Genomic DNA, 71,655 nt, shown 5'->3' on the forward strand with positions numbered 1-71,655 from the left:
TACCTTTAACGCGTGCTTCGCTCAACTATGAGCTCATACTTGAACCTCGAAAACACGAGGCCTCCGACGGGATCGTACCCTCGAACCCGACCCGAGCGTCCTAAGTCTCGAAGGTTAGTCGAGACCCGGACAAATAAAACTATGAGTTTTATGAATCAAGGTTTACTCAAATCAAGAGTTGCCTTTTAATTCCACTCAAGGTTGTGTCTTTCCCAATACCCATGCCTTTGGTATTTATAGGGAAAGGCACCCTTGATTTCCAATCTCCCATCAATGTGGGAGAGTTGGTAAATTCAACAATTTATTTAATTCCAAATTAAATAAATAATTAAATCAATCACAATGCAACAAGTGTCAAGGGGAGAGAGAGAGTTAGGTGAGGACCATGAATAGGTGGGGGGGACCATTGCCTTGCTCCCCAAGGCTTTGCCCAAGCCTTGGTCCCCACCCCTCACATAACCGGCATCAAGGGGCTGCTGGGCTGCTGCAAGCTAGCCTAGCAAGCCAGCACTAGGCAGCAAGCATCAGCCCAGCTAGCCATGCGCGCTGCATGCTGCTGTGCTGGTTGATGCCCATGTTGCCGCTTGCTAGGCGCTGGGCGCTGCTGGCTGCCTAGCACTCCCTATCACACGCACATGAATACGCCTACCCAGCATGTATGCTGCTAGCGAGCCACACATGCTGGGCATCGCCTCTCGTATAGCTACGCACAGCCAGGCCATCATGCACTACCACTCGCACAGGCACACGCATAGGTGCGATGTGCTTGGTGCGTGGCCTGCGATGGTGCCTACACACAGGCACACACGCAAGGCTAGTGCTGCTTGCTAGCTTGCTGTGCTTGGTGCTGCCATGCGAAGGCACGCATGCAAGCACACAGCTCGGTGCAGCATTGCGAGGCTGCTGGGCGATGGTGCACACGCACACGCACACACGTATGTGCCTAGCACTGCGATGGTGATGTGCGTGGTGCTAGGGTGCTGCGATAGTGCCCACGCACATGCACACACACACGGGTGATGTGCTTGGTGCGATAGGGCTGCGATGGTGCGAGGCATGCACGCAAAAACCTATGCGCCAGTGCCCAGCACTGCGATGGCTGTGCTTCGTGTGTGTGGCCTGCCATGCGCGCCTAGGCATGGTGCTAGGGCTGCGATGGCGCCTAGGCATCATGCTAGGGCTGCGATGGCGCCTAGGCACTTATGCCTCGCCTAGCATACCATGGTGCGCCTAGCACACACATGGTGCGCATAGGCTTACGATGAGCTGGCCTAGCCTAGCTACGGCTACGCTCATACTTGTTGCTTGTGATTTTGCGACGCTCGGTCTCGACGCCCTTGGCTCGATATCCGACATCTGTATTCGTAAAACTCTGTTGACTCATTAAATCCTTCGGATTAATTCGTCGTCTCGAATCGGTTGTTCGATTGGGTTCGACCCGAAGAGTTCAGTTAAGATTAAGCTGTAATATTAATTATACGTTAATATTACTGATCGGAAGCGGCCTCCACCTAGGCATTCCGATCACTTCACCTTACTGAAGAATTAGCTCTGTAATAATTCTAAACCCTCTATTAGAATAATACACTTGTTGGAAGGACATCATTCCTTTCACTCCCGGAACTCCTCAATGGAACGGAGTATCCGAACGGAGGAATCGAACCCTGTTAGACATGGTTCGATCAATGATGGGTCTTAGTGAACTTCCTATCTCTTTTCTGGGGACATGTGCTACAAACCGCAGCAATAACACTGAACCGCGCTCCGTTAAAAGCTGTTGAAAAGACTCCATATGAATTATGGACTAAGAAACCTCCTAGTTTGTCTTTTCTCAAGATTTGGGGATGCGAAGCATATGTCAAGCGATTAATTTCGGACAAATTTCACCCCAAATCGGATAAGTGTTTCTTTGTGGGATACCCAAAAAAAACCAAAGGGTATTACTTCTACAATAAATCCGAGAACAAAGTGTTTGTTGCTCGTGATGATGTCTTTTTGGAGAATGAACACCTTTCCAAAATGACAAGTGGGAGGAAAATCGAACTCGACGAAGTTCGAGAGGACGAGCAACAATGTCAACCTGATAAAACTGACAATGTAAGTGCTTTGGAAGCAGCTGGGAAGATTGGTAAGAACCAAACAGACAATGTAAATGCTCAACCTATTACCCTTCGTTGGTCGCAACGGCAAAGATTTCAACTAGACAGATACCTTGGTATTGTCTTAACCGATGATCAAGACATCCTAGTTATGGATGGAGATGAGCCAGCGACATACAAGCAAGCTATGACGAGCCCCGACTATGCTAAATGGCAAGAGGCCATGAAATCCGAGATGGACTCCATGTCTGAAAATCAAGTCTGGGACTTGGTGAATTTGCCCGAGGGTTACACACCCATTGGTTGCAAATGGATCTTCAAATTGAAGACAGACAAGGATGGAAATGTGTCTATATACAAGGCTAGACTGGTGGCAAAAGGTTATAGACAAATCCACGGGATTGGCTATGATGAAACCTTTTCACCGGTCGCAATGCTAAAGTCTGTCCGGATTATTCTAGCAATTGCTGCATATTACGATAATGAAATATGGCAGATGGATGTCAAAACCGCCTTCCTAAATGGGATTTTGGAAGAAACTGTGTACATGACATAGCTAGAAGGTTTTGTCAATTCGAGCAACGTTGGAAAGGTTTACAAGCTTAAGAAGTCCATTTATGGACTAAAGCAAGCCAGCAGGAGTTGGAATCTGCAATTTGATGAAGCCATCAGCAAGTTTGGCTTTATCAAGAATCCAGATGAATCTTGTGTATACAAGAAGGTCAGTGGGAGTGACATCGCATTCCTAGTCCTATATGTCGATGACATACTGCTCATTGGAAACAGCACAAAATTACTGGAGTCCGTAAAGGGCTGGTTGGGAAAGTGCTTTTCAATGAAGGACTTAGGAGAGGCACAGTACATATTGGGCATCAAGATCTACAGGGATAGATCTAAGAGGATGATTGGATTGAGCCAGAGTACTTACATTGATAAAGTACTGGCACGATTCAACATGGAGAATGCCAAGAGAGGGCATCTACCCATCTACCCATGTCCCATGGCGTAACTCTCAGCAAGAAACAGTGTCCACAGACACCTGTTGAGCGAGAGAGAATGGATCAGATTCCATATGCTTCGCTAATTGGGTCGATCATGTATGCCATGATATGTACCAGGCCAGATGTCTCGTATGTCAGGGTACATATTTTACCTAAATGGAGGAGCATTTAGCTGGAAGAGTGCTAAGCAGAGCACAACTGCAGACTCTACAACTGAAGCCGAATACTTGGCTGCTTCAGAAGCTGCTAAGGAGGCTGTTTGGATTCGGAAGTTCGTTAGTGAACTTGGTGTTGTACCCTCCATCAAGGGACCGATAGATCTCTACTGTGACAACAATAGAGCTACCGCTCAGGCTAGGGAGCCAAGAGAACACCAGAATGTCAAACATGTCCAAAGGCAATTTCACATGATAAGGGAATGGAAATCCGAAGGTGAAATCAGAATTTGTAAGATCAGCACGGATGATAATGTAGCCGATCCTTTGACTAAACCTTTGCCTCAAGTGAAACACAACAAGCACGTTGAGGCAATGGGAATCAAGCACGTTGGAGATTGGCTTTGAAATAACTTGTACATGTGTTTTAATTAAACTGGTTGATTTAATCACTAGTAGAAAAAATGAATTAGGCACCGCACATTTCGCACCGGTTCTTGAAAACCGGTGGCAAAAGAAATGGGTGGGATTGGGGAGATGACTTTTCCCACCGGTTTAATATTAAACCGGTGGGAAATCTTCTTTTTCGCACCGGTTCTAACCAATCCGGTGCGAAATATTAAAAAAAACCGGTTTATGGCTTTCTTTCTTCTTCTTTCTTTTTTACCCCCTGCTTTCCCTCTTCGTTCTGCTCTTCTCTTTCTCTCTCGTTTTCGCATCTCCTTCTCTTCCCGAACTCCATTCCATTGAAGCAGCTCGCTCTCTCTCCATTGAAGTGGTTTACGAGCTTTCTTACTCTACTGAAGCAGCACCTCCTTCTCTCTCCATATCTCTGGCCTCCATTGAACTCACGCGTGCTCTATATTCTCCATTGAAGCCGATTCTGAGCTTTCTCACCTCTATTGAAGCAGCTTCGAGGTAAGATTTTTCTTGTGGTCTACTTAATCCCTCGAATTCATTCGCAATCTAGGGTTTGTCGTTGATTTTATTTTCAATTTAGTAATTTAGGGTTGTGGTAATATAGGGTTTGTCATTCAAGCGCGCACGGCTACACCTCCACCACAACGGCCTCCTTGTCACGGCGGCACGACCTCGAACAGTGAACCTGGTGTCTGGTGAGCTTGCCTTTCCGGTTTGTGTTACTTGTTGTGCATTGAGTTATGCTCGAGTTATTATGTCTTTCAACTTTGTTAATAATTATGTTGTGCACGATTTGTTGATTACTCGTATACGATTTGCTCCAGAATCCAACAATCATCTCATTTCATCTTGGGATTCTATGAGTTACTATTATTTGCTTCTTCATAAATTTTTATTCACAATTTTCTTTTGAATTTAACTCAATTTAATTAATTTTTTATGAATTTTCTATAAATTTTACTATTTCTTTTTGATATGCAATGTTCAAAAGTCTAGCTATAAATCATTCACAGCTTTTTCAGTTTATAAAAGAGTTGAATAAGACTGTGTTTGGTTCTGAGTTGAAGGTTGTCTCTTTAGGTTCTAGGAAGAATCTCTGCATCAATCAAGGTATATAGACAATATAATCCATGATTTATTTACATCTTCTGAATTTCATCCATATTCATCTTATAATTTTTTTAAAAATAACTCTTTGATCCTGATGCCTGGCAAAACTTGTTAATATATATCTCTATTAATTTACATTGGGCAGCTGTGCATCATATGTATGATAGTATGAATATATAGCATCCTCTAATGTTATTGAAACCTGCAATTTTTTTGACACATTTCTTGCCAATTGCCATCATTAGTTATACGAAACCAATAAGAATCAGATTTTCTGAGATGGGGTTTTGTGGCATTGGTGTTTTCTAACTGTATTATGATAATGGGAGGAAGTTTGCTCATTTTATATTTAGTTGTGGCCTGTGGTTACATTCCTGCTGCTTGGCGGAAAAGTTGTATTCCGTGTTTCCTAATATTTTGCAATTTGGGATTTTCTCCATTTATGTTAATTCAGAGGTGCTGAAGATTGGTAACCCTGCTAGTATCAATGAACGTTGTTTGGAGCTGCACAATAGTAAGAAAAGTGGAGGTTCAAAGATCAAGGTGTGTGATACCTTGCTTATTTGAATTTGCTTTTTCAGTTGATCCTGCATTAGAGATAGTTGAACAGTTAATTTGTGCTCTCATTAAACCTTATCAACTCATCGCTAATATCATTTTAGTACTTTATTATTTAAGCAATTGAATGTCACTTGTATTGGACATGTCAATTGTCTAATCATTGCGTGGTTGAATAGAATGATTGTATAGTACGTTAGTCATTGCGTGGTTGAATAGAATGATTGTATGCTTTGTTCCCTGGTAGGTTTTCAAAGGCAGAAAGATGGCTGGGCGCATGGGTGGCAAACAGCGGACAGTGAAAATCGGTGGGAAAAGAAATGGGCGGGATTGGAATTATACAGAGGTAATTTCTCTCAACTTGGTATATAGGTTGTGTTGTAAATTGTAGACAATGAAAGGCTATAAGGACTGTTTTAGGGTGGCTTGCCCATAGTAACACTATTTAGTGTAGGATGACAGTGTAATTTGTTCCTGATTTTAATGTTTGTTGTTTTGTTTTTGTACTATTGGCTTTCTATTTAATTGTGAAATTGTTGTGTTGCTCTTTTCTCTTTGGTTATATATAGAGTGGTTTGGTTTTGGAGAGTCTTATTGTCTTCTCTTCATTTTCTTTTGCCTATAAGTATATGGTGTTTCAGAGGCAACTTTTTTTTTTTTTTGTAATTATACAGTGTACTTTAACAAATGAACCTTGATTACTGAACCTATATTAAGCTAAATCTGCTAATTCTGGACACCAAAAACTGAACAGATTTTAAACTACCCTACTATGATGCTAGACTTTATAATCATATTGGACTGTACAGTGATACTCAGAATGATGCTTGCTAATGATAATTTAGTTTGAAAAATTCAGACTTTACTATTTGTTGGTTAAAATGGTTTTTGTTTGGTGCATTTTATATGATTTGGCTACTCAAATTACAAATTAGGTTTGTCGTCGTTTAATTTGTATAGTATGGCATTGAATAGGAAAGATCTAATTTGAGTACTGTGTTATCAGGGGGTTCGTTTTATTAAGCTTTTGTGATGATTTGTTCCCTTGGTTGTAATACAGAAGTTCATAGGTGAACTTTTAATCAAGTAGACAGATTATTATTCATTCAGATTGGACCATCAGATCACATGTTCTTACAAAGCAAGGAGTTCTAACATGGGTTTACAAAGCAAAGCAATGCAAGCAGTAGCAGAATAGCAATAGCAGAACAGCAAGCAGAACACAAAGTAGCAGAAGCAGAACAATAGTAGCAGAAGCAGTAGCAGAACAGCAGTAGCAGTAGCAGAAGCAGAACAGCAGTAGTTATGATATCCTGGCTGTGATAGTTCTTGGAGTTATCGGAGGTGTTCTGGGCAGCTTTTATAATTATCTTGTTGACATGCACTATCGTTCACAACGTTGTAGCACCAGGCCCAGCAAAACAGTTATATGTTTTTTTTCAGTTTTTAAAGTGTAATATTACAAGTTATTGAGACAAATATATGTGTTTTATGTATATTATGATTATATATAAGTATTTGGTACAATTTAAGTGAAAAAAATGCAAAAAAAAATAAAAAATTTAATTTTTTGGGGCACTTTTGCCACCGGGTCAGTGTGAAAACCGGTGGGAAATGTAATAGTTTTGCCACCGGTTCACTTGAAAACCGGTGGGAAAAGTCCTCCAGCTATAAGATATATCACATGTTTTTGCCACCGGTTCACTCCAAAACCGGTGGGAAAAGTAGTTTTTGCCACCGGTTTTGAACCGGTGGGAAATCTTTGGGGATTTAGCACCCCCCAAATCAAGAACGGTTCAAAACCGGTGGGGAATGTGTGGTTTGAACTGGTGGGGATTGAGGTTTTTCGCCTAGTGAATGTAAGACACTGTATTGAAACCATTCATTAATGGAGTAATTAATTTTTGTGCAAAATTATCATTCACTCCATTACTATTTAATTGTGGTTTAGAATTAAATAATGAGTCCATTCGATATATGGAAATATTCAAAACAGGGTATCAAGACCATGTCTTGGATAAAGAAACACCTGTTAAGTGAACATTGAATATTTAAATCGAAAGTTATCCCTAATCGAGGTCATCTAACTGATGGACGATTGATGACCACCAGAGATTAGTGTGTAGTATGATTTACAGCACCGTTTCTTGTGCTGCAAGGACATGAAGGTCATAAATCATTTGCACAGGTGCCAGTTTGGAACTGCACTGGATCGACCTATGAGAGTACTTTAAGAGATTCAAATTGTCATAAGTACATTTCTCATTATAGCTATCGGAACTCGTTTCGTCGACCATGAGTATTGTGAAGTTTTCTTGTTCGAGAACTAGTCTCTTTGATGTTGCCTAACGTCTGCCTGAAAGGAATGGTGTCCTTCCAACAAGTGTATTCTTCCGATAGAGGGTTCAGAATTATTACAGAGTTAATTCTTCAGTAAGATCAAGTGATCGGAATTCCTAGGTGGAGGCCGCTTCCGATCAGTAATATCGAGGTACAATTGATATTACAGCTTAATCTTAACTGAACCCTTCGGGTCGAACCCAATCGAATCACCGATCCGAGACGACGAATTAATCCGAAAGAATTTAATGAGTCGACAAAGTTTTACGAATACAGACGTCGGATATCGAGCCTAGGGCGTCGAGACCAAGCGTCGCAAAATCACAAAGCGACAAGTATAAAAATAGCCCTAGCACCACACTTGCCTAGCCATGTGAATGCTAGGCTAGTTCAAGCTAGCATGCACCTAGCATGTCTAGGCGCAAGCCTAAGCACACTAGGTGTGCTAGGCGCATCGTCGCAGCCTAGGCGCGCCATCGCTGGCCTATCGCAAGCAACAGGCGCACCAGGAGCACCTTGTAGCCTATCGCAAGTAACAGGCGCACCAAGGCACCAGGCAGCCCTTCGCCACGACATCTAAGGACTCCTTTGCCACGACATCTAAGGACTCCTTACTGATATCGTTGAGCTTAACCAAGACAACTCGTATACCTAGTATACCTTACGTTCCTAGGGAAATAGTGATGTCTCACTTTGGCGTAGTCCATCACGTACGCGCATTCGTTCGGTAAGTGTTGTTCTTGGAACGGCAAATTTTAGCTCAATATTATTAAGGGACCTAGGGTTTCTATGTTGGTTGATTTAAGTGAACTTAAGTAATCTTCGCAACATATAGAAATCCTAGACATGCATCTAGCAATCATATATAACAACAATATACAAGGCATAGAAATAGATGCATTTGGCAACTAGCATGACCCCTTGAAATCTTCAATTTCCATGGGTCTTCATTTTGGCTCGTCTTCATCGAAACGCCGTCTTGAGACATCTTGGCCAAAATAAAATAAAGCAAGCTAGAACGACTAAGATTAATCTAATAGTACAAAAATACTTAACGGTTCGCAGACCGTATTTAGATTTACAAAAATACATAACGGAATGCAGTCCATATTTTCTATCCTAGTCGGGCCCCACTAGTTGCCATTTTCAAAGACCTGTTTTGAAAACAATCTTCCATTCACCCATTCACTATTTGTGAATGGCCCATGCAATTTTACGAAATACCTAATTAAACACGCAAAACTAGTAACTAACTTAGGTGGTTAATCCGATTAACGCGCCTAATTAAAACTAGTCAAAGTTGTTTAATCCATTATTTCTAAACGCAAAATGCTCACGCAATTAATTAAGCTCCCACTAAATTTCGCATCCATACTTAATTAATCCGATTAATTAAGTCGTCATAACCCATAATTTGTCAAATTTTTTGCAAGACTGAAAATCGAGGTTTTTAACCTCGTTAAAATAATTACTTAAAATTATTAAAATTGGAAAAATTGCAAAATCATAGCTCAAACATTAAGCAATAACTTCCCACAAAACCCCTAGTGGGTGCGCACCATGGCTGCTAGGCAGCCTATGGCCCTGCGCCATGGTGCGTGGTGCTGGCAGCTAGCAAGCATGCCTAGCACACCCTGCCTTGCTAGCTAGCACCAGCAGCATGCTACGCATGCTAGCTGCTTGCTGGCGCAGGCAGAAGTGGGTTGGCTGGCTGGGGCTTGCTGCCTCGCTGCCCAGCAGCAGCACAAGCGCACCAGCAGCCTAAGGCCCATGCACCAGCACACGCACTACGCAGCTGCCTCCTCGCCTATTTGCAAAATTTGTGAAAAATAAGTTTATGTGAAAAATGGTATATCAACTTAAGCACTAATAAAAACTCCATTATTAATGCTTAAGGATATTTTAAAACCAATAGATTAGTGATGCAAATGTGCATTTAATCTAACCTTGTAATGGTTGCATTAATCAAGGATTAAAAAGAATTAAAATTTCGTTGAAAAACGAAAAACCCCAGAAAAAATGGGTTTCTGGTTCGAATTTGGTTTCTGGACAGCTCTCGAAGAAGGTTGAATCTGTTCCAGAATGTCGATTCCACCCAAAAATCACTATTTTTGAGCCAAAATCTGGGTTCGACAGCGAAATCCAGAATAAATCGAGTTTTAAAATTAATTAAAACGAGCATCTAATCTAATTAGAAGAACATGAACCAGAAAAATAAATTCTTTTAAAACACCTTAATTAAAATAATTGCAAAAATTAAAAGGAGCGTGGCTCCGATACCGCTGTAGGGTTTCGGAGTGACCCGACACTACGCGGAAGGAAACCCCCCAAGACCCGCCCCTTAATTAAAGCAGTTAACAAGCATAATAAACTTAATCAAACAAGACTAAGAACAAGAATTATACCTTTGTTGCGTGCTTCGCTCCCGAAGAACTCTTACTTCAAAATCCCGAAAACTACGAGATCTCCGACGGATCGTACCCTCGACCCGACCCGAGCGTCCTAAGTCTTGAAGGTTAGTCAAGACCCGGACAAAAGAAAACTATGAGTTTTACGAATCAAAAGGTTTACTCTAATTACAAGAGTTGCCTTTTTAATTCCACTCAAGGTTGTGCATTTCCCAATACCATACCTTTGGTATTTATAGGGAAATGCACCCTTGATTTCCAATCTCCCATCAATGTTGGAGAGTTGGTAAAAATCAACAATTTATTTAATTCCAAATTAAATTAATAATCTACTTAATCACATTGCGACAAGTGGCACAATCATATGCAAATGAGTGATGGCCAAGGCTAGGTGGGGGGACCATTTGCCTTGCCCCCCAAGGCCCTTGATTGGTCCCCACATGCATGCACAAAAACGGGTCAAGGAGGGCTAACTGGCTGCCAGCTAGCATGCCAGCTAGTGCTGCCAGCTACCACTGCCTTGCTGCCCAGCATCCCAGCTAGATAGTGCATGCTGGTGCTGGGTTGTGGTGGTGCTGGTGCTTTGTGCTAGCGCCTGCCGCTGCTAGCACATTGTGCTGGCGCTGGCCCAAGCATCCCACGCACCACACGCATCCCCGCTGCACCTTTCGCACATGCTCGCATAGCCAGCATGCGTGCTGCTAACGAGCCACACATGCTGGCCCTTTGCCTCGCACCATACGCGTCAGCCTCGCAGCACCTCTCGCACATGCACTAGCATCTACGCACCAGCCTCACGCAACACGCTCCATCCTCGCACCATATGCACTAGCCACGCACCATGCGATCTAGTCACGCACAACACGCATCAGCCTCGCACCACGCACCAAGCATTGCTAGCCCAGCTAGTGCGCCTACGCACGCAAGGGCCTAGCATGCGTGCTGGGCGATGCTACGAGGCATCCACGCACTAGCACATGCGCCAGTGCCTAGCATTGGATGTGCTTGGTGCTGTGGATCTGCCATGCGCGCCCATCATTGTCCTAAGGCTGCGATGGTGCCCAGCCATCCTAGGGCACGCATGATGCGCCTAGAGATGTTGTATGGGCTGCGATGGTGCCCAGCCATCCTAGGGCACGCATGGTGCGCCTAGAGATGTTGTATGGGCTGCGATGGTGCCCAGCCATCCTAGGGCACGCATGGTGCGCCTAGAGATGTTGTATGGGCTGCGATGGGTTGTGATGGTGCCCAGCCATCCTAGGGCACGCGTGGTGCGCCTAGAGATGTTAGGTGCATGCTAGCTCGAACTAGCCTAGCATCCACATGGCTAGGCTAGTGTGGTGCTAGGGCTATGTTCATACTTGTCGCTTTGTGATTTTGCGACGCTCGGTCTCGACGCCCTTGGGTTCGACCCGAAGGGTTCAGTTAAGATTAAGCTGTAATATAAATTGTACCTTGATATTACTGATCGAAAGCGGCCTCCACCTAGGCATTCCGATCACTTGATCTTACTGAAGAATTAACTCAGTAATAATTCTGAACCCTCTATCAGAAGAATACACTTGTTGGAAGGACACCATTCCTTTGAAGCACATGCGTGTGTGCGTGTGTGTGTGCACCATCGCCCAACAGCCTCGCAATGCAGCACCGAGCTGTGTGCTTGCGTGCGTGTCTTCGCATGGCAGCACCAAGCACAGCGAGCTAGCAAGCAGCACTAGCCTTGCGTGTGTGCGTGTGTGTAGGCACCATCGCAAGCCACGCACCAAGCACAACGCACCTGTGCGTGTGCGCGTGCGAGTGCTAGTGCATGTTGGCCTGGCTGTGCGTGGCTATATGAGAGGCGATGCCCAGCATGCGTGGCTCGCTAGCAGCACGCATGCTAGGTAGGCGTATGCATGGGCGTGCGATAGGGAGTGCTGGGCAGCCAGAAGCGCCCAGCGCCTAGCAAGCCGCAGCATGGGCATCACCCAACACAGCAGCATGCAGCGCGCATGGCTTGCTGGGCTGATGCTTGCTGCCCTGCGCTGGCTGGCTGGGCTAGCTGGCAGTGCTAGCTGGCGTGCTAGCTGGAAGCAACCCAACAGCCCCTTGATGCCGGTTATGTGAGGGGTGGGGACCAAGACTTGGGCAAAGCCTTGGGGAGCAAGGGAATGGTCCCCCCACATATTCATGGTCCTCACCTAACTCTCGCTCTCCCCTTGACACTTGTTGCATTGTGATTGATTTAATTATTTATTTAATTTGGAATTAAATAAATTGTGGAATTTACCAACTCTCCCACATTGATGGGAGATTGGAAATCAAGGGTGCCTTTCCCTATAAATACCAAAAGCATGGGTATTGGGAAAGACACAACCTTGAGTGGAATTAAAAGGCAACTCTTCATTTGAGTAAACCTTGATTCGTAAAACTAGTAGTTTTATTTGTCTGGGTCTCGACTAACCTTCGAGACTTAGGACGCTCGGGTCGGGTTCGAGGGTACGATCCCGTTGGAGACCTCGTATTTTCGGGGTTCAAGTAAGAGCTCATAGTTGAGCGAAGCACGCGTCAAAGGTATAATCTTTTATCCTTCCTTGTGTTTTAATTATGTTTTGCTTGTTAATTGCATTTTTTATGGGGGCGGGTCTTGGCGGGTTTCTTTCCGCGTAGTGAGGGTCACCACGACACCCAACATGAGCTCCACCCAAATGGTTGTGGAGCAGGCGTCATATGTCACTCGCCAGAAGGCGACAGGTATGAGTATGCTCTACGTTTTAACTTCCAAGCCTCGAACAACGAGGCGGAATATGAAGCTTTACTGGCCGGTATCCGCATGTGCAAGAAGAATAGACGCCTGCTCTGACTCACAATTAATAGTGAGTCAGTATAATGGCGAATACGAAGCAACCCATCTGGCCATGATTAAATATTTGCAGACGATACGACAAGCGGCCGGGTCAGTTGATGAGTTTCATCTAACTCAAGTACCCAGGTCTAAAAATAATCAGGCAGATGCTCTTTCAAAGTTTGCATCCTCGGCCTCCTGTGACACTCCAAGAACCGTGTTCTGGGAAATTATGGAAAAGAGGAGTATTGAAGAAGATCCTATCGGAATTCTAGATCGAAGTTCAACCTGGATGGACCAAATTAAGGCATATTTAACAGACGGCACCTTGCCGGATGATCATCACCAGGCAGCCTTACTGAAAAAGCGAGCGTCCAGTTTTGAGATGCGAAAGGGGGAACTCTTCAAGAAAGGGTACCTTCAACCCCTCTTGAAATGTGTTACCCCAGAAAAAGGATGAGAGGTCTTAGAAGATCTACACTCTGGATACTGCACCTCTCATGTAGGCGGCAGGTCGCTTGCTCAACGAGAAAGACGGCAAGGTTACTTTTGGCCTACCTTAGAAGCAGACGCCATGGAGATGGTGAAAAAATGTGACAAGTGCCAAAGGTTTGGCAAGTTAATTCACCGTCCGGCTACTGATCTCACTGACATCCGTAGCCCACTACCGTTTGCTAAGTGGGGCATGGATATCCTAAGTCCCTATACGCCTGCTACAGGCGTTAGGAAGTACATACTTGTTGCAGTCGACTAATTCACCAAATGGGTTGAGGCTGAGGCTGTTAAGGGAATCAAGACAAAGGATGTGATCTCATTCATCTGGAAAAATGTCATCACTCGGTTTGGGGTGGCCATGTCTATGGTTTTAGATAATGGTCCCCAATTTGAGACGCCTGTTCTCAAAAATTGGCTGGGAGACCAAGGCATCGCACATTGCTTTGCATCAGTCGGTCGTCCTCAAGCAAACAGCCGAGTAGAAGCTTTCACTAAGATCATCTCAGACGGTCTTAAGAAGAAGATTGAATGAGCAGGCGGCCTATGGGCAGACAAACTACCACATGTTCTCTGGGCCATTAGGACGTCTGAAAAGGGTCGACTGGAAAGACTCCATTCCTCCTAACTTATGGGGCAGAAGCTGTTCTTCCAATTGAACACTACGAGCCGACTCTTCGAATAATGTTGTATGACGAAGAGGCGAACAGGGAGTCCATGTGCCTAGAATTGGACTCACTTCCAGAACGAAGGGGCAATGCAGCCCTGCGCCATGAAATCTACCGCCTCAGAATGACAAGGTCATATAACAAAATAGTGCACAGGCGTCCACTCAAAGTGGGGGACTTTGTACTAAGAAAAATGGAAGCAGTCGGTAGGGCTAATGAGTCAGGCAAATTAACTCCCAACTGGGAAGGACCCTATCGAATCTATGAAGAGGTCCGAGACGGCACCTACCGCCTGGAAACACCAGACGGCCAACCCTTGCCTCGAACCTGGAATGTAGATAATCTAAAGAAGTATTATTTTTGAATGATGTAAATAGCCAAGAGCTACTAATAAAAGTTTGCTATTTTGCTTCTTCTATTTTGTATTATGAGGGGCATGCCGCCTGCTCCATTAGCAGCTAGCTACTCTCCATCTTCTCATCAATTGAGGGGCATGCCAACTGGTAAAACAGTCGGCTACTCTCCATTTCACTCAAATATGCATTCAATTAAGAGGGGCACGCCGCCTGTAGTTATACAGTCGGTTACTCTACTATACTTAGTTTGCCATGAACTACCTAAGGCCTATGGCCGAATGATCAGACCAGGCGCCCAGCCAACTGATCCAATCTTTAAACTAATAAGACCTGCCCTAACATCATAGCAAGCGTCCGGTGGCATCCCTCCAAATGAAATTCGTCGCAGAGAGTAGCTCCCTTTTGGATGGAACATTGTTCTATAAACTAATTACACGGCACCCAGACGACTGTCCCCAAGGACAACCACGTAGCCGTTTTTGAGACAAGGATAACTCTAAAACTAAACCAAACAAGTGTTAACAGTTAACATCCGCGTCGGATGACCGTCTGTATTACTTGGGATAAGTACAGCCGGTACCTCTTGAGTAAATAGCCAACAAAAATTGGTGAATGAAGGGGATCAGCCGGCCTCCGCCGCCTAGTACTTCTACTACTCAAGCATAAAAGCTGATGAGTAAGTCACTCTCTCATACTTAGTAAGGATCCAAAAAGGTATGACGAGTCCGCCTGTTTAAAGGCGAACCAGAGCTCTCGTACCACGACCCCTACTAAGATGATATCTTTTCAAACCAAACATGTTTGAAAATCTGGTTCGTAGGTCGACTGCTTTTTGGCAAACAGGGACTCAAGAACTATTCCTATTTTAATAAACAGGCGGGCTGGTTATAAACGGCCTGTTCCTTTCTTACTTGAAAAAGTTAAACAAACCTAACGTATTTCCTAAAATACGTTGGGGGTCCGACTGGGTAAATGGCCGACTGATCGCCTAACCTGGAACCAAGACAACCAGTCGTCCAGGGGCATAGGCAGTCGGTACCTAGTACCTGTTCGCAATCTTTGGCTTACGATAAGTTACAAATTTTAAAACATTTTTAGCCGAAACAGTCGGTATGACATACAAGCGGATAGTAGGATCCTCTATACTTTGCAAAAATAAAGCATAAAACAAGATTCCGTGATCAAAGACGACCGAAAGATGGTCGCCGAATTCATATAAACAGGCGGCCATAAAGACTAGCAAAATATTCAACGACCCCGGCCCCCTGGCCGGGTAAAGTGATACAAGAGCACACGGTACGCAGGCCGGAGAACAGAAAAAATAATAAAGCTTTAAGCATTGGGAGGGGCTTCGGTGTTAGCTGCCGCGTGATCGAGCTCAACGATGGGCGCTTGATTCTTCAAGGCCCCCTCTTTTGACGACTCGCCTTCAGGGGCAAGAGTTTTATGCGCATCCACCTCAATCGGTTGCAGGGCCACCACCTCCTCTTCCTCCGCTGAGCTGGAGTCAACCGCCTCGTCTTCCTCAGCCGCATGCCTCATGATCTGTTGGTTGTACGTTTCAGTACAAGCGTTGAACTTTTTCTCCCAGGCAGCATAGTGAGCTTTTGGGAAGAGGGTCGTCCAAGTCATCTTCATGATCTGAGCCGAGTCGTCCATCATGGCCTGGACTAATTCCATTTTTTCTTTCTCGGCCTTGGCCGAAAGCTCGGCAGTGAGGCTCTTCTCCTGCTTTTGCAGGCGGTCTTTGACAGCCGCCAAAGATTTTTTCGTGGCTTCAAATTGGGTCATCTTCTGCCTAAGCGGCTTCAGCTTATCTCGGAGACCCTTGACCGTCGCCTCCAACTCATTATTCTTCTTTTTGGCCGCCTTCAACTCGGTGCGGATAGTGGAAGTGGCCTGCGCCTGAAACATTGCCTTATCAACGTCAGAGGCGACCATAGCTTTAGCAGCCTTTACCTCTTTGTTCTTGGCGCTGATCGGCCTTCGGAGACCGTGTACTCTCAGCATGGTCTGGAAAAAGGAAAAACAGGCGTCAGATTTAAGAATAACAGGCGGCACGCAAAGTCAACACTTTAAAAATATTCTAAGTCTACCTCGAAAAGGAAACCCATGATGCCGTCTAGGTCAAGGGTGCTGACTCCCTTGACCGCATCCCTCTCCTCTTGAGGGACGACCTTAATCATAGACTTGGCCATTTGGACCAAGTCCGGTTCTTGAGGGCCGCCTGCATCCAACAAAGAGAAACATCAAAAACATGAAGAAAGAGATGAAGAAATAAGTTAAGTCTAGCAGAGCAGTTTATACTTCTTGGCGGCCGACTGTCCCTAAGAAATAAGTTAAGTCTAGGAGAGCTCCCAATCGCCAGTTTACGAGCCTTCATATCCGGCTGCTGGGAAGAGGAGGGTTTGGACGTGCCCGTCTGCGAAAAATATGGAATGGTCAATACTAATAATAGCAGGCTTTCAAGGCAAAGTTTGAAAGATTAGAAACTCACTATGGGCGTCTCCTTGGAAGAAGAATCAGAAGAGGTCCGTTTCTGATGCATGATGGAGGCCCGCAGCAAGGCGGCCGTCTTCTTAGATGCAGAAATCTGGTCCATAGCTTCAGCTGCAAATAAGAACCACAAAGAGTTAGAAAATTCAGAAACAAAGCAAAAGACGTATACATGCTCAAGTGGCCGGCTACCTCTAGAGGTCCGACTGCTAAGGCCGCAGGCGGCCAGAAAGTAATCGTCATAGAGCCATTGAAACTCTGGGACGCAGTTTAGGGGCACTTGCTCTCGTACCCCAGTAGTAGAGTTTGCCCTAATCTCTACTTTGAAAAGCCCTCGGTCAAGGATTTCTTCCCTGGCCTTGAGGGGAACAAGCGACATGCTGCAACCGCCTGCTAGAAGAGGCAGATCTTTGTTCCACCTGTTGTAGCGTTTGTTCAGCAGCTTGTCAGGGCTGGCAATGATGAGGAAGGTGTTTCTCCAATCCTTCCATTTATTTTCTTTGCCCTTCGTCATCAGATAGCCTTTGTAGCTAGTCCCCGCGGGCCAGACGACTGTATCCTCAGCATCCGGCACAAATACATGAAAATCAGGACCCATCACATGGTTCGATAGAAAAGAGTCTATTCGTTCTTTTATGGCCTTGATTCGGCCCTTTGGGACATGACAGTAGTAAGGAGTATTGAACTCCCTATGAGAGGCAGATGGTTCCGACCAGCCGTCCCCCTTTTCAGCCGCATGAGAAAGTCTCGCCTCATGCAAACGAGAATGCCTTTCCTCTGAGTTTATAGAGAGGCGGCTTGAAGAGCTAGAGTCAGACTCAATATCAGAAGAGTCCGACTCCTCCCCTCTCCCTAAGGGGGCCGACCCCTCTTCTTCTTCAGGGGCCGTCTGTTGACTAGCCAGGTCAACAGTGAAGTGGGAAGGGGCTACTTTAGCTACCTCCTCAGAGCTCTCGGTGGAAGGGCCACCTTGGGTCCCTGCGGTATCAGGCGGCTGGTCCGACAGCTCGCTAATTTGAACCCGGAAAGAGGAGCCATCAGAGTTTTCAATCCTCTTGGTCTTTTTTGTTCCTTCCATACTATCCTGCGTAGATACAAAGACAGTTGGATTCCGGGACTTGCACAAAGTTTGAAGTACCGCAGGGCAGTCGGTACCCCTAGTCCTAGACTCAGCCGTCCCTGGTGACCGGCTGATTGCTAACCCAGGTCGTGTCGGATGCTTTTAAGGTCTCATTTTCAAAAAAGAGAGAAAAAGTGAAAAAGCAAAAAGAATAAAGGAACAGACGGTTACCTGAAACTTAAGTTCTAAAGAAGAGCTTGATCAAACAGGCGCCTAAAAAAAGCAGTCGGCCTGTCAGAAATAATCGGTAGATCAAAAGTTACAAAGTGTCAGAGCTCAAGTTCAGGGGTCCGAGAGTTCTCTTGAAAAGTTCGCAAATGTGAACAAAAGACTTGGTCAACATGTCCTTATATAGGGCAAAAGGAGAATGCGAAGGGTCGCCTCTAAATTCAAAAAACGAGCGGGAAAAAATGCTCGGCCCGTCATAGGGCGACACCTGTAGCAGGTCGTCGCCTGTTACAGGCCGACACCTGTCACAGGTGACATGTGAATAGTCACGTGCCACCTATGAGGGGAAAATGATTAGGGAATTTTTCCCTACCAAGTATCACCTGACAAGTGGACCATTCAGGTTCTGCCAAGTGTTCGCCACTTGGACCAATAATAGCCTGCCACGTGTCAGGCGTTGATCCGTCCACCATGGATCAGTTGTGTCACGCCACGTGGCCTCCATATTCCAAACGGCCACCTAGGCCCAATTTCCGAGGGAAGCCCAGTCAGCCCTAGGTTAACCTAAACCTAGTATTTGACACGTTTCCCAAAGCTTATAAATACTCTAATTAATCCTCATTAAAGGGGGTTAAGCATTAATTACACTCACCTAGAGAGTAAAAACACTTAGATCACTCCTCACCTAGGGGAACCAGATCTCCCAACCTTTACTTTTCCGCACTCTTTACTCCACAAACAAGTACTAACTTGGTCGTCAGAGGCAGAGCTCCCACCACAAGGAGTCTTCGTTGTTTTGCAGGTACAGGCGCAAGGATACCAGTCCCGTAATTGTAATTCTCCCGCAGGACATCAAAAAACCCCGAAACAGTTGTATTTCAGAAATGCCTTTTCTTTCTTTGAGAACCATTCTCAAAAAATTTCCTTTACCAATCATTGAAACAATATATTTGAATTTAGAATTCTACAAATATAAGTGCAAAGTATAACCATTCATAAAGATACATAATAAGTTTGAAATTTAAAGCGTACATGCAAATTTTCAATCTTATTACGTAGAAAAAAATAAATTAGGCGCCGCACTTTTCGCACCGGTTCTTAAAAACCGGTAGTAAAAAAAATGGGCGGGATTGATGGAAAGAGTTTTCGCACTGGTTCTAACAAAACTGGTGCGAAAAGTGTGTAAATCGCACCGGTTTAGTTGGAACCGGTGCGAAATCTATTGTTAAATAAAAAAAAAACCGGTTAATTTTCTTTCTCTCTTTCATTTTATCGATTTTTCCTCCTCTCTCAGCTGCCTCTCTCTCCTCTCCTTATTCATTGGTGCGTACTCGAAATTCTCCATTGAAGCGCACTCGATCTTTCCTTCTTTCTCTTTCCCCTCTTCGTTCTTTCGGTTTCCCCTCTTCGTTCTTTCTGTTTCACCTCTTCCTTCTTATCTCTCTCTTCTCTCTCCTCAAACAAACCCTAATCTACAGAAGAAATCGGCCTTGAACGACCTGCTGCCCTCCTTCGAAAACCGGCATCAATTCGAACCAAGGACAACCATCATCGCCGCCAACGTCTATTTCTTGAATCTACAATATTGGAGGTTAGGGTTTCTGGGTGCGTCTATTTTGAATCAATTCGATGTGTGTGTGTCTTCAACAAGCACAAATTCAAATCAATTTCGAACCAAAAATCAGAAATTCGAGGTTAGGGTTTCTGGGTTATTTAGCTTTGCGTTATATTTTGCTCTTTTGGTCCAATTATTCATGTTAAATGCTTTGAAATTTTGGGTTTAATTGATGGGAACAAGTGGATCTCTTAATGGACAGCAGAGATTGGTGGTGAAAGGAAGATTTGCCCCAAAGTATTTTGAAGGAATATTGAGGAGATATGTCAGTAAGTACCTGCTGATCTCTTCTTTTCTTGTATTTAGCTCCTGACCTTGTATATTAATGATTGCTTTTCATCCATAGGTGATGGACGTGGAACATGAACTTCGAGCTCTTAGGCTTCAACTTAGAGAGAAATCTATATTCCCGGCTAATCTTCAAAAGAGGTTTATTTATGTTATAAGTTTACGCTGAATCTGAATATGGATTCTAATACAATTGATTTAATAGATTGTGTGGCAAATTAAATGAATGGTTCATGAGTAGTTTGATAATGATGTTGGATTTTAGATGAGTTTTGAACTATAGATTATGTTATTGCTTCTGCTTAGTTTGTGTATTATCAGATTTAAATTCAGATTTCTGTATTACGTTCTTGTTCAGTTGTTTTGCTCATTTTGATAGTTAGTATGCTAATTTTTGTATGGCTTATTCTGTTTTTTTTGTTTTAGTTATGTTTATTGTGGACCAATCTTAGTTAATTGTAGGTTTTTGCTATGATTTTTTGTTTGTACAGTTTTTGGGGATGATGTTTTAGTGTCATTCAAGAATGATTTATTAGTAGTTTTGCTTCTAATTGTGGATTTAATGGGTTTTTTTAAAAAATGAAATGTTGTGTAGGAGTTCCTTGGTGATTATTGATTGCTTTATACAAGAACAATTCATCCGTGTAAAAGCGCAGTTTGTTGGTGAGTTATCTTATTTTATTTCTTAATAATTAATATAAATAATAATTAACCATTCCTTAGGGAGTTTGTGGTTTCTAAAAGAGTGGTGTAAGTGTTGTGTGTCAAGTATTTGTTTGTAGTTGCATTTTAGTTTGCATAGTTTAAAATGTGTTTATCTTAACTTGTTTGATAGATGTATTAGCCAGTGTTCTGATTAATTTATGGAGTGGATATTGAATGCAATCTGCATTGGTGTAGTCAGGTTTATTGAGCTTTGTTAGGCAGGTTACCATTTTTTTAAAAAATGTGTAGGCTTTGTATTTGTTGTATGTTTTCCTTGTTGAGCCAAAGACATGATTTTCCCTTGTGAGCAGGGTTGTAGACTTTCCTGTCAGGTTTATTGAGCTAAAAACATGATCTTTCCCTTGTGAGCAGGGTTGTATGCTTTCCTTGGTGTATTTGGTAGTGCATATTGCTTTCCCTTGTGAGCAGGGTTGTATTCTTACCATGTACTCATATTAATTACCCTTGCAGTCCTTCTATGGAAGGAAATTTTCCATCACCTAACAGCAGACAAATTAAAGTGGTCATATAAGCTTATTAATATGCATATTGCTTTTAATCTTTCACTAGAAATACTATTTATTACAAAGTTGGCAGCAAGGATAAGCTTATGTAGTTACATCGGTTACATGCACCCTTTGCTTTCTTGAAAAATTGATTAGTATCTTGGCCCGAAGATTAACAACAATTATCTCTTCTATGCACATTCTTCAATTAAAATTGCATTACTTGTGTCAGGTGTGTCACATAAACACTAATTTGACACCTCAAATGGATACTGTAGTTTGATTTGATCGATGAAATCTGCAGTAAGAGAAATCATTGGAAGACTGCAAAGAGTGTGAGTAACATAGAATTAACCACATTACATACATGATTTCTAAAATAGGCAGTGTGTTTGGCTTTAGTTGAAGGGTTTTGGTGGGAGGGAACAGTGAGGAGTCCATTACTCTATATTCAATTGTTTGGATGAAGAGTTGACGGAGGGAAGGGGATTAGAGAGATCTGTTTTCCTTCCTAATCTAATTAACCAAATCTTTCTAACGTTGTTAGCAAAATAATGCATGTCCCTTCTTTTGCCCCTCCCATCTCTTTTCCTTCCTTGTCTTCCCCTCACCTCCTCTTCCAGCCTTCTCTCTTTGCTTGTTAACCAAAAACTTTCTTAGTATAGCTAAACAAGAAATTTCCATTCTCAAATGTCGGTCATGGGTTTTTTTTCCACTACACGGTTAGTGATTAAGCCTCATATAGTTCTCTTTGCACTTTGGTCTGTTCTTTGACTAGTTTATTTTCTTCCAGTGATTTCATGCTGGATGATTGTCATCTTTAAAACGTTGGTCTTTGATACTTTAATCATATTGAATAAGATGCTTGTTTGAATTTAGGTTTTTTCTTTATAAGCAAGTGGTGCGGTATAAGTAAAAAAGATATGATGTATTTATCATCTTAAGCTAAATGACCAAGCAATTACTTGCTTAGCATATAAGTATACGCTGTTATTTTATTGACAATGGATTTTATCAATGGGGTGGCACTCCTGTATCTTGGATTTGTGTATGAGTTGAAAATCTGAAGCCTGACTATTCAGTTCTTGCAGATTTTAATATTCAGTATTTCTGTGACTAAATATACACCTGAAAACTGCATAAATCTCCTTTTTATGACATATGTACTTTGGCCTTTTAAAGCCCCCTTTGCTTTTGTTGTTTATGCATTTCAGTGGCAAGTAATGGAGGTTGAAGTGAGGCCAAACTTGCTTTCTTCGGATTCAGTAAAATTTCTTCTTGAAGATATTAAAAAGGTATATAGCTTCCTGCTTTTAAAAGTTTTGGCTTTAACATGTCTAGGTAAAGTAGCATACAAATTTGAACAATTCAGCTGCTTATTGTTGCAATGCACCTTTACCACCATAAAAGCTCTCTTTTTTCGTCTGCCCACTTCAGATTATGTAATTTAATCACGTTTATAGCTGGACTTATGCTTGGATCATGTATGTGCTTTTGGTTTGCCTGTCCTATGGTTCTGTTCCACTTGTTTAAATTTCAGGTATTCATGCAAAGTATTGTTTTAAGACTGGTCTGGTGAGAAAAATGTGTGGATTTAAACTTAGACTGGTCTGGTGCTTAGAGTAGCATGGATTTAAACTTTCTATCTTTGACAGTTCCCTCTACTAAGTATTGTTACATTGGTGGAAGACAAATTGTGTGGCTAACCATAAGTATTGTCATGCTGAATAGACTTCAATTATGTCTCCCTTGGTTATGAGATTCACCTGCAGGCCATTTTTATCATGTTTCTGACATTAATGAAAGCAATTGTTGAAGCAACACAAGTAATACTCTTTATTAATTGTATAGCAATTATGCTCTTGTCATTTATGTATGAATTTTTAAATGTCTACAGGTTGGTGATGTGGTGCTTGTACAGGAGGATAACTTTATACAGAATGAATTTAGAATAGTTGGACTGGAAACCTTGGTATGTTCTGTGATTACTCTTTCAACTACATTTGAAGTGTTAATCAGCTGGTATTATGGTAAAAAAAACATGGGTGAATGCGGGCATGCAGCTGACAAACAATGATGTTAGCATGGTCAAAGACATGCACTGAAATGTATGGAAGTGCGGTGATATAGAAAATCTGCTTCTAAATACATGAACTCCCACATTGAGTTGATGTTGTGGTGGATAGAAAATAGCTAAAACTAATTTACAGATAACTTTGGGAAATTTGTTCAAGGGAGTAGGGATGGGGCAGGGGGCTCTGGGGCTATGTAAATTGTCTTCTCAGTTAATCCCTCTCCTTTATTCTTTTCTTTTCTTTTTTTTTTTTTTTTGGGAGAGGGAGGGGGGGTTGTTGGTGTCCAGGGGTGTCCCTGGAAAAATGTATGAAAATCAGTCATGAATGGGGGGTCATACAGAGTATTGTAAGTTGTAGGAATATACCATTTACTCATCATAAATATATTTTTGTGAGGATACTGCTTGCTAATACAATATTACGAAAAAATAACTTTTTACAGAATATAAGTATGATCTGTTACATAAATATATCTGCGTGATTAGGTAGGACATATGAGGTTTGTTAATTATACATTTGAATTCTTGTAATATTTGCATCCAGTAATGAGACCTGACTTTTGCCTTCTGTTAGGTAGGGTACAGTGTTGTAAGTTCTGAATCTCACTCTATGCTCCATCTTGTGCGTCTACTAACTTTAATAACTCACGATGATACTCTATATTGCCTTCTTTTCTTTAATAGAAGGCTTGTTTGTGTTGTATGGGTGAAACCATGTACTAGTAATGTACAATTTCTGCTGATGCTTGCTTTTTCTTGAACCAATATTATTCTCTTTGGTTATTTGTTGATAATAAACCTGTAGCCAATTTCATCATGTAGATAGGCAATCATTTCTCAGCACTACAAAGTGGATTGATGAAGTATGGACAGAACGTGGCAGTGATGTGATTATTGTCCTTGTTGGAAATAAAACTGATTTGGTTGACAAAAGGTAAGGATTTTGTTCACTTCTGTGTATTCTCTTTGCTATGCTCTATGTTCTCTCTTTTATATGTTAATCCACCATTCATTAATTGAGAAATGTTATCACACAAAAGTTCTACTTGCCATCAGGCAGATGGGAGAACCAGAATTCTATATTTTCCTGGGTTTCATGAATCATAGGATCTCTTTTTACCAATAACAAGATAAGGCCAGGGTCCAGTAAAGGGGTTATTTCTTATGTACAATTTATTTATGACTAAATTAGCAAATATGCACAACTTAAAACCCGGTCTTTTTTTGTTCTTTCTTTAATTTCTCTTTCTGTCTTCATTCTTATTTCTCTTTCCTCGATCTCTTCTCCTCTCTCATCTACCTCTCTCATCATGCTAGTTGGGCTACAAGCATCCCTCAGAATCAGGATCACTCCCTGGCGCAAATGAGGCAAAGACATGTAATTGGATAATTGCATAGCCTTGGTTAGTTGACTCAGATGAATGTCCTGTAAACATCTATGCTAAAAGATTACCATCTGACAGGTTGTTTAGAAAGTTTAAAGTTCAATTGTTTGAGTTTCCATATTTCGATTCTAATTGTATTCCATCCCCTCCCGTGTGCTTGCAGGATCAGAAGAAAGCAGGAGCCAGAGCCCATATATGTTTCCTGATCTAGCACATCCACTGGCCTTACATCGAAAAGAACTAGTCAGCATTCAACTGAAATCTCAAGTTTTTTTTTTTTTTTTTAGTTTTTTAAAGTGTAATATTACAAGTTATTGAATAAAATATATGTGTTTTATGTATATTATGATTATATATAAATATTTGGTACAATTTAAGTGAAAAAATGCAAAAAAAAAAAAATTTATTTTTTTTTGGCATTTTTGGCACCGGGTTTGGAAAAGAACCGGTGCTAAAAGTTTTTTTTAAAATTTTTTTGGGGACTTTTGGCACCGGTTCTCAGGTGCGAAAAGTCTGATTTCGCACAGGTTTTGAACCAGTGCGAAATGTCTAGGGTTTTAGCACCCCCCAAATCAGGACCGGTGCTAAATGGGGGTTTTGAACCGGTGCGGATTACATGTTTTCGCCTAGTATCCACGCATTAAAATTGTCCCTTTTAGGCGAGAATAAAAAGATTCCAAGATCCCAAAAATCAAAAAGTGATTAAGCATGCTTTGGCTTGTCTTAACACTTAATATTTTAAGGTAAGCAATCCAATTGCTAATAGCTCTAAGCTACTCTTGGTTCAATAAAACGTCGCATCTAATGCTTCCATGACATTTTATCTCCATTGCCACGACATCTATGGACTCCTTACTGATATCGTTGAGCTTAACCAAGACCAACTTGTATACCTAGTATACCTTACGTTCCTAGGGAAGTAGTGATGCCTCGCTTTGGCGTAGCCCATCACTACGCGCATTAGTTCGGTAAGTGTTGTTCTTGGAATGACAAATTTGGCTTGATATTATAGGGACCTAGGGTTTCTATGTTGGTTGATTTAAGTGAACTTAATTAATCATCGCAACGTTTTGAAATCCTAGACATGCATCTAACATACCATTCATTCATATGTAAACACTATTATGTATATAAAACATAAGTTAAAGAGGCATTTGACAACTAGCATGACCCCTTGAGTCTTTAAGTCTCCAAGGGTTCCCGATGCAACTTCTTGGCTTGTCTTCTTAGAAACGCCGTCTTCGAGACATCTCCACCAAATATGCAACTACTAATTACTATGACTAGGATTAATCTAAATATTAAGGTACAAAAATACGCAACGGTACGCAGACCGTATTTAGATTTACAAAAATACATAACAGATCGCAGTCCGTATTTACTATCCTAGTCGGGCCCCACTAGTTGCCATTTTCACAAAACCTGTGATACAATATACATTCCATTCATTCATTCACTATGTGTGAATGGCCCATGCATTTTACAACGAAAAACAAGTAACAATGCATAACACGGGCAAACTAGTAACTAACTTAGCTGGTTAATCCAATTAACACGCCTAATTAAAACTAGTCAAAGTTGTTAACTGATTATGTGATTAAAACGCAATAAATTAGCTCAAGTAATTAACGAAGCTCCCACTAAATTCCGCATCCAACTTAATTAATCTAATTAATCAAGCCGGTTAACCCATATTTTGCCAAATTATTTTGCAAGTGCCGGAGGAACCGAGGCCTAGCCTCGTTAAAATAATTGAATAAATAATTAAAACGGCCCAAATAACGCAAAGTTATAGCCCATCAAATGGCCGAGTGCCTAGCATCCAAGCCATGGGGCTTGGCTTGCTAGGCACCAAGGCCCCTTGGCTTGCGTGCTTGGGTGTTGGCCTGCCAGCCAGGAGCGCACCCCCATGCCTGCTGCCACATGCAACCTTGCAGCATGCTAGCATGCTACTGGCGCTGGCAGCTTGTGGGTGGCTTGCTAGCATTGCTGCCCCTTGTGATGCACCAAACCGCAGTAAATGCACACATACTGCAGCACCAAGTGTGCACTTACTTGCACACACCACACATTAGCTCATCAAGGGGGAAAGGCAGCCCACACACGCACCTTGGCAGCCACATGTGGGTTGCGTGAGCAGCCCGGCTAACCCAAGGTTGTGTTTTTGAGCGGTCCTTGCCTCGATTTGCGTGCACTTGTCTCGGGATTTTAATCTCGATTTATGTGTGATAAAAAATTAATTCTAAATTTATTTTAAAACCAACCTTTAATAAGAATGAAAATATAACAAGTCTAACTTAAATAAATTCAATTTTATAGAGCACAAACCAAAATTATTTAAAAACCATTCTTTAAATCAATTTTCGGTTCATCATGATGCTACAAAAATGAAGGGCTATACTCAAAATTAATTTAACCATACATAAATTAATAATGGGATTTGACAAAATTAAAGAGGTTGGAAAAATAAACCCATTCATCTAATGAAAAATTTCCAAAACCAACTTAGCTTGTGTGTAATTGAAAAATTACATCTTCTAATATGAAGATTAATTAAATTTCAATCACGAGTTATGAACTTTTAGGACTTTAATCAATTCAAAGTGACTAAATCCAAAATTAGTTCAACATGGAATTTAGAAAGTAAAGTTCCAACCAAATAAACAATTAAAGATTGGATCTTTAACATTTGAGGGACTTCAAAATTACACATTCACCATAAACATTCACACTTGAAGCAATTAATTTGCAAAATTGTGAAATTTCAAGTTTATGTGAAAAATGAACACACCAAATTAAGCACCCATTATGACTTCATAAACATGCTTAATAAGATTTATTATTGCAGTAGATTAGTGATGCAACCAAACATTTAATCTACCTTTAACATGCCATAATTAATCATGGTTTAAAGATTTAAAAATTTTCGTCAAAAACGAATAACCCCTCGAAAAACATGTTTCTAGGTGGATTTTGGCTTCTAGACAGCCTTCAAAGAGGGTCAAAAACGATTTAGAACATCGATTCCACCCAAAATTCACTACTTTTGGGTCGAAATCTGGGTTCGGGAGCCAAAATTAGTATAAATTCGAGATTAAAACTAATTAAAATGAGTTTCTAATCTAATAAGAAAACAAAACCAGACATTTAAATCCATTTTAAATCATCTCAATTAATTATTAGTTACAATAATTAAAGTGAGCGCGGCTCCGATACCGTTGTTAGGTTTCGTAGTGTCCGACACTACGCAGAATGAAACCCGCCCAAGACCCGCACACTAACTAAGGTAACTAAACATGCAATCATATAATTAAACAACAAAGAGAGAGAAAGAGAAAAGACATTCTTACCCTCGACGCGTGCTTCGCTCGCTTACGAGCTCTTACTTGAAAGATCCAGCCTTGCAAGTGCGTAGGCCTTCGACGGCTCGCACCCTCAACCCAACCCGAGCGGTCTCTACCCCGAAGGTTAGTCGGGGCTAGACCAAAGAAAAACTAGAGTATTTCAAACTTAAAGGTTTTCTCACTTTCAAGGAGATGCCTTATTGAGTTCAACTCAAGTGCTTTTCCCAAACCCAAAACTTGGGTATTTATAGGGAAAGGAGCCTTGATTTCCCATTCCCCATTAATGTGGGAGAACTGTATTTTTCCCAATTTATTTTAATCTAAAAACAAATGAAAATGCAAAATGAATCAACAAGCGCCAAGTGGCAAATGGTGAGCAAGGTTAGGTGAGGACCATTTAGGGGAAGAAGGAAGGTTGGGGGGACAATACAACATTTGCTCCCCAAGCAATCCCCTAAAACCAGTCCCCTCCACAAACCGTGAGTTGGCCTCCCTTGTACAGTTGGCTGGCTGCCCACTTTGGCTGGCAAGGTTGCCTAGCTGGCGCCTAGTACCAAGGCTGGGCTGGCTGCCAGCTCGCACATCGCATGCGCGTAGAAAGCAAGTCACGCATGCATTGCGGGCTGCTACTTCTGCTGCGTTGCGTTTACTAGCGTGGCCCAGCTGCTGCTGCGAGTGGCTGGTGCTGCTATGCTAGCAAGCACGCACAGCCATGCACGCATAGCCACAACACACACACGCATGGCACGCAGCTTGCAATGCTCTTGATGTGCGATGTGCGAGTGCTGGGCGATGCTAGGCAAGCAAGCATGCATGCGGTTTGTGGTCTCGCCTAGCCTCGCACTCGTATGGCTAGGCTAATGCGATGCTACGGCTTGGCTCGAATTTGTCGCTTCCTTGATTCTACGTCTCGTCAAATTCTAAATTCGACTTGACTTGTGACGCTCGGTTTTGATGCTCTAAGCTCGATATCCGACGTCTTTGTTCGTAATACTCTAATGACTCATCTAATCTTTCAGATTGATTCGTCGTCTTGGATCAGTTATTTAATTAGGGTGCGACCTCCACCTAGGTGTTCCGATCACTTGACCTCACTGAAGAATCAGCTTTCTAATAATTTTGAACCCTCTATCGCAATAATACACTTGTTGGAAGGACACCATTCCTTTCAAGTATACGCTGCCAGCCTGCGATGTGCTAGCACGGACCAGCAAGCTGTACTTGCTCGCGGGCTGCTGTGTGCGAGGCATTAGCATGCTAGCACGCCAAGCGCGCCAGCAATGCTGGCCATGCCGCACCAGCTAGCTAGCCAGCGCTGCTAACTTGCAATGCTAGCAAGCTCGGTATGGTGCGGCTGCCTTGACTAGCTATATTGTCATGGGTCGGGGCATTTCGAGGTTAAGGGTATATTTGTAACTTTTTGTTAGCTTGATTTCTCGTCTCGTCGATTCCTTAATTCGACTAGACTTATGACGCTCGATTTCCGACGCTCTAAGCTCGGAATCCGATGTCTATGTTCGTAATACTCAATTGACTCATTTAATCCTTCAGATCAATTCGTGGTTTCGGGTCGGTTACTCAATTGGGTATGACTCGAAGGGTTTAGTCAAGATTAAGCTGTAATATTAATTATGCATTAATATTACTGATCGGAAGCGGCCTCCAGCTAGGCATTCCGATCACTTGACCTCACTGAATAATTAGCTTTCTAATAATTCTGAAACCTCTGTCGGAATAATACACTTCTTCGAAGCACACCATTCCTTCACAACCACGCAGCGATAGCAATATCGCGTGGCGATAGACACTGCTTTCTCGCGACATTTCCGACGCTTCTTTGCAATTTTCTGTGTTCTTAGGATTTTTCGATTTTCGCAGTATCTTTTCGATTCTAGTTGTGAAAGATATTTTCGGCTTTTCCTACGTGTAAAAATCCTATGTTTTTGGCACTTTTCGGAACGTCTTTCCAATGTGGACCTTTTTATGCTTATGCCACAATGTTAATAAATATTACACACATGAATATCTAGAATCATTCAAGTCTCATCCACTCATTCTAAGTCAATTGCCAAAATAAATATTAGGAATCAAAATTAGAAATCCTTCCCAGTGGAGTCGCCAAAAAACTTTAGAGAATATTTCAAACATCAACCGTTAGCCCCACTGTGATCATGCATTTAAGCATGGTGGCGTCCAAAGGGAAAGAATCTAGAGATAAAAGAGTCGCCAACAAGTTTTAGGAACTTGTAAATCGTTCACGGGTGTGAAGGTTACACCTCATTCACGGTCACGGAGATCGCTAACTCCATAGTGGTCAAGAACCATGACTGGATATTCGGGGATGATGGTACGAATCCAACCTAAAAAAGATTGAACCAGCCCTAAATCGGCCTTTACTTAATTCTTATGATATTCATGTGCGCTTCCTGATCAACATACATACAACAAGTTAGCCCTAAACCTGTTTAATCTACGTTGATTGATTATTAATGCACAAATAAATCTATTATTGGTGATCACTTGAATTAAAATCATATTAAACCTAAATAAAATTATTAATTATCTTATTAGGCATGATTCCAAGTACAAATTCCCTTTAAACCTGCAAAAAAGAGCGTGATCAAGCAATAACAATAAATCATGAATAATCAACCACTGTAATAATTATTGACACAACAATCATCATCATAACATAATCAAAACATTATTAAAGCATGATTACAGCAAGATCCTAGGCATGATACTAAACGGATTAATAACAAACTCAAGCATGTCACTAATAAATAAAGATTGAAGCTTTAGCCTATACATGATAGTAGATAGCATGATATTAGAAATATTAAAATAACACCCTAACATGATACTAGAAAACATAAAAGCATCCTAACATGATGCTAGAAAGAAAAATAATATTCTAAGCATGATTTCTATATCAAAAGTGAGGAATAGGGGTAATAAATCTATTCACTTTGATGCCTAGTATCTCTTTCTATCAATACAATACACATGTTAGTAACTTCAGGAAAGAAATAATCAAATAAATAAACAAATCAAATAAGAATTGAAATATGGCTTAGGGACCAAACCCTCAGAAATATTAACCTTTCACGTCAAAGTCGAAGGCAACTACAAGAAGGGATTGGAGTATTCAAGTCTTGCAAAGGTCGTATGGTGTGTGATGTGTTTAGGCTAAGGCTAAGAGAGAGAGAGAGAGAGAGAGAGAGAGAGAGAGAGAGAGAGAGAGAGAGAAAAGCTTATATCTTAGAGAGCGATTAAGATGATGATTGTTGGTGAATGAAAACGAAGGAAAACGTCCGTATTTATAGGAAAAAACGAGGGAAAAGATCAGAAAAAGAGTCAGAATCCGACTCGGAGTAAAATGCCTTTCATCGCGAAACGACAGCTATATCGCGGCGCGATGCTTATATCGCTGCGGGATATTAGAATCGTTGTGCGATATATCCATCGCTACACGATGTTTTTCAGAAGATAAGATACGTACGCAATCCGACTTCCAATCAAATTGGGTTAGTTGAATATCCGTAATTATTCTTTTATTATCAGAATTAAATCATTTAAAAACAAGTGTTTTATCCGATATAAAATTCTTAGTCTTTATCATTTCAAAAATAGGATAAATTAGAACCTTCTAGAGGATTTTAGAGGCTAATAATAAATCCTAAAGGATGTAGGAATGGTGTTAAGGTTAATGGACCCTCCACATGGTTATTGGGTCGTAGGTAAGGTTCGGTTTGGGCTCGGTTTAGTATTTTGGCCATAACTTCCTTGTTATAACTCGGATTTGGGCTTATAATATATCGTTGGAAAGCTCTTCTCAATCTCCATCCAACTACACAGTCATCGGACCCAAATTATGGACTAAAAGAAACTAGTTCGGACGTTTATATAAAGATGTCACAAAATGAATGATTTTGGGTTTAAAGGAACGAAATAAATGATTTTGGCTTAAAACTCTTTAGGAAAGGTTATAAATGGTCATGTTTAAAGGAAATTCATGACTCTTCAACTCTTCACCTCACTCGATAATCAAACACGTGAAAGGTATTCATCACTAGGTTTTGTTTTTGAGGAGACACAATCATGTGTCTACAGAAGCCCCCACTTTGACTGAGTTTGGAGAAACGTAAGTTTCAAACGCGCTAGTCAAAGTAGATCGAAAGGGATGAAGAATGATTCAGAACGTTCTGCGATCTTAAATCATTCTTTTATCCAGAATACCCGTAGAAAACGTCAGTTCTACAAATAAGGGAGTTATAAACGCGTATCTTGCACCGTCGGGTACACGCCTCTAGGTAACATCTTATGCTTCATTTGACAACCTCCACAATGCTTCGTGAATGCCATCGAAGGTAACAATGCTTCGCTATCTTCATTTGTAGTGACAATCTTCCACACCCTAGGGAACATCGTCGAAGGTGATCGTGCTTCGCCATCTTCAATTTTGTGGCAGTGCCTCTCCACGGCAGTGCTTCACCGCAATTGTCGTCATTGTGGTCGTGCTTCGCCACGGTAGTGTTTTGCTGCTGTTGACAATCTCCTCCATCCTATGGGACATCATCGAAGACCGCAGTGTGTCGCCATCTCCAAAATCTTGCCATTTTTTAGACGGGACCAATTAATGCTGACAACCTCCACACCCTACGGAAAGTCGTCGAAAGACCACAATGCCTAGCGATCCTCAAACCTCGCCAATGCGTAAGGGGGATTAACCAATGCTTAGGTAGATTTGACCAATGCTTAGGTGTGATGAAGTACGCCCAATCGATGCTTAGATGGACTTTACCAATGGAAGGAATGTTGTCCTTCAAACAAGTGTATTATTCTGATAGAGAATTCAGAATTATTAGAAAGCTAATTCTTCAGTGAGGTCATGTGATCGGAATGCCTAGGTGGAGGCCGCCTCCGATCAGTAATATTAATGCATAATTAATATTACGGCTTAATCTTGACTGAACCCTTCTGGTTGCACCCCAATCGAATAACCAATCTGAGACGACATATCAATCCGAAAGATTAGATGAATCATTTGATTATTACGAACAAAGACGTCGGATATCGAGCTTAGAGCGTCAAAACCGAGCGTCGTAAGTCGAGTCGAATTCGGAATTCCGACGAGACGGAAAATCAAGCAAGCAACAAGTTCGAGCTAGGCTGCAGCCTCGCGTTGGCCTAGCCATGCGAGTGCTAGGCTAACCTAAGCTACCATGCATACCGCAAAGCATGCCGCAAGTCTAGCATGCATTATGTGCTAGGCCAAGCATGCTAGCATAGCTGGTGCTGCTGGCCGCAAGCATGCTAGCAGCTAGCGCATGATAGCGTGCTAGTGTGCTGGGCCACACACCTAGCCGCAAGCATTTCACGCACCGAGCATGGGCATAGCAGCATGTTAGGCATCGCACCGCGCAGCACACAACATCGTAAGCCATGCGTGCGTGTGTGTGGCTGTGCGTGCTTGCTAGCGTAGCAAAGCCAGCCTTCGCAGCATGTTATGTGTGCGTGCTAGCTCTTCGCAGCTTCGCACCAAGCAGCAGCACAGTAGCATCGCATGCATGCTGGCTAGCTGCGTGTATGATGCGTGCTGGCTGGCTGGGCTGCCTAGCCTTGGTGCTAGGCGCCAGCTGGCAGCCTTGGCAGCCAAGGCAGGTTGCCAGCCAGCCATATGGCATGGTCATCCGGTTAAGAGGAGGGGACCAAGGGGTTGGTGTGTGGCTTGGGGAGCAAGGTGATTTGGTCCCCCCCTTTGGTGGTCCTCACCTACTCTCTCCCTCCATGTGATACTTGGAGCTTGGTGATTGCCTTGCATATTTATTTTATTTTTGATTAAAATAAAATAGAGGAAAATGCAAATCTCCCACATTGATGGGAGAAGGGAGATCAAATCTCCATTCCCTATAAATACCCAAGTTTTGGGTTTGGGAAAAATCACTTGAGTTGAACTCAAAAAGGCATCTCCTTGAAAAGTGAGAAAACCTTTAAGTTTGTAATACTCTAGTTTTGTTTGGTCAAGTCCCGATTATCCTTCTAGATTAAGACCGTTCGGGTTGGGTCGAGGGTGCGAGCTGTAGGAGGCCGTCGCACTTGTGTGGCTCGAGCTTTGAAGAAAGAGCTCGTGAAACGAGCGAAGCACACGTCAAGGGTAAGAATGTCTTTTCTCTTTCTTTCTCTTATGTTGTTAATTATGTGATTGCATGTTTAGTTGCTTTAATTAATGAGCGGGTCTTGGGCGGGTTTCTCTTTTGCGTAGCGTTGGATGCTACGAATTAACCGACCAAACCAATGATTAGGTGTATTAGATATGCTTAACCAATGTTTAGGTGTAATATGCTCTGCCAATGCTTAGGCACGTTTTAGTTTAATGAGCCAGTGTTTAGGCGCTTTAATCAATTATGCTTTGCCAATGTTTAGACGTACTCAATCAATAAAGTGATCATCACCAGGCCGATCATCAATCAAAATTGTAATCGGGCCGATTACTAATTGAAGGTGTTCATACAATATGTAATCAGAATGTGATCATAATCAGGCCGATCATCAATCAAATATGATCGTCATCGGGCCGATCATCAATCAAATCAAGTTTCTTTTATTACGAGGCTTCAAGTAGGGTAATCATTGTCCAATTCATCGTTCTGCAAGCCTCAAGAGTGATGTGCCACGTTAGCTATTATCGCGCGACGACAACTTTGTTGCTTCACGTCAGGGCATATCGTGTTGCGACGGACTTGTTGCGCTGCGATAGGTTCTTTCGTGATGTGCTAGAATTGGGTTAGAGCTTTTGAACTCTTTTTTTGCTCGTTCGACTTTGTTATTGTTGCTCACGCCTTTTCACTCATTTGCCTCAAAACTTTTGTAAAGGTTGCTTGTCCGCTAGGGACTTAGTGTACCTACATCTTTATTTTGGACTATAGGACTTTGCTCATGTTTATAGTTCCAAGACTTGGTGTTACTTGACTCATTGTGCGACTCAATGTGTTTAAATCGACTCTATGTGTTTAAAGCAACTTGACTCAATGTGTACACTAAACTCGATGTGGTATGACATGACTCAATATGTAGACTCAACTTGATGTGATGACACGACATGACTCAATGTGCATGACTCGTGATTGCATTGTATAATGATTGTGCTCGTGCAACTCGAAATTCAGAAAAACAAGACTTCTGTCATTTTTGTGGATGGTACCGACTTTCTCCCGAATAGGAAAAGCGGTAAAATGAAGTTTTTGAAATACGTCAAGATAAAATGTTTGTAATACTCTAGTGACTCATTTAATCCTTTGGGTTAATTCGTTGTTTCGGTTCAGTTACTTAATATGGTTTGACCCGAAGGGTTCAATCAAGATTAAGCTATAATATTAATTATGCATTAATATTACTGATCGGAAGCGGCCTCCAGCTAGGCATTACGATCACTTGACCTCACTGAATAATTAGTTTTCTAATAATTTAAAACCCTCTATCGGAATAATACACTTGTTTGAAGGACACCATTCCTTTCACTATCGCGCTGTGATAGCAATATCGCGTCGCGATAGAGCTGTCGCATGGAGATAAACACTGCTGTCTCGCGACAGTTCCTACGTTGCGTGGCAGTTTTCTGTGTTCTTAGGATTTTCCGATTTTCGCAGTATCATTTTTATTCTAGTTGTGAAAGATATATCCAGCTTTTCCTACCTGTAAAAAACCTATGTTTTTGACGCATTTTGGATGGTCTTTCCAGTATGGACCTTTTTATGCTTATGCCACAATGTTAATAAAAATTACGCACATGAATATCTAGAATCATTCAAGTCTCATCCACTCATTGTAAAGTCAATTGCCAAAATAAATATTAGGAATCAAAATTAGAAATCCTTCCCAGTGGAGTCGCCAAAAAACTTTAGAGAATATTTCAAACATCAACCTTTAGCCCCACTGTTATCATGCATTTAAGCATAGTGGAGTCCAAAGGGAAAGAAGACAGAGATAAAAGAGTCTCCAACAAGTTTTAGGGATCGCTAACTCAAACAAGTGTATTATTCCGATAGAGGGTTCAGAATCATTAGAAAGTTAATTCTTCAGTAAGGTCAAGTGATCAGAATGCCTAGGTGGAGGCCACTTTCGATCAGTAATATTAATGTATAATTAATATTACAGCATAATCTTGACTAAACCCTTCAGGTGTCACCCCAATCGAGTAACCGATCCGAGGCGACGAATCAATTCGAAGAATTAAATGAGTCATTAGAGTATTACGAACAAAGACGTAGGACATCGAGCTTAGAGTGTCGTAAGTCGAATCGAATTTAGAATTCGACGAGACTAGAAATCAAGCAAGCGATAAGTTCGAGCTATACCGCAGCCTCGCATTTGCCTAGCAATGCGAGTGCTAGGCTAGCTTAAGATGTCATGCGCATCACTAGGCATACCGCAAGCATGCTAGCAAGGCTGGAGCACAAGGCCAAAAGCATGCTAGTGTGTAGGGCCACACTCCCAGTCACATCATCGCTAGCTTAAGCACAGCAGCAGCGCGCTATGCGTGCTTTGCTATGGCGATGTGTGCTAGCATAGCAGCCTCACGCACCTCGCAGCCTCTTGCACAACAGCCACACATCCCAGCATCGCACTAGCATCGCAACGTGCTATGTGCAGTGGCTGTGCATGCTTGCGTGCTGGGCATCGCAACATGCTATGTGCTGAGGTTGTGCATGCTGTTTGCTGAGCAACGCCTAGCATAAGCAGCAGCTTCCAGGTAGCGCCTAGCATACGCTACGCAGTAGCAGCAGCCCACATTGCATGCGTGGCTTGCAGGCTGTGTGCATGCGTTTGCAGGCTGGCTAGCCAGGCCAGCCAAGGTGCCAGGCGCCAGCTAGGCAGCCTTGGCAATCAAGGCAGGCTGGCTGCCAACTATGCGTGGGCTGCCCTTGGGTTTTGGTGGGTACCGATTCTTGGTGGATTTTCTTGGTGAGCAAGGAGTATTGGTCCCCCCCCCCCCTTTGAATGGTCCTCACCTACTCTTAATCACCCTTTGCAACTTGGAGCTTGTTGATTGCTTTGCATTTTAATTTGTTTTGGATTAATATAAATTGGTGGAAAAATGCATTTCTCCCACATTGATGGGAGAAGGGGAGATCAAGGCTCCCTTCCCTATAAATACTCAAGTTTTGGGTTTGGGAAAAATCACTTGAGTTGAACTCTAGTCTTTTCTTAGTCTAGCCTCGACTAACCTTCGAGGATTAGGTCGTTCGGGTCGGGTCTCAAGGGTGGACTCCATCGGAGGCTCTCGCGCTTGCGGAGCTAAGGCTTTCAAGTCCGAGCTCTATAGGAGCGAAGCACGCGTCGAGGGTAAGAATGTCATTTCCCTTTCTCTTTCTTTTGTTGTTCAATTATGTGATTGCATGCTTAGTTGCAATAATTAGTGGGCGGGTCTTGGGCGGGTTTCTCTTCTGCGTAGTGTTGGACGCTACGAAACCCAACAGCATTATTGGAGCCGCGCTCTTTTTAATTATCGTAATTAATAATTAATTGAGGTGATTTAAAATGGATTTAAATTCTGGTTTTGCTTTATAATTAGATTAGAAGCTCGTTTAATTTGTTTTAATCTTGTATTTATACTAATTTTGGCTAACGAACTCAGATTTCGACTCAAAAATAGTGATTTTTGGGTGGAATTGATGTTCTAAATCGGTTTTGACTCTCTTTGAGGGCTGTCCAGAAGCCAAAATCCACCCAGAAACATGTTTTTCGAGGGGTTTGTCGTTTTTGACGAAATTTTTTAAATCTTTAAACCTTGATTAATTATGGCATGTTAAAGGTAAATTAAATGTATGGTTGCATCACTAATCTACTGTAATTATAAACCTTGTTAAGCATGTTTATGAAGTCATAATTGGTGCTTAATTTGGTGAGTTCATTTTTCACATAAACTTAAAATTTTCACATTTTTGCAAATTAATTGCTTCAAGTGTGAATGTTTATGGTGAACTTGTAATTTAGAAGTCCCTAATATGTTAAAGATCCAATCTTGAATTGTTTGGTTGGAACTTTGATTGCTAAATTCCATGTTGAACTAATTTTTGGATTTAATCATTTTTGGGTAGATTAAAGTCTTAAAAGTTCAAAACTTATGATTGAAATTTAATTAATCTTCATATTGAAAGATGTAATTTTTCAATTATACACAAGTTAGTGTTGGAAATTTTTCATTAGATGAATGGGTTTATTTTTCCAACCTCTTTAATTTTATCAAATCTCATTATTAATTTATGTATGGTTAAATTAATTATGAGTATACCCCTTCAATTTTGTAGCATCAAGATGGTTCTAAATTGATTTAAATAATGGTTCTTGAATAATTTAGGCTTGTGCACTATTAAAATTGAATTTAATTAAGTTGAACTTGTTTTATTTTCATTTTTGCACTAAATTGATTCTAAAATAAATTTAGAATTAATTTTTATCACACATAAATCGGGAATTAAAATCCCGAGACAAGTGCACGCAAATCGAGGCAAGGATCGCTCAAAACACACCCTTGGGCTAGCTAGGCTGCTCACGCAACCCACATGTGGCTGCCAAGGTGCGTCTATGGGCTGCCTTGCCCCCCTTGGATCACAAGTGTGTAGCGTGTGCAAGCTAGTGCACACTTGTTGCTGCGATTTGGTTGCTATGTGCTGCGATTTGAGTTTGATGCGGCACTAGGGGCAGCGAGCAGCCATGATGGCAGGCCACCCATAAGCTGCCAGCGCCAGCAGCATGCAAGCATGCGAAGCATGCTGCGAGACTGCCAGTGCCAGCAGGCAGTGGGGGCGCTGCTGGGTGGCAGGCCAGCTCCCTAGGCATGCGAACCTCGAGCCTTAGTGCCTAACAAGCCTAGGCCCGTGGCTTTGATGCTAGGAACTTGGGCTTGCGATGGGCTATTGTTTTGCGCAATTAGGCCGTTTTAATTATTTATTTAATTATTTTAACGAGGCTAGGCCTCGGTTCCTCCGGCACTTACAAAATAATTTGGCAAAATATGGGTTTACCGACTTAATTAATTAGATTAATTAAGTTGGATGCGGAATTTAGTGGGACCTTCGTTAATTACTTGAACTAATTGCGTTTTAATCACATAATCGATAAACAACTTTGACTAGTTTTAATTAGGTGTGTTAATTGGATTAACCACCTAAGTTAGTTACTAGTTTACGCATGTTATGCATTGTTACTTGTTTTTCGTTGTAAAATGCATAGGCCATTCACATATAGTGAATGGAATGTATATTGTTTCACAGGTTTTGTGAAAATGGCGACTAGTGGGGCCCGAATAGGATAGTAAATACGGACTGCGATCCGTTATGTATCTTTGTAAATCTAAATACAGTCTGCATAGCGTTGCGTATTTTTGTACCATAATATTTAGCTTAATCCTAGTTATAATAACTAGTAGTTGCATATTTGGTGGAGATTTCTCGAAGACAGCGCTTCTAAGAGGACAAGCCAAGAAGTTGCATTAAAGACCCATGGAGAATTGAAAACTCAAGGGGTCATGCTAGTTGCCAAATGCATCTTTTACTTGTGTTCTATATGTATATATATATTTATGCTTATATATGATTGAATGGTATGATAGATGCATGTTTAGGGTTTCAAATGTTGCGATGACTAATTAAGTTCACTTAAATCAACCAACAAAGAAACCCTAGGTCCCTATAATATTGAGCCAAATTTGCCATTCCAAGAACGACACTTACCGAACTAATGCACGTGGTGATGGGCTATGCCAAAGCGAGGCATCACCGCTTTCCTAGGAACGTAATGTATACTAGGTATACAAGTCTTCTTGGTTAAGCTCAACGATATCAGTAAGGAGTCCTTAGATGTCGTGGCAGTGGAGATAAAATGTCAAGGAAGCATTAGATGCGACGTTTTATCGAACCAACAGTAGCTTGGAGCGACTAGCAATTGGATTTCTTACCTTAAAATATTAAGTGTTAAGACAAGCCAAAGCATGCTTAATCCCTTTCTTATTTTTGGGATCTTGGAATCGTTTTATTCTCGCCTAAAAGGGCCAAATTTTAATGCGTGGGTAAGAAGTGTAATAAGATTGAAAGTTTGCATGTATGCTTTTAATTTCAAACTTATTATGTTATAAACCTGATAAATGGTTATACTTTGCACTTATATTTGTAGAATTCTAAATCAAATTATATTGTTTCAATGATTGGTAAAGGAAATCTTTTGAGAATGGTTCTCAAAGATTGAAAAGGCATTTCTAAAATACAACCTCTCATAATTGAATTTTATGACTTAAGTCCGAAAGGACGGTTGGATATCATGTATTCAAAATACTGGGTAGTTTTGATGAACATGAAATATTGAGTTGAAAAATTCAAATTGTCAATAGTTGACAACCAACGTATGTTTTCGCTTCATACACAAACGAGTAGGACTCACTGATGTACCAATTCAAGAACGAATTGAAGGAAAAGATGGAACTTTGTTTCACAGCGCATTAGTTGCTTAATTATGCCTAAAAAAGTGTAAAAGCCAAGGCACTTCAAGAAATGGTTCTTAAAGTTATGAGATGGTGTATGACAAGAAATACAGGATACAAGGAACAAAGGAAAGGAATGAGATTCCTTTTCTACCCTTGAGTTCATGTTAGTGTGGTTAACTTAGCAATTCCTTATCTTTACAAGTATTGGATACTGCTTGAGTGTTCCACTTTGAAAGTGACCTCAAACCATTGAAGACAAGCTAAGTCATTGACTTACAAGCTTAGAATGAAGCAAGTAATGCTACATCAGTAGTAAGGTCATTTGTTTTGTTTAAAGTCCTTTTGAGCTAAGGCTGGAACGAATAATGGTTATTGTGTTCCATAATCAGGAAATGATCCGTTTACACACGGAAAGACTCACATTCAATAAAAGAGCAATAGTTGCGGGTTTTATTTGAATGGCATGGTTGTCTAAGCCATGAGTCAAGAATGCTAGATTATAAACAAACATTTCCCTAACATGAAAACTCACAAGGTTCAAGTCATGGACATGATTTGTGTTCCAAACATCTTTAGCAATGTCACATCGACAAGAATATACTCAAAGCTCTATTAGATAGACTCTTGATAGTTAATCGATTCGGATTCGTTCTAAGACAAGCAAGTCTTACTTGTTGAAATCGACAAAGAAAGGAGCTATTGTGCTTGGCATAGACAATTGACTCCAAAAGCTAAAGAGGATTCCATTACTACAACGTCTCACAAGAATTTAAAAAAATGTGTCTACATTCATCAAATGTGAACAAACAGGACCTTGAGTAGCTCAAATGTTCAATGAAGTATAGAATCGACTTGGCAAGATATCAAAACGTCTAGATTAGATCGAGCGATGTTTGCTTGAGCCAAGAGTGATCATATCAAACTTATGAAATTGAAATTTCATAATGAACTCCAAAGAATATAGTATGTCTTGATGGAGACCTCGATGCCATTTGGAAATGACTCGAATGATGATGGATCACATCCCTTCCTATAAAATTCTTACAGATTTGCACAAATGACTAGTTTTACACTAAACAGAAAAATTGTCGAAGCTATGAAAGGACACCATATTCAGTTATGGATAGAAACAGTTTCTAGCGTCTTTTCAAGTATATGTCTAGGGCTCTTAGGTCAGTGGGAGTTCATTGGCTCAGTGGGAGTTCTTTGGCTCAGTAGGAGCTAAGTGGCTCAATAAAGGCTAAGGTAGCTCGAGAAGGAGCTAACTGTTTGTTTCACAACGAACTTTTACCCAAAGACAATATACATGTCTCTTTGTAAGTATTCAAGTGAGACTACATGCATTACTTCCACAACCTAATTGAGAACATAGTATTTATTGCTCTAAGTGGTGTCTTTCTGGAAAGTAACACATTTCAAAAACGACAAGTTGGAGGAAAATGAACTCGATGACCATCGAGATTAGCAACAAACTTAAACTGAGAATCTCCGAAGACTTTAGAAGGGCTTTATGAGAATGATTGATCAAGAATACTTAAAGGACTTCACAAGTGCCTTTAATGAGAATTTAATCCTCACAAAACTTTAGAAGTGGTGGAGTAAGATCAATATAATCAAAGGGCTTTAAAAGCACCTTGAAACTCAGTGTTTGATGCAATTACCCCGCATAGGTATAGAATTCACCAAAGGCTTGGATTGAATCCTATAAATTTCTATTAAGTTAGAAATAAACCTAAAACTTACAAGCATAGTATTTACCATTGGATGGTGAGGGAATAGTATCTTGTAAAATTAGCTACGACAAATCCAAATTCCAAATAATGGTTAGAGGCCATAAAATCCGAAATAGACTCCATGTTTGTAAATCATGTTTGGAACTTGATTCATTTGCATGAAGGGTGAAAGACCCATCAATCGCAAATACGTTTTCTATGAGAAAACTGACAAATGTGAAATGCATAATGCATAGGTTGAAAAAGGATACAATTAATTCACGGAGTTGATTTTAATAAAAACCTATTCACCAATCGGAACGCTTAAGTCTTTTCGTGATTATTCTAGCAAAATTGCGCGTATGAAATATGGAAAAATAGATAACGAAACCGCCAACCTAAAATGGGATTTTAGGAAGAGACTATAGAAATAGTCTAAGGGTTTTAAGAATCTAAATAATCACTAGTAGAAAAAATGAAATAGGAACCCCCCCTTTAGCACCAGTTCGTGAAAACCGGTGCCAAAAGAAATGGGCAGGATTGAAAAATTCAGAGTTGGCACCGGTTCCAACCAAAACAGGTGCCAATCATTTAATTAGCACCGGTTCAAACCGGTGCCAACTTATAAAAAAAAAATAAGTATGGCATAGAGTTGGCACCGGTTCGCCTTAAACCGGTGCCAACTATGTTAATTAGCACCGGTTTAAACCGGTGCCATTTTTGAAAAAAAAAAAATCGGGTCTTCTTCGTTTTCATTTCATTTCCCATACTCTTTCTTTCTCTTGCTTTCATTTCCTCGATCTTTCCTCTTCTCATCTCATCTGCCTCTCTCTCTCCTCCATTGAAGCGTACTCGAATTTCTCCATTGAAGGGGCTTTTGAGCTTTCTCTCAGCAGTTTCCTAACACTCCTTCTCTCTCCTTCGATCTCCTTCTCCATAACCGCCACTTTCCATTTCCTTTCTTCTCTCTTTCATTCGATCTCCTTCTCCTTCTCTCTTTCTACAATATTGGAGGTTAGGGTTTCTGGGTGCATCTATTTTGAATCAATTCGATGTGCGTGCGTCTTCAACAACAACAAATTCGAATCAATTTTGAACCAAAAATCAGAAATTCGAGGTTAGGGTTTCTGGGTTATTTAGCTTTGCGTTATATTGTAGCAGTTCTGAGCTTTCTCCTCCATTGAAACAATTTCTGAGGTATTGTTTTTTAATCAGTGAAGTTTTTTAATCAATGAATATCAATTTCGCTAATTATTTGTGTTAGTTCTAATTTCCTTAATTTCTGTTGAGAAAATGCTGAAAAGTTGTAATAACTTAATTGGGTCTTTTTTATTTTTGTTTTGTGGGTTGTTTATGGTAGGCAAAAAGAGCTGGATATGTTGATGAAGGTTAAGGAAGTAAAAGGGTGTATGGGGAAGGGGAGTGATGTATAGTAATGGTTGGAATTCTTGGAAGGTCAAGTTTAAAGATTGAAAATTTAAAGGTATAAAGTGAAAAGATTGTCTCGGATGTAAAGTTAGATCATTTTAAAATTTGGTGTTAATGAGTTTATGAAGGTTCAAATGCATGTTAACTTTCCTGTGAGAGTTGAGAGCTATGGCAGTTTACAGTCCACTCGTTAATCTACAAGCTCACAACCTCCATTGCTCCTCCTCCTTCTCTCTTGCAATGCCATGTCTCTCCCTTCCTTACTTCTCTCTCAACTCATATTGTTAGTAACATTCTCTCTCTTCTTCTTTATTCCTGCATTTTTTTTCCTTATTTTGTATTATTAATCTATCATAATCTTATATTTCTGTCAAATTAATATTTTTTAACATTGATCATAAAATTCTACATTTGATAATGCTAGGCAACATTTGAATTTCAATTTGAAACTATTAATTAAGAATTATTCTTGTGTAGAAATATTAGGGTTGATGTTAAAAATTGAATCCAATTTCAGCTCTAGAAATGAAGTATTGGGGTGGAAGAAGAAAAAGAGGTGTTTGTTTGGCTTCTTCATCACAGAATTCAAGTAATGATGTTGCACGAAAAAGGTGGGTTTATTTCCCTAATTTTTAGCTTGTCATCTTAGTTTAAAATCTCTAGAATAATTGTTCAATTAAACTTAATTTAGTGATTGCATGGTAAATTGAATTATTTTCTAGTTTAAATGGTTATGTATTGAATTATTGATGCAATGTGCTTAGTTTCTGATAAGAAATGTAGTTCTCCTGGAAATTTTATTTAGAGGACAACTAAGTGTAAATTAATTTGATTGTTTGGATTGTGGCTAAAATTTCTTATATATCCTGATTCTGTGTAAAAGAGTGAGCAAGCATAGTAGCAGTGGTAGAGTTTGTTGACCCGAGATGGATTTGATTAGAAGAATGAGGGAGAACGAATGAGGAAATCAGTGCAGAAAAGGAGATATAAAGAATGAGAGGAGAGGGGATTGAGAGAAGAAGGGTGAGTTCTTGAAAAAAAATTGTTATTTTTTTTTTACAAAAAATTTGGAAAACATTTTTACTCTTCGGATAAGAAATTTTTCACTGAATTTCCTCCCGTTGTGTAGGGGAGTTTCAGAAATCATTTTTTCCAAGATCACTCCCTGTCTAACCAAATGTACCTTGCCTTTAATATTTTGAAGTGTATTCAATTTTTAAAAGATTAAAGGCAGCTCAAGTTAGGGTGTTTCGGTCTTGCATGCTATGGTTATATTAAATTGGAGAAGTTGAAATTGCTTCCATTCTTCCATTTTGTCATAATGACTTGCAACTCACTCAATTCAATAATGGGTAAATCTATCAAGGCATATAGCCAAGGCTAAATATAGACAATGTATTTTGCTGTGTGAAAGTCAGTCCAGATCGAAAAGCATGTTAGAAAAATCATGATCAACCTAATAGGAAAATTGTAAATGAGGTTATTGACAAAAATGATTTGTTGAATAGGTCATTTTATTTGGCAAAATATAGTGAGATTAGGGGCTAGAGAAAGCTGTAAGAAATCAACCTTTTCTTCAGTTGTGTTGGCTGAACCAATGAGTAGTGTGCTTTTGGTTTGCAAACCTTGTTCCATAAGAGATATTATTTCCAATTTATGGACTTTGTGTCTGCATCGTTGTATTGCAGGAAAGTTGTGGAACATTTATGTTTACTGAGAGCAAAAGAAAATTTATCTGATGAGCAAGAGAAATATATGTTGGACAACCTTTATACATCTCAGTATCATATGGCTGGCATAGTGACAATATCTCTAGGTAAATAAACATCAAACATTATAGGACTACATGCTTACATATTTGTGCTTTGTTTTCAGAATTAGCTATCCTTACAAATCATCAATATCTTTTTATATGGTTGATTGATAAGCATAAAACATATCATAGTTGGTTTATGCTAGTTGTATGACTTCTGGAAGTTATATCAATGATTCCTATAGGACGGACGTCAGATCAAAATTCTAAAAATTACAGCCATGGTGTATTCATGCGTTTCAAGGCCTAGCAAAATTTTATGAGAATCCTTTGTATTTGCGTATTCTCAAGGAGCATGTTACACCTTTCTGTCATGTATGCACTGCAATGTAAATTTCAAAGCTTATTTATTCCAACTTACCTTTCCATTATTTTAGCTTTCTTTTTACTTGTGTTTAGATTAACTGAGGTACTTACTGCCCTTTTTTTTTTTTTTTTTTTTTTGACAAAAGGTATTTACTGCTACTTAACAGTTATTGTTATAATTTTACAGGATTTGCTATATGTGGATTTTGAAGCTGAAGTAGAAGATGATATTCTTGCCATTTTCCGGAAAGGAGAGGTTGGGATTTAGTGTCGCCTACAATTAGTTATGCACTAGTTTGAAATACTGGGCTCTGATGTTAATACCCTTTTTATATTTTAAAAATTGAAGGATACATAAAGGTGATCACACCCTTGACAATTGAGGTGATTCTCCAATTCTCACCATCTATTTTTTGCTGAACAGGCACACCAGCGCAGCAGAACAGAAACAGCAGCACATCAAACAGCAGAGCAGCAGGTCAGCCTGAACACACAACAACATATCAGCTAGCAGAGCAGCCACCAACACAAGACAGCCTGAACAGAAGCAAAACCAATCACCCAGCCAGCTTGAACAGAGCAGAAACACAGCCACAGAAGCAGAACAATCACAACCATCAGAATAGAAACACAGCCACAGCCATCAGAGCAGAAACACAGCCTCAGCCAGCAGAGCAGCCACCAGCACAAGACCAGGACAGCTAGTTAAATGAAATGCAAGAAAGGTCGATCAGAGATAAGTCTGGATTATTTAATTTTTTTTTGGACGAAAATTGTAATATTACAGCCTTTTTTAATGAAAATATGTAACTTTATATATATGTTAATGTATCTATATCAACTTAAGTGAAAAAAATGCAAAAAAAAAAAAAAATTTAGGGTATTTCTGGCACCGGTTTGGACCAGAACCGGTGCCAGAAGTTTTTTCAAAATTTGTTTTGAGACTTTTGGCACCGGTTCAAAGCAAGAACCGGTGCCTAAAGGGGGGGTTTTTCGCACCGGTTCTTTCTTTGAACCGATGCGAATAGTATTGAAAATAAAAAAAAATAAATTCGCGCCATGGTAGTTGGCACTGGTTAACCGGTGCTAAATGCTTTAGTTGGCACCGATTTTGATCCGGTGCCAAATTTTCATGGATTTGGCATCCCTCAAATCCCCAACGGTTCAAAACCGGTGCCTTTTTACCTTTTTCGTCTAGTGAATGCTAGATTTGAAAGCAAGCTCAAGAAATCCATTGTGAGATTAAGTGAAGCATTGCATGTAGGAATTGGAACATGTATTCTCATAAAGTTAATAAAAGGTTTGGCTTAAGGAGAATCATAGAAATTCTTATGAACAAGAAGTTTAGTGGGAGCAAGAGTCGTGTGGTCCAACAAGAAGTTTAAGAACTCTATTATGAAATAACTGTCAAATGCTAAATGCTTAGATTTGAAAGGATTTTTGACAATGGACCAAGCAAAAGGCGATACTTAATACATAGTGGGAATTAAGGTCTATTGGATAGACTTAATGAAATGTTTGAACGATTAGAGGAATTTACCGTATTAAACATGAAGGACTTTGAAAGGCTTTCAACCCATATGTATAAAGCTAAGTAAATGTTTGAACTAAGTATAAGCTAGGCTAATACTAAATCAAACAAGAAAGACTCTAGGAGAGACTTTCGACCGTATCATATAGAAAACAGTTTAGCAAGACTCAGTGAAACTGGATGAGTTAAGATCACATGAATGGAATAAATTGGGAATAATTCAGCAATTGAAACCATCATGTGTGCTATGATATGGAGTCGTCACTCATCTTACATGCTTAGAGCATGAGAAGTATCAAATACCAATCAATTTAAATCTAAGTAATGGATCGTTAGATTATGATCAAGAACATCCAAAGTACTTGGATAAGTAGAAGGGATGAGTTCTTCACGTATGAAAACAATTGTAATTTGAGAATTGATGTTGCAAGCACATCATTAGCAAGGATTAGATCCTTAATAAGGAAGTCGTTTATAAGCACGAGCTAGAATGCGTAGTGGCTTGAGAATGGTAACATGGACACGCATCCATGTATAATGTGCAGAAATTTAAGGTAAATTTCCATAATCACAAGTGTTTCGGGGTTTTCTGATGTCCTGCGGGAGAGTTACAATTCCGAGACTGGAACCGGACGCCTGTACCTGCAAAATAACGGAGACTCCTGAGAGCTCCGCCTCCAACGGTCAAGTTAGTACCCGATTAAGGAGTAATCAATACAGAAATTAAAGTAATGAGATCTCTCTAGGTGAGAGTGCTTAGTGTTGGTAATCTGCGTTGTTAGCGAGATTAGCCGGTTGTTAATAACTCTGTTCTTCTCTGCTTAATCTCTTAATTATTCGATTCCTGATTAATGAGGATTAATCGAGTATTTATAGCCTTGGGAAGCGTGCAACTCTCTAGGTTTAAGGTAAACCTAGGGCTGATCGGGCCTCTAGACTGAATTGGGCCTTGATGGCCGGTTGTCCCATTTGGCATGGGTGGACACGTGGCGTGTCTTAAGTGGTCCGTGGAGGACGTATCTGTGATTGACACGTGGCAGGTTCCTGTTGGCCTTCGTGAAGAACACGTGGCGGAACCTGGTTGGTCCACTTGTCAGACGGTGATTGGTGGATAAAAATCCCCTAATCATTTGCCCCTCACAGGTGGCACGCGACTGGTCACGTGTCGCCTGTGACAGGTGTCGCACGGTGACAGGCGACGGCCTGTTACAGGTGTCACCTTGCAGACGGCCGAGAGATTTTCCCGCCCAAATTTTGAATTTGGAAGCGACCCTTCGCCTTCTCACTTTGCCTATAAAAGGAAGTGCTGACTTCGGTCATTTTCACATTTGAGAACTTTTGCGAGAACATTCGGACCCCTAAACTTGCTCTGACATTTCGGACTTTTTCTGCCTACCGCCTGTTCTGACAAGCCGACTGACCCGAACTTTCAGGACTTCATCAACCGTCACTCGTTCAGGTAACTCAGTTCTCTTACTCTTAATTTTCTTTTTATTTTTTGAAATGGCACCATGGAAGCACACGACACGCCCTAAGTTAGTGATCAGCCGGTCACCGGGGACGGCTGAATCTAGGACTAGGAGTGCCGCCTGCCCTTTTCTGGACCCATCTTTGCCCTTTATACAAAGTCCGACTGTATCTGTGTCTATGCAGAACGTGATGGCCAGAACAAAAAAGACTGCTATGATATCAAACTCAGACGGCTCCTCCCAAAGGGTGCTCCTTAGTGAAACATCTGACCAGGCGCCAGATGTAGAACGAGGCGACTGTCAAGCTGACAGTTCTGAGAGAGGGACCAAGGTGTTCCCTTCCCATCTTACCGTGGACATGTCTAATTTTCCTTCTGCTCCTTCTAAGGGAGAGGAGGCGGGCCCCTCTAGGAGAGGGGAGGAGTCGTCCTCTTCGGACTCGTCAGGGGACGAGTCCGAATCCAGCTCTTCTGGCCACAGTTCTTCTGGCTCAGAAGAAAAACATAGCCGCCTACAAGAGGCGAGACGTTCTCATGCAGTTGAGAAGGGGGATAATTGGGCAGAGCCGTCCGCCTCTTACAGAGAGGAAAACGCCCCCTACTACTGCAGGGTACCCCGGGGCCGGATTGCAACCATGCGAGACAACGTGGCGAGCTTTATTGCTAACCACAAAATGGGCCCGGAGTTTTTACTGTTTGTGCCGGATCCAGAAGATACTGTCGTCTGGCCGGCTGGTACCAGCTATGGTGACGGCTGCTTTGGCTGCTATGTGGCGGCCATCAAAGCTGGACTGCGCTTCCCATTACATCCGGCTGTTCAGCGGATTTTAGATGGGTATGATCTGGGGTTATGGCAGTTAGCCCCCAACTCTTGGGTAAACGTACTCGGCTATGTGGCCGGGTGCGAACTGAACGGGGTGGAGCCAAGTTTTGAGGCTTTCGCCCACATGAACTATCTCAGCCGGACCCCTAAGTCGGGAGGTACCGGCTGGTATCAATTAACAAGCCATAGGGGTTACCTCATGACGAGAGGTAAGGCAAACAAATGGAAGGATTGGCGGAACACCTTTCTTATTATCGAGAGTTCAGACACGGAGCTGAACAAACGCTTTAACAAGTGGAATAGGGATCCGCCTCTTCTCGCAGGCGGCCGCAGCATGCCGCCTGTTCCCCCAAAGGCTAAAAAAGAGATCCTAGACAAAGGACTCTTCAAAGTAGAGACTAGGGTGAACTCTACTTCAGGGGTACGAGAGCAAGTACCCCTAAACTGCGTCCCGAGCTTCAAGTGGCTCTATGACGAGTACTTCTTGGCCGCCTGTGGCCTCAGCAGTCGGTGCTCTAGAGGTAGCCGGCCTGACGAATACTCTGTTTTTTCACGCCTTGTTTACTTGGGATTTTTACTAACTTTGCTGTTTATTTCTTTCAGCCGACGCCATGAGTAAAATAACAGCATCTAAGACTGCGGCGGCCATGCTGCGGGTCTCGCTAATGAAGCAGTCGTATGCCGACTCCCCCAGCAAGGAGGCACCCTTGGTAAGCTTTGAAAACCCTTCTCCTTTTAGTTGTATTATGCATATACTAACTCTTTTTGTTTTCAGTCTGGCACTCCAAGGGCTTCTTCCTCGCAACAGCCGGACCCCAAGGCCCGGAGGACGACTGTTGCAAGCTCTCCTGGGTCTTCCAGGAAAACAGTGGTGGCTGAGAAGCAGCCGGCCACTTCTTCAAAAACCCAGGCGGGGCCGCCTAGATGTATGGACACTTGCTTGTAAAAACTCACCCTTGCTTCCTTTTTGATTAGGTCTAACTTGTTTTTTCCTTTCGCTTAATGCAGCTGGCCCCCAGGGACTTGACTTGGTTGAGGTAGCCAAGTCAATGGTTAAAGTAGTTCCTCCATCTGACAGGGAGGCGGTCAAGGGTGCCGGCACCCTTGACCTCGATGGAATTTCAGGGGTCCTAGCTGAGGTATACTTAGCACCTTTTTGAGCTTTTGAGTTCCAGGACGCCTGTTAACTCTTTTGATTGGAAACTGACGCCTGTTTTTCTTTGTACTTAGGCCCTGCTCCGAGTCAACAGCCTTCGCAAGCCGATTGATCGGAAAAAACAAAGAGGTAAAGGCCGCAAAGGCTATGGCCGCCTCCAGCTGTGATAAGGCAATGTTTCAAATTGCCCAAAATGAAGTACTGACCATTGATCTTCTTTATTATCAGGCGCAGGCGACCGCCGCTGTTCGGGCTCAGCTAGAGGCGGCCCAAAAGAAGGTTGACGAGCTGGAGGGGACCGTCACCAACCTTAAAGCCGAGCTGAAACCCCTTCGCCAAAAAATGCACTCTTACGAAGCCATGGAGAAATCTTTGGCTAACGTAAAAGAACGCCTGGTGAACCAGGAGAAGAGTCTTACCCAAGAGCTCTCGGATAAGGCCGAGCAAGAGAAACAAGAGCTCGTCCGGGAGATGGTGGAAGACTCCGCCCAAATCCAACGCATGACCTGGGAACGACTGTTCCCCAGTGCCGACTTTGCCTCATGGGAAAGAACGTACCGCCAGTGTTCGGAAATATATAATCAACAGATCCTGGCGGCTGCCGAAGAAGAGGCGTTGGACGGTGCGTTGGAGGAGGAAGAGCCGGTTGTGGCGCTTGTGCCACTTGGGGGTAAGGCATCAAAAGATGGTGCAGCTAAGGCCGAGTCCAGCAAGAAGAGTGCTGACCAGGCGGCTGCTGCTGATACTGAACTGCCCCCTTCTTAAGCTTTAAGTATTTTTTCTTTTCACGGCCTGCGTGCCGTTTGCTTTGTAATTACTCGGCCAGGGGGCCGGGGTTTTGAATATTCTGCTGGTCTTTTATGGCCGGCTCATTTTAATCAAATTTTTTGTTTTGGTTCAAATTTGTCTAAGTATTTGAAATTTGCTCACTAGACCAACTGTTGTGTATGGCCGAACGTTAAGACAGGTACAAATAGTAAGTATGCCGCCTATGCCCCTGGACGACTGGTTGTCTGTTTCCAGGATAGATGATCAGTCGGCCATTTAATCAATTGGTACTCGAACTCTTTATTCAATTTGACCAAGTAAATAGAATTACCTAGTAGCCAAGGAATTAAGTAGGAAAACAAGCGGTGGGTACCGATTGTTTCCCTTTATTGCCAATGTTGGCTTTTAATTCGTTATTTGTTAACCTAGCAAGAGTATTGGTTGAGAGCCTTTGTTTATTAAAAACAAGTGGACGACTCATACCTTTTAGGCTCCATACTAAGTTTGAGTGACTATTAAGTTAACATAGGAGTTACTTAGTCTTTGTCACAATCTTGATTGAGTAGTAGAGGTATCAGGCGGCGTAGGCCGGCTTGACCCCTTGATTCACCAATGTTTGTTGGCTATTAACTCAATAGGTACCCCCTGCATTTATCCCAAGTAATACAGGCGGTCATCTGACTCAGATGTCAACTGCTACCACTGGTTTGGTTAGTGATAGAGTTATCCTTGTCTCAAAAACGGCTACGTGGTTGCCCTTGGGGACAGTCGTATAGGTGCCGTGTAATTAGTTTATAGAACAATGTTCCACCCAAAAGGGAGCTGCTCTCTGCGACGAATTTCATCCGGAGGGATGCCGTCGGACGCCTGCTATGATGTTGGGACAGGTCGAATTAGTTTTGTAGTTTTGATCAGGTGGCTTGGCGCCTGGTCTGATCATTCGGCCGGTGGCCTTGGTAAGTTCTTGGTGAACGTAGGTGCTAAGTAAAAGAAGGGTAGCCGCCTGTTAGTTACAGGATCGGCAAGGCCCTAATCTTTTTAGCTAAGTATTGTGAGTAAAATACTCGTTGGAGAGTAGCCGACTGTAAAGGAACAGACGGCATGCCCCTCTAAAGATAATGAGTGAAACTCAATGGAGAGTAGCCGACTGTAAAGGTACAGACGGCATGCCCCTCGTAATACAAAATTGAATAGTAAGTGCAAACTTTATTAAGTAGCTCTTTACTTTACATCATTCAGAAAAAATATTTTTTAAGGTTATCTACATTCCAGGTTCGAGGCAACGGTTGTCCGTCTGGTGTTTCCAGACGGTAGGTACCGTCCCTGACTTCCGCATAGATTCGGTAGGGTCCTTCCCAGTTGGGAGTTAGTTTGCCAGACTCATTAGCCCTACCAACTGCTTCCATTTTTCTAAGTACAAAGTCCCCTACTTTGAGTGGACGCCTGTGTACTTTTTTGTTGTATGATCTAGTCATTCTCAGGCGATAGATCTCATGGCGCAAAACAGCATTGCCCCTCTTTTCAGGAAGTGAGTCTAATGCCAGGCGCATAGCTTCCCAGTTTGCCTCTTCGTCATATAGCATTACTCGAAGAGTCGGCTCGTAGTGTTCTATTGGAAGAACCGCTTCTGCACCATAAGTTAGGAGGAAGGGAGTTTCTCCAGTCGCCCCTTTTTCAGTCGTCCTAATGGCCCAAAGAACATGTGGTAGTTCATCTGCCCATAGGCCGCCTGCTCGTTCAATCTTTTTCTTGAGACCGTCTGAGATGATTTTATTAAAGGCTTCTACCTGGCCGTTTGCTTGTGGACGGCCGACAGATGCAAAGTAATGTGCAATTCCTTGGTCTCCCAACCAGCTTTTGAGAACAGGCGTCTCAAATTGGGGACCATTATCAAAAACCATAGACATGGGAACCCCGAACCGAGTGATGACGTTTTTCCAAATGAATGAAATTACATCTTTCGTCTTGATTCCCTTTACAGCCTCCGCCTCTACCCATTTAGTGAAGTAGTCAACGGCAACAAGTATATACCTTCTGCCGCCTGTAGCAGGCGTATATGGACCCAGAATGTCCATGCCCCACTTAGCAAACGGTAGTGGGCTGTGAATGGTAGTGAGGTCAGTAGCCGGACGGTGAATTAATTTGCCAAACCTTTGGCACTTGTCACATTTTTTCACCATCTCCATTGCATCTGCTTCCAAAGTAGGCCAAAAGTAGCCCTGCCGCCTTGCCCTTTGAGCAAGCATCCTACCACCTATATGGGAAGCACAGAAACCAGAGTGAAGATCATCTAGTATCTCTCGTCCCTTTTCAGGAGTAACACACTTTAAGAAGGGTTGAAGATACCCCCTCTTGTGAAGTTCTCCCTGTATCATTTCAAAACAGGAGGCTCGTTTTTTCAGTGCTGCCGCCTGTTGAGGATCATCCGGCAGTGTACCGTTTGTCAGATATGCCCTGATTGAATCCATCCAGGTTGAGCTTCTGTCTAGAATTCCAATAGGATTTTCCTCGATGCTTCTCTTCTCCATTACTTCCCAAAACACAGTTCGAGGAGTATCGGAGGAGGCGGATGATGCTAATTTCGAAAGTGCATCTGCCTGGTTGTTTTCTGATCTCGGCACTTGGATCAGATGGAAATCCTCAAGGGAGCCGACTGCTTGTCGGACCGCCTGTAAATACTTGATCATGGCCGGATGTGTTGCTTCGTATTCGCCATTGTACTGACTCACTATCAGTTGTGAATCAGAACAGGCGTCTATTTTCCTTGCCCCTGCCGCCTTACACATGCGGATCCCGGCTAGTAAAGCTTCATATTCTGCCTCATTGTTTGAAGCCTGGAAACTGAAGCGTAGAGCATACTCGAACCTGTCGCCCTCTGGAGATTGACATACGACGCCTGCTCCACAACCGTTTGAAGTAGAGCTTCCGTCCACATATACCTTCCAGACTTGGTCTGGAACTTGAGAGTCAGGAGGACGAGTCATCTCTACAATAAAGTCAGCAAAGGCTTGCCCCTTCACTGCTTTTCTAGGCTCGAAAGTAACTTCGAGACTCTGCATTTCTATGGCCCATTTGATCATTCGTCCGGAGGACTCCATGGTGGTAAGGGGCCGCTTGATCGGTTGGTCGGTATACACGACGACTGCATGTGCCAGAAAGTAGGGCTTCAATTTTTTAACAGCCATGAAGAGTGCAAGACCAAATTTCTCCACTAGGGGATACCTCAACTCGGCATTTTTCAGTACGTGACTGACAAAGTAGACCGGAAGTTGACAGCCGTCCCTTTCAGCAAGGAGCACCGCGCTTAACGCATGATCAGAGACGGCCAGGTACATGTAGAGATTTTCTTTGGGCAAAGGGCTGACCAGCCTCGGCAAGGAATGCAAGTGAACCTTTAATTTCTGGAAGGCGGCCTCAGCATCCGGCCCCCATTCAAACCTTGCCTTTTTCTTAATTGCCTGGAAAAAGTATAGGCATTTGTCGCCTGATCGACTTAGGAATCTTCCCAAGGCCGCCAGACAACCTGTTAACTTCTGAACCTCTCGGATGGTACGAGGCGACTGCATGTCAATGACCGCCTGTACCTTCTCAGGGTTCGCCTCTATTCCTCTCTGGTTGATAAGGAATCCGAGAAATTTCCCAGACTCAACTCCAAATACACATTTCTTGGGATTGAGCATGACATGGTGCCGCCTGAGTGTGGCGAAAGTTTCTCGGAGGTCCGTCAGATGATCTTTCTGAAGTTTAGTCTTGACAATCATATCATCAATGTATGCCTCGACGTTTCTCCCAATCTGATCAAAGAACACTGTGTTTATCATTCGTTGGAAGGTAGCCGGGGCATTCTTAAGACCAAACGGCATGACCGTGTAACAGTATAATCCCTGATCAGTGACGAAGGCCGTCTTCTCCTGATCTTTCTTCCATAAAGGAATTTGATGAAAACCAGAATAGGCGTCCATAAAACTCATCAAGGCATGGCCGGCTGTTGAGTCGACCAGGTTATCAATTTTAGGCAGAGGGTAACTGTCTTTGGGGCACGCCTTGTTCAAGTCTGTGTAGTCTACACACATTCGCCAGGTGCCATTCGGCTTTTTAACAAGCACCACATTTGCAACCCAATCTGGGAAGTAACATTGCCGAATGAACCCTGCATCAAGTAATTTTTTGACTTCGGCGGCTGCCGCCTGACCTCTTTCTTCACCATGGTTCCGTTTCTTTTGTCGTACCGGCTTCTTTTTCGGATCCACAGCGAGTTTGTGTACTGCCAGATCAGGACTAATGCCTGGCATTTCATGGACTTCAAATGCAAAGATGTCCTTGTATTCTTTCAACAGGTTGTGAAAGTCGTCACCAAGGTTTCTCAGAGCAGTCGTCCCTACTTTGACTGTTCGGTCAGGATGGGAGTCGTCTAATATCAGGTCCGCATGCTCACCAGCCGGCTGAGGGCGGAACTCATCCGGCCGGTCCTCTGCCAATGATTGCTATTTTCTTGCTTTTCTTGCGGACTCAGTCTGGGGTGCCTTTCTCTTTTTGTCGCCTGTTCCTTGAACAGGCGCACTCTCCTTGACGTTGTCAAGGTCTGTTTTTTCTCCACTTGACCCAGTGGCCATAACAGTGGGCTTGACATCCGAGAGATAGCACTCTCGGGCCATCCTCTGATCTCCCTTAGGGAGCCGACTGTTCCATTATCCCTTTCAAACTTAAGCAGCATAAGTGACGGGATTATAACAGCCTTGGAATTATTCAGGGTTGGTCGACCCAGAATCATGTTGTAGGCCGAGAGTTCCTCTACCACTAGGAACCGGACTACCATGTGTCGTCCTTCCCCTTTTTCGCCCAGGCGAATGGGTAGATCCACTCGTCCCAGTGGGTGGACTCCTCCTCCTCCAAAACCTATTAAAGGGTGGGAGGCCGGATGTATGCAGTCCGTCTGATATTTCAGTTTTGACAGACATTTGCTGCTGATGAGATCTGAAGAGCTCCCGGTATCTATGAGGATTCGGCCAACTCTCTGGTTGGCCACTTTACATTCAATAACGAGAGGGTCGTCATGCGGTCCCCTTATTCCTCCTAGATCCTCTTCAGTGATGACAATCTCAGGAAATGTATATTTGGACGGCCGTTCTTGGTGAACGGAATTTACATCTAACCGCCTTATATTATCTTTGTTGCCCCTAATAGTGGGGCCGCCTCCTGAGAAGCCGCCTGCAATGGTGTAGACGACTGCATCATCTGTATCGGAACTGTCGGCCTGTTGATTCTTTTTGGCCGACTGCTTTTTTGAGGAAGTATTCCCCGTAGATTTCTTGACATAAGTGTCAAGATCACCTTGATCAGCCAAGCGGTCTAGGTACCGCATGAGACTGATGCAGTCATTGGTGTGATGACCAATGTCATCATGATAAGCGCAGATTTTGTCTTGGTTCCGGTTGCTCGCAGAACCCTTCATGGGGAGCGGCTTCTCAATTGAGAGCCGTCCCTTTATTTCTTTTAGGATAAACTGGTTATCCTTGTTAAACACATACTTTGGGGAGTATGGTTTGAATTCTTTTTTCTTTTTCTGGGCCGGCTGTTTAGAGGAATCAGCCGCCCAGACCTCTTTTCTTTTTTCATCTTTGTTGGACGACTGTTTCTGTCGTCCCTCTCTTTTGTCGAACCTCTTCCCGTCCGACTGTTTCATCGTACACAGATCAGTCGCCTGTATATAGGCTTCCGCTTCAATCAAGGCCTCTTGAAGAGTCGCCACCCTTTTTCGAACTAAATCAAATTTGAAGGTAGACCCGTCTTTGAGACCTCTAAAAAAGTCAGTATAAGCTACCTCATCCGGTAACCCTTGAATCTGTATTCTCATCAGGTTGAACCGCCTGATGTAGGAACGAAGCCCCTCCTTTTCACCCTGCTGAATTGTTCCCAAATCAAGGGTCGTTTTCTTCGCAAGGATGTTCATAGCGAAGTTGGAGGCAAATAAGTAAGCAAGCGTCCTGAAGTTGTTTACACAACCAGTCGGCAGGTTGCCGAACCATTGCTGTGCGATTCCCTTGAGAGTCGCTGGGAAACACTTGCACCAGGTGGGGTCATCCAACCCTTGAAGGTACATCAGGTTGGTGAATGCCATCAGATGGTCTTCTGGGTTAGTAGTGCCGTCATAGGCGCCTACTAGAATATTTTTTACTTTGGCCGGCTGAGCGGCTTCAGTAATTTCCTTGGAGAAGGCCGACGGCTGTTCACCAAGTCTAAGCAGCCGTAGCTGCCAGTCCATAGGTTGGACGTTTTTTGCTGCAGGTCCACCAAATGGAGGTGGCTGCATAAAATACTGTTGTTGCGGCACAAATGGTAAGTTTGGTACCGCCTGGGCACTATGAAAGCCGGACTGACGAGAGGTGCCGCCTGACTGACTCTCATGGTACGACTGAGTTGGCCTCATCGAGGCATTTCGCAAACTGTCCTGAAAATTTAAAGTAGAAGCCGACTCTGATAATCGGTCACTCTTCTTCTGCTCTAGCAGGTGCCGAGCATCTGTGAACGTTTGCTTTGACCCGTCCGCCTGAATATGACGAACCGGTTTCCTATTTCCCGTAGGATAACGGAGTTTTGTGAAATCAAGAGCAGACGGCTCCCGCTTCTTGGATTTAGGATGGGGAGTCGCCTCTCGCCCTTGAACTGGCTTCCTCTTCAGTGAAGTGGAAGGTTTCTTGGCCGACTGCTCTTTGACTGAAGCAGGCGGTTTTTTGTTGATCAACTCTTGGATCTCTCCCTTGAAGTCCCTCATGAAGGTCATGAGTTCGTTCCTTGTGATGGGAGCAGACCCATCAGTCGGCTGTTGCCGAGCAAGCGGTGCGCCTGCTGGCTCGCTTCCTGTTTGAAGATACTCCCGTTCCCTCATTTCGGTATGACGGGTACGTCGGGCCCTTAGGGTCCCGTCTGGAGCTGTATGAGTTTCAACTTCAAATTCACTTTCGGTATCATGGTCCGACTGAACTTGAGGGTCGTCTAGGGGACGCCTCTCTTCTGGAGTCGGTACAGACTTGGATGCCATCTCTGAAGTACTCTCCCCACAGACGGCGCCAAATGTTTCGGGGTTTTCTGATGTCCTGCGGGAGAGTTACAATTCCGAGACTGGAACCGGACGCCTGTACCTGCAAAATAACGGAGACTCCTGAGAGCTCCGCCTCCAACGGTCAAGTTAGTACCCGATTAAGGAGTAATCAATACAGAAATTAAAGTAATGAGAGCTCTCTAGGTGAGAGTGCTTAGTGTTGGTAATCTGCGTTGTTAGCGAGATTAGCCGGTTGTTAATAACTCTGTTCTTCTCTGCTTAATCTCTTAATTATTCGATTCCTGATTAATGAGGATTAATCGAGTATTTATAGCCTTGGGAAGCGTGCAACTCTCTAGGTTTAAGGTAAACCTAGGGCTGATCGGGCCTCTAGACTGAATTGGGCCTTGATGGCCGGTTGTCCCATTTGGCATGGGTGGACACGTGGCGTGTCTTAAGTGGTCCGTGGAGGACGTATCTGTGATTGACACGTGGCAGGTTCCTGTTGGCCTTCGTGAAGAACACGTGGCGGAACCTGGTTGGTCCACTTGTCAGACGGTGATTGGTGGATAAAAATCCCCTAATCAACAAGTGATTAGGGTCTCCCAAACATTGTGAGCAGTTTGGAATGAAATCTGAGCAAAGCACCATCAGAAAGTCAACTTAAATAAATGTTGAGAATATTGTGGCCTGGAAGGCAATAATAAGAAAATGTTCAATGGAAAGTTCATTGTCGAACGTTGATGATTGTAGGTTGTGAAAGATCTCAAGTCAAGAAAATGAGTGGGAGCCATCACTTGGACAATAAATCCTAAATCACATATGATCCATACACTCTCAGAATTTTACCATCTTATTATGAAATTGTTCGATAATGAAGATGCTAAGATTTGCAAAGTAATAATAACTAAACCTATGCAATAAGTGAATGATAACATTCACCAGAATTGCATGAAAGAAATCAAGCATATTAAATATGGGTATGATTTCTATAAATGTTTTGTGAAGAGTGTTACTCTTGAAACATTTGGGGAAAACTATTTATCATTAGATGAAACGTTGAAAAGGTTTCATAGTGGAATAATAATTTCTACAAATAAATACCACAAACTATTTAATTGAGGTTTAGAATTAAATAATGAGTCCATTCGATTTATGAGAATATTCAAAACAGGGTATCAAGACCATGTCTTCGATAAAGAAACACCTGTTAAGTGGACATTGAATATTTCAATCGAAAATTATCCCTAATCAAGGTCATTCAAACGATGGATGATTAATGACCACTTGAGATTAGTGTGTAGTATGATTTATAGCACCGTTTTTTGTGCTACGAGGAAATGATTGTCATAAATCATTTGCACAGGTATTGGTTTAGAACTATAACGGATCAACCTATGAGAATACTTTAAGAGATTTAAAATCGTCATAAGTATATTTCTCATTATAGCTATCGAAACCTTTTTCCTCGACCATGAGTATTGTAAGTTCTCTTGCTTGAGTACTAGTGGTTTTGATGTTGTCAAACGTCTGCCGTAAATGGGGATTATAACGGCAACACTCGGGCGGCTAGGTCCTCTTAGTAAGGGAAGCTGACAATGCAAGACTAGGAATGTCCCCCTATTAACAATAGGGAATATGTCTTTGTTGTTTACAAGGCTTCTCGAAGAGCGAGACTGTGAAAATGCATGGTCGTGCTCAGATGGATTTTAAAAATCATTCTTATTGACAGTCGAACTTGGGAATCGAGAAACACTTCTGGACGTAATAAGGATGACGAAGGATCTTACCTTATAGTTCATGAAGAGACATTAAGTGACATAGGAAATTGGCTATACACTAACTGCACACTTGTCCGGAAGGACAAGTGGGAAATTGAAAGGAATGGTGTCCTTCCAACAAGAGTATTATTCCTATAGAGGGTTCAGAATTATTAGAAAGCTAATTATTCAGTAAGTTCAAGTGATCGGAATGCCTAGGTGGAAGCCGCTTCCGATCAGTAATATTAATCTATAATTAATATTACAACTTAATCTTGACTGAACCCTTCGGGTCACACCCCAATTGAGTAACCGATCCGAGGCGACGAATCAATCCAAAGGATTAGATGATTCATTAGAGTATTACAAACAAAGACGTTGGACATTGAGCTTAGAGCGTCGAAACCGAGCGTCGTAAGTCGAGTCGAATTTAGAATTCGACAAGACGAGAAATCAAGCAAGCGACAAGTTTGAGCTATGTCGTAGCCTCGCATTTGCCTAGCAATGCGAGTTCTAGGCTAGCTTAAGATTCCAAGCGCATCACTAGGCATACCACAAGCATGCTAGCAAGGCTGGTGCACAAGGCCGCAAGCATGCTAGCAGCTAGGGCATGCTAGCGTGCTAGTGTGCTTGGCCACGCACCGAGCCACATCATCGCTAGCTCAAGCACAGCAGCAGTGCACTATGCCTACTGTGCTATGGTGATGTGTGCTAGCATAGCAGCCTCACGCACCTCGTAGCCTCTCGCACAGCAACCACGCATCGTAGCATCGCACTAGCATCGCAACGTGCTATGTGCTGTGGCTGTGCATGCTTGTGTGCTAGGCAGCGCCTAGCACAAGCAGCAGCTGCCAGGCAGCGCCTAGCATACGCTACGCAGCTGCATTGCTTGTGTGGCTTGCAGGCTGCGTGCATGTGTATGCATGCTGGCTAGCCAGGCCAGCTAAGGTGCCAGGCGCCAGCTAGGCAGCCTTGGCAGCCAAGGCAAGCTCGCTGCCAGCTATGCGTGGGCTGCTCTTGGATTTTGGTGGGGACCGATTCTTGGTGGCTTTGCTTGGTGAGTAAGGAGTATTGGTCCCTCCCTTTGAATGGTCCTCACCTACTCTTAATTACCCTTTCCCACTTGGATCTTGTTTATTGCTTTGCATTTTAATTTATTTTGGATTAAAATAAATTGGTGGGAAAAAGCAATTCTCCCACATTGATGGGAAAAGGGGAGATTTAGGCTCCCTTCCCTATAAATACCCAAGTTTTGGGTTTGGGAAAAATCACTTGAGTTGAACTCAATAAGGCATCTCCCTATAGATGAGAAAACCTTTAAGTTCGTAATACTCTAGTCTTTTCTTGGTCTAGCCCCGACTAACCTTTGGGGTAGAGGCCGTTCGGGTCTGGTCTCGAGGGTGGACTCAGTCGGAGGCTCTCGTGCTTGCGTCGAGGGTAAGAATGTCATTTCCCTTTCTCTTTCTTTTGTTGTTTAATTATGTGATTGCATGCTTAATTCCTTTAATTAGTGGGCGAGGCTTGGGGGTGGGTTTCTCTTCCGCGTAGTGTTGGACGCTACGAAACCCAACAAGCCTCTACTTAATTCTTATGATATTCATGTGCGCTTTCCGATCAACGTACATACAACAAATTAGCCCTAAACTTGTTTAATCTATGTTGGTTGATTATTAATGCACAAATAAATCTATTATTGGCGATCACTTGAATTAAAATCATATTAAACCTAAATCAAATTATGAATTATCTTATTAGGCGTGATTCCAAGTACAAATTCCCTTTAACCTGCAATAAAGGGCGTGATCAAGCAATAACAATAAATCATGAATAATCAAGTAATGTAATAATTTTTGACACAACAATAATCATCATAATAATCAAAACATTAATAAAGTATGATTAATAGCAAGATCCTAGGGATGACACCAAACAGATTAATAACAAAGCCTAGCATGTCTCTAATAAATAAAGATTAAAGCTTTAGCCTAAACATGATACTAGAAAGCATGATATTAGAAATATTAAAATAACACCCTAACATGGTACTAGAAAGCATAAAAGCATCCTAACATGATACTAGAAAGAAAAATAATATTCTAAGCATGATTTTTATATCAAAAGCAAGGAATAGGGGTAATAAAATCTACTCACTTTGATGCCTCGTATCTCTTTTAATCAAAACAATACACACGTTAGTAACTTCAAGAAAGAAATATTCAAATAAATAAACAAATCAATTACGAATTGAAATATGGATTAGGGACCAAACCCTCAGAAATATCAACCTTTCACGTCAAAGTCAAAGGCAACTACGAGAAGGGGTTGGAGTATTCAAGTCTCACAAAGGTCGTATGGTGTGTGATGTGTTTAGGCTAAGGCTAAGAAAGAGAGAGAGAGAGATAGAGAGAGAGAGAAGCATATAGCTTAGAGAGAGATTAAGATGATGATTGTTGGTGAATGAAAACAAAGGAAAACGTCCCTATTAATAGGAAAAAAATGAGGGAAAAGATCAGAAAAAGAGTTAGAATCCGACTCGGAGTAAAATGCCTTTCATCGCGAAACGCCAGCTATATCGCTGCGCGATATTAGAATCGCTGTGTGATATTTCCATCGCTGCACGATGCTTTTCAGAAGATAAGATCCATATGGAATCCGACCTCCAATCAAATTGGGTTAGTCGAATATCCGTACTTATCCTTATTTTATCAGAATTAAATTTACTAAAAACAAGTGTTTTATCAGATATAAAATTCATAGTCTTTATCTTTTCAAAAATAGGATAAATTAGAACCTATTAGAATCTAATAATAAATCCTAAAGGAATTAGGAATGGTTTTAAGGTTAATGGACCCTCCACATGGTCATTGGGTCGTAGGTAAGGTTTGGTTTGGGCTCGGTTTAGTATTTTGGCCATTACTTCCTTGTTATAACTCGGATTTGGGCTTATAATATATCATTTGAAAGCTGTTTTCAAGCCCCGTCCAACTACACAATCATTGGACCCAGATTATGGACCAAAATATACTGGTTTGGACGTTTTTGTAAAGATGACACGAATTGAATGATTTTAAGCAACACGAAATGAATAATTTTGGGTTTAAAGGCACGAAATAAATGATTTTGGCTTAAAACTCTTTAGGAAAGGTTAGAAATGGTCAAGGTTAAAGGAAATTCATGAGTCTCTTCAACACTTCACCTAACTCAATAATCAAAGACGTGAAAGGTTCTCATCACTGGGTTTGGTTTTTGGGGAGACACAATCAGGTATCTACAAAAGCCCCCACTTTGACTGAGTTTGGAGAAACGTGAGTTTTGAAATCGCTAGTCAAAGTAGATCAAAAGGGACGGAGAATGATTCAGAACGTGCTGCGATCTTAAATCATTCTTTTAACGCCGATACCTAAGGGAGTTAGAAACGTGTATTTTTTTACTGTCGGGTACATGCCTCTGGGTAACATCTTATGCTTTATTTGACAACCTCCACAATGCTTCATGAACGCCATCGAAGGTAACAATGCTTCGCTATCTTCATTTGTAATGAGAATCTTCCACACCCTAGGGAACATCGTCGAAGGGTCGTGCTTCGCCATCTTTAATTTTGTGGCAGTGCCTCGCCACGGTAGTGCTTCGCCGCTATTGTCGTCGTTGTGGCCGTGCTTCGCCGCTCCTCCATGCTTCGGGACATCGTCGAAGACCGCATTGTGTCACCATCTCAAAAATTTCCCCAATGTTTTGATGGGACCAATTAATACTGATAACCTCCACACCCTAGGGAAAGTCGTCGAAGACCACAATGCCTAGCAATCCTCAAACCTCGCCAATGCTTAAGCGGGATTAACCAATGCTTAAGTGTAAAGAAATGATGTGAATCAAGAGGCTAAATTTTTTGAAGGGTCCAAGATACTTTTAGAAGGTCCAAATAGCTTCATTATGGGCTGCCCAATCAAAGAAATAAACAAGGAAAGTTTCAATAGGTCAATTGAGAAAGAAGGAAGCTTGATCACCATGGAAGACAATATGCACATTCGGCTTCCGGCAGCGATTGCGGCTGTCACGCGCCACTCCAAGGGCCATGCGCCACCTTCCCCGAGCCACCTTGAGCCCAGATACACCATGATCCGGTGCGTGAGGCTAGAGGAGGCGCATGTGGTGTTGTGGTGGCGGCAACATGAAAAGGATGATTTTCCATCCTTAGTTTTTTCTAGAGTTTTTGCTTGCAAGTTTTTACCTTTCACTTGAAAGGGTTTTTCTTGGTTTAAGCACTTAGGATAGGTTTATTTTTCTGTCATTTAGTTGCTATAAAATTCCTAAGGTTATTAGGAAAGTTTTTAGTTAGTTAGAGTTTAATTAGGAATAAACTACCTAGCAATCTTATCTTTGACGGGATTGAAATTCTATCTTATGTAGGATTATTAGAATCCTATCTAGGTTAGATCTCCTACTTATAGGAGGACTAGGAGACCTCTTTTGAGGCCTATAAATAGGGGATTTTCGTGGCTTTGTAAGACACATAACAAATACACAACAATTCAGTTGAATAAAAATTCATTGTTTAGCTTTTTGCTTAAACGTTTTGCTAGTTTTCAATTCAAGGAGTTGGTTGAAGATTAGAACATTAAACACTTAGTTTCTAGGAGTAGGCTAAGAGTTTAATTTCAAAATAATTAGCGTCCAGGAGTGGGTTAATTAATTTGGGGATTCGAATCATAAGTTTCAGGAGTGATCTTGTGAGGAGAAATATCGGTTCGTTTTTATTCAATCTTAAAGAAATCCTTCAAGATTGGATCTTTATTTCAAGATTGTGGGTTTTCTAAAATCTTGATTAAACAAGGGGTTAGAATCCACATCAAGAAATGCGCCCAACCAATGCATAGGTATACTTCACCAATGCTTAGGTGTGATGAAGTATGCCCAACCGATGCTTAGATGGACTTGACCAATGCTTAGGTGGACTAGATATGCTCAACCAATGTTTAGGTGGAATATGCTCTGACAGTGATTAGGTGTGTTTAAGTGTAATGAGCCAATGTTTAGAAGCATTAATCAAGTATGCTATGCCAATGTTTAGACGTACACAATCAATAAAGTGATCGTCACCAGGCCGATCATCAATCAAAATTGTAATCGGGCCGATTACTAGTTGAAGGTGTTCACTCAATATGTAATCAAAATGTGATTATAATCAGGCTGATCATCAATCAAATATGATCATCATCGGGACGATCATCAATCAAATATGATCATCATCGGGCCGATCATCAATCAAATAAAGTTGCTTTTGTTACGAGGCTTCAAGTAGGGTAATCATTGTCCAACCCATCGTTCTACAAGAATCTCAAGAATAACGTGCCACTTCAGCTATTATCACGCGGCGACAACTTTGTCGCTTCACGTCAGGGTGTATCATGTTGCGACGGATTTGTTGCGCTGCGTTAGGTTCTGTCGAGATGCGCTTGAATCAGGTCATAGCTTTTGAACTCTTTTTTTCTTGTTTGGCTTTGCTGTTGTTGCTCACGCCTTTTCGCTCATTTGCGCTCAATCAAATTTGCCTCAAATCTTTTGTAAAGGTTGCTCGTCCGCTAGGGACTTAGTGTACCTGCATCTACATTTTGGACTATAGGACTTTGCTCATGTTTATAGTTCCTTGAGGTTAACCCAAGACTTGATGTTACTTGACTCATTGTGCGACTCAATGTTTTAAATCGACTCGATGTGTTTAAAGCAACTCGACTCAATGTGTTGACTGAACTCGATGTGGTATGACATGACTCATTGTGTAGACTCAACTTGATGTGATGACACGACATGACTCAATGTGCATGACTCGTGATTGCATTGTACAATGATTGTGCTCGTGCAACTTGAAAATGCAGAAAAACAAAAATTTTCCGTCATTTTTGTGGAGGGTACCGACTTACTCCCGAAAAGGAAAAGAGGTAAAATGAATTTTTTGAAATTCCTCAAGATAAAAAGAATGAATCAAGCGATGGTGCATGTTGAATGAGCTTAATCAAGTGTATATGCTGATGTTATATCTCATGGTGCAAAGTTTGATGACTCGATAATGAAAGTATTTGAGTAACTTAGGCGCGGAGGCTAAGTACTTCATACTTTGTGATGCAATGATGATTATGATAATGAGTGATTCAAAGATGACTAGGCGTGCTTCAAAGTTGTATCAAGATTTCATGACAAAGGGTTCCTAAGGGAAGGATTATATATTTGGCTATGTATGAGTGATGTCTGTAAGAGTGACACTAAGGTTAGGCTGCAAAGGCTAAGGGTGTGGGAAATATATTTTGAGAAGATCCAAATGATGGTGACTCTTAGGCTAGGTAATTTAATGATGTAGGGATCAAGCCCTCAAGTCTAGCTCTAAATGGATAGGGATGAACATTGGAGATCCCTTGATATGATCATGCATGAATGTGTGATGAATGTGAATGTGAATGAATGCATTCTTATTACGACCGCACCCCAATGTGAGGTGGCCTACGTATCCGTTGGGAATCAGGACGAACGTAGCTCTAGCCAAACCTCACACAAGTATGTGTACACCTCAAGCAGGTCTTTTAAGGGTTGTAACGAGGTTAGGCTAAAGGTTTAAGAGAAAAGGATAAAATCTCAAGACCCGAAATAAGCCCCCTTGGTGTGCAACCTTGAATTTGAATCTTGGTATTTGTATGCTTGAGGTTTCTCACTTTTGAACTCATTTTTCTGTTTTTTTGCATTTGAGATTTGTATTTGAATCTTTTTTTGATAAGTGTGGGCAATCCCGATCATGCGGTTTATCACTCACTTGGCATTCATGTTTCTTAGGCACGGTGCCAAGCACTCAATAAGAGATGCAATCCGAGACGTGTTCACTTGGCATTCATGTTTCTCAGGCACGGTGTCAAGCACTCAATAAGAGACGCAATCCGAGACGTGTTCATATCAAAGACATTGGAACACTTGCCCTTTTGCACACTTTTATTGCTATTTGCTTTATAGAACTTTTAAAATTTTAGCACTTTGGTAAACTCAAGCTTTTGTATTTGGATTTGAAAATTATATAAGTTGCACACCTTCCCATCCCAAGCTAGGTAGATGTGGGTTGAAAAAATGAAGGTCTATCATTAGACGAGGCTCAAAGTGGTTCATAGAGAAAGGATTGTATATTCGAAAGGGGTAATGATGATATGATGTGGCTACAAGGAGTGCCCCAAATTATTGGTATACCTTGTGCTTTGTTTGGCGTGGATTTTATTTTATTTTATTTTATTTTTATTTTTTTAATGCAATGCAATGATCATATGCAAAGAAATAAATGCTCATTTTATTAAAATGGAAAGGGTAAAAACAAACTCATGAAAGTAAATGGAGGGTGCCTATGCTTGACTTATTAGGGAAGGGAAATCAAAAAATAAGGAAAGAAATCATGAAATCTTGTCATTGAAGCGCACCTTGTGCTTTGTGCTTATCATCACTCGGTCTTCTTGCTAGCTGGAGGAACGGGAAGCTTGTTATTATCGATCAAATATTGGATGGCCTCTTTTAGCTTCCAACAACTCTCGGTAGTATGACCCCTACCTTAATGGTATTTGCAGTGTGCATTTGAATTCCAACTAGGCAACCTCTTTTTAGGTGCGGGATCTTGAATGGGTCCAATAGGAATGATAAGTCCCTTGGCATGAAGACGATCAAAGGTAGTATCATAGCTCATCCCAATAGGGGTGAACTCTTTCCTTAGTTGTTTTATTGGCCCTTGATTATCCATGGCTAAGACATCATTAAGGTTAAAGGTACTAACATTGTTACTAGAGTAGGTATTTTCGGAAGAAGAAGGAGTGTCATTATTTTTTCCTTTCCAGCCATCATTGTTACTATTGTTAGCAGCTTTCGATTTCATAAGGTCATCCTCAATTTCAATGCCTATGTTATAGAAAGCTTTGAAAGTATTCAAATTGCATTGATATTTTAAATGCTTTTGATATTTTTCTTGGAGGTTCTTGATGAACATCCTTACAGATTCTTTTTCACTAGGAACTTCGATCATTTTAGTGGAAGTTTCCCTCCACTTATTATAGAAAGCAGTAAATCCTTCATTTTCTTTCTGTTTAAGTATTTCAAGTTCTCTAGCTATGATCAGTTTCTACTTGGATATTACATTTGTATCTATCAATAAAAGCATGTGTAATAGATTCCCAAGTAGCGATCTTCTCGGTGGCTATGGAAAGGAACCATTGTTGACACACTGTTTCAAGAGAAAGAGGGAAGAGTGAAGGGAAAACTCTCCTATCAATTCCCTTGATGTCCATGATTGTTTTAAAAGATCTTAAGTAAAAGTAAGGATTGTTGGTTAGCTTAAACTTGGGGATGTCATTGGCAGAGAACTTTTGCGAAAGAAGTTCCTTATCCACTGAGAATCCTTTGGAGCTAATCCCATGGTACTTATAGTCATTAGACAGTTGACTCAAGCTTTCTTCTATGCGTTTGATGGTCTCGACTGGTACCTGCTTGCTAGGGTCGTTAACTTGAGTGGTGAGCCCCTTAAGCATCTCGGCAAGTCCATTGACAGTCAGCTTAAGTTGGTTAACTTCTTCTTGATTGGCCATTGTTCAGAACTTTCTTCTTTGTCGAATCGGTCTATCAAAGTGTAGCACTTGAACGAAGGTGTTGTCCTTAATCAAACGCCCTTCTCTCCTCAACCAAACGCTGTGGAAAGGAAAACTATGGTCACTCACTGTCAATTACTTGACTTGGACTCGATTCAACATGCATAGATGGGGAAATATCATATTGTATGGGTTAAATGGTATGTATGGGGAGATCATGTAGGAAGATATGTAGGAAGGTGTATGTGTATATGGAAAGTATGTGAATGTGGAAAGATATGGGAAAAAATGGGGAAGAGGATGGACCCTCAACTCAAATTACGGAAAAGACGACTCATGCATGGACCTAAGACATGGTCATGGTGTGAAAGAAGTATGTACAAAGTGTGTGCAAGGACTTATGAGTGAAAGTGATATGTTCAAGACTCGTGTCATGACTATGTGACTAGACATGTGGTTAGACTTAAACAAAGACTAAGTTATGACTTCGATTATTAATTAATAAAAATGTTTGAGATTCGACGCATAGACTCGGGAAGAAGAACCGAACCATCGCGAAATGATGGAACTATCGCATCGCGTTGGTTCTATCGCCGCGCGATATAACTATCGCGTCGCAATGAAAGCTAACGTTTTGCGTCACAAATCAAACCTCCGCACCAGAACTGGAACGTTAATTTAATTTGTTTTCGGTGATTCTTTCAAAAGGGAAACCTATAGTTCCACTAAGTCAAGTATGTTTAGACTTCATTAATCCAAATTAATTAATTAATTAATTAAGCAAAGTCTTTTTTAGTCATTAGTTGGTTTGTTAAGATTTGAATTACAAACGCAAGTCAATAACAAAATGTTAGTTTAATCACAAACAAGCTATGCACAAGTAAGATATGCACAAGAAGTCAAATAGTCATAAACGTGATGAAATGAGTTTGCAACCTAACCATGGCTCTAGTTCTCCAAAGTTCAAGGATTATGGTAGTCAAAGAGGGTCCATGGTTATGAGTCCAAATGCATCGCGCGGAAGCCTTATCTTTGGAAGGTTTGGCGCGTATGGATGGGACCCCGCAAGTTAGACTTGCTTCCATGGTTTGGCAAATTCACAAACTCGGATGTATCCGTCGTTGCACGAAGAGTTCAATTGGGTAGATGGAGTGTGAATTCCCAAGGCCTAAAGCCATATGTAAAACACATATGGGTTCAGAAAAGAAGGAAAAAATTCAATCACGAAGTAGAATCGGCGAGTTAGTACTAGAATCGGTCAAAATAAGAAGGCAGATTACTAGCACGATATCGGAAGAACTTGGCGCGAGAAAACATGGTCTACCTATTGGGTTTCGTAGTGTCTAACACTACGCGGAATGAAACCCTCCCAAAATCCGCACACAAATTAAAGTAACTAAACATGCATATTAATTAACAATCACATAATTAATTAACAAAGAGAGAGAAAGAAGAAAAGACGATCATACCCTTGATGCGTGATTCGCTCTTTCTTAGAGCTTGTACTTGAGAGCGTAGAGCTTCAAAAATGCGCAAGCCTCCAACGGCTCTCACCCTCGAGATCCGACCTGAACGGCCCCTACCCCGGAGCTTAGTTGGGGCTAGACCAAAAGTACTTAAAGTATTAGAACAAAAGTGCTTTACCCTTTGGAGATCCTTTCAAGTTCACAACTCAAGCGCTCTTTCCCAATGCTAAATGATTGGTATTTATAGGGAAAGGAGCCCTTGAATTTCAATCTCCCATCAATGTGGGAGAATTGGTAAAAAAGCATTTATTCAATTTAATTTGATTCTAAAATCAAATTAAAATGCAAATGAATCAACAAACAAGTGTCAAGTGGAAAGCAAAGGGTTAGGTGAGGACCACAACGGGGGACCACCCTCCCCTTTCTCCCCAAGCAAAACCTCACAAAACCGGCTCCCACACTCAGCTAATGCACGCGTGCCAGCTAGTGCTGCTAGCATTGGGCGCCAAGGCTGCCTCGTTCGCTGCCTGGCCCCTAGGCTAGGCCTACTAGCTGGGCACTATGCGTGCACGCAGCCTAGCACACAAACACGCACAACCCGTAGCCCACACTATGCTGCTGCTGCGATGCTTGTGCTAGGCGTAGCCCAGCAAGTTGCTACCTCGCGCGCAAGGCCTTCGCACCAACCCGCAATAGCAAGCCTCAGTGATGCGGGCTGCAATGCGTGGCTGTGTGCTGCTATTGCTAGCGAGCTTGCACACTCGCAGCGACCATATGCGAGGCCTAGTAAGCACTTATGTGCTGCTGGCCTTGCAATGGTGCGGCTGGTGCTGCCAGCTCGCGTAGCATATGCGGCCAGCCTGTGATGTGCCAGCACGGCCGAGCAAGCTGCGCTTGCTTGCAGGCTGCTATGTGCGAGGCACTAGCATGCTAGCATGCCTAGCGCGCAAGCGATGCTGGCCATACCGCACCAGCCAGCTAACCAGGGCTGCTAGCTTGGAATGCTAGCATGTATGCACTGATAGCAAGCTCGACATAGTGCGGTTGCCTTGGCTAGTTATATTGCCCTTGGTCCTCGGATTGCTCGGGGCATTCCGAGGTTAGGGGTATATTTGTAACTTGTTGTTTTATTGACTTCTCGTCTTGTCGATTCCTAAATTCGACTCGACTTACGA

The 71,655-nt window shown here is 41.9% G+C and overlaps 2 protein-coding genes and 2 long non-coding RNA genes across 8 annotated transcripts; all 4 read left to right on the top strand.

Annotated features, from left to right (window-relative positions):
- Positions 1-3,930: 3,930 nt before the first annotated feature.
- On the top strand, positions 3,931-4,535 carry LOC110716242. Its single transcript, XR_002510447.1, has 3 exons — positions 3,931-4,173; positions 4,280-4,370; positions 4,500-4,535. It is a non-coding gene; the product is annotated as an uncharacterized LOC110716242 (long non-coding RNA).
- A 120-nt stretch (positions 4,536-4,655) lies between these two features.
- On the top strand, positions 4,656-6,824 carry LOC110716225 (ATP-dependent DNA helicase DDX11-like). The gene is made up of 4 exons (XM_021894843.1): positions 4,656-4,785; positions 5,240-5,328; positions 5,591-5,689; positions 6,404-6,824. Exons 1-4 carry the CDS (start codon positions 4,656-4,658, stop codon positions 6,431-6,433), a joined length of 348 nt encoding a protein of 115 aa, XP_021750535.1. The 3' UTR covers positions 6,434-6,824.
- Positions 6,825-19,510: 12,686 nt separating this feature from the next.
- LOC110716237 lies at positions 19,511-25,105 on the top strand. 3 transcript variants are annotated; one of them, XR_002510443.1, is made up of 9 exons: positions 19,511-19,909; positions 20,033-20,099; positions 20,177-20,259; positions 20,714-20,781; positions 22,544-22,624; positions 23,227-23,301; positions 24,226-24,337; positions 24,721-24,866; positions 24,952-25,105. It is a non-coding gene; the product is annotated as an uncharacterized LOC110716237 (long non-coding RNA). The 3 variants fall into 3 exon arrangements; XR_002510442.1 differs by having other exon boundaries at positions 20,036-20,099; XR_002510444.1 differs by having other exon boundaries at positions 20,036-20,099; positions 24,721-24,806.
- An 18,424-nt stretch (positions 25,106-43,529) lies between these two features.
- Positions 43,530-46,691, top strand: LOC110716238. Of its 3 annotated transcripts, XR_002510445.1 has the most exons (6): positions 43,530-44,036; positions 44,271-44,364; positions 45,442-45,569; positions 45,752-45,895; positions 46,060-46,128; positions 46,297-46,691. XR_002510445.1 is itself a non-coding variant. In XM_021894852.1 (5 exons), exons 1-4 carry the CDS (start codon positions 43,922-43,924, stop codon positions 46,080-46,082), a joined length of 360 nt encoding a protein of 119 aa, XP_021750544.1. In that variant the 5' UTR covers positions 43,530-43,921; the 3' UTR covers positions 46,083-46,128; positions 46,297-46,691. The 3 variants fall into 3 exon arrangements, 1 of the variants encoding a protein (XP_021750544.1); XM_021894852.1 differs by lacking the exon at positions 45,752-45,895; XR_002510446.1 differs by lacking the exons at positions 45,442-45,569; positions 45,752-45,895.
- Positions 46,692-71,655: the final 24,964 nt, after the last annotated feature.

Source organism: Chenopodium quinoa, unplaced genomic scaffold (genome assembly GCF_001683475.1).
Source record: "Chenopodium quinoa cultivar QQ74 unplaced genomic scaffold, ASM168347v1, whole genome shotgun sequence".
Classification (NCBI taxonomy): Eukaryota; Viridiplantae; Streptophyta; class Magnoliopsida; order Caryophyllales; family Amaranthaceae; genus Chenopodium; species Chenopodium quinoa.

Excerpts from the sequence above, each read along its gene's own strand:
- LOC110716225 (XM_021894843.1), top strand. The coding sequence starts at position 4,656 with ATGTTCAAAAGTCTAGCTATAAATCATTCACAGCTTTTTCAGTTTATA. Across the intron at positions 4,786-5,239 it reads GAATCTCTGCATCAATCAAG|AGGTGCTGAAGATTGGTAAC; the intron begins GTATATAGACAA and ends ATGTTAATTCAG. Across the intron at positions 5,329-5,590 it reads GTGGAGGTTCAAAGATCAAG|GTTTTCAAAGGCAGAAAGAT; the intron begins GTGTGTGATACC and ends GTTCCCTGGTAG.
- LOC110716238 (XM_021894852.1), top strand. The coding sequence starts at position 43,922 with ATGGCAGTTTACAGTCCACTCGTTAATCTACAAGCTCACAACCTCCAT. Across the intron at positions 44,037-44,270 it reads CTTCTCTCTCAACTCATATT|CTCTAGAAATGAAGTATTGG; the intron begins GTTAGTAACATT and ends ATCCAATTTCAG. Across the intron at positions 45,570-46,059 it reads CATAGTGACAATATCTCTAG|GATTTGCTATATGTGGATTT; the intron begins GTAAATAAACAT and ends ATAATTTTACAG.